Source organism: Hyla sarda, chromosome 5, assembly GCF_029499605.1.
Source record: "Hyla sarda isolate aHylSar1 chromosome 5, aHylSar1.hap1, whole genome shotgun sequence".
Classification (NCBI taxonomy): Eukaryota; Metazoa; Chordata; class Amphibia; order Anura; family Hylidae; genus Hyla; species Hyla sarda.
In genome coordinates this window covers 211,703,672-211,775,760 of record NC_079193.1, presented here as the reverse complement: position 1 = coordinate 211,775,760, position 72,089 = coordinate 211,703,672, and the positions used below count along the sequence as shown (strand labels likewise).

Genomic DNA, 72,089 nt, shown 5'->3' with positions numbered 1-72,089 from the left:
GGGCTAATTTTTTTGCGCCGTGATCTAAAGTTTTTATCAGTACCATTTTTGTTTTGATGGGGCTTTTTGGTCGCTTTTACATTTTTTTTTTAGTGTATACAAAGTGAACAAAAATATGCAATTTTGGACTTTAAACTTTTAGTATGGAAGGGGTTAATTCACATTTATTAACTTTTTTATTTTTACTTTTTTTACACCATTTTTTAGTCCCCATAGGAAACTATTACATTCAATCTTCTGATTGCATACACTGTTCAATGCTATGTGATAGAATAGCATTGATCAGTGTTATCTGCGCTCGATCTTTCCAGCCTGGTGAGCCTGGCTGGAGCATCGCAGAGGAGATCGGACAGCCAGGAGGTAGGTAAGAGCCCTCCCGCTGTCCTGTAAGCTTATCGGGGCACCACGCTCCTGATCAGCCCGACTGAGCTGCCGGGAATCCTTTTTTTTCCATTTTAGACGTGGCGATCAACTTTGATCGCCGCGTCCAGAGAGTTAATGTTGGGCATCACCACTATCGGTAATGTCCGGCACTAGAAATGCGTTCCGCCCATTGATAGCCGCCGGGACCACCCTGCTATGATTCGGGGTCAGCCTGTGACCCCGCATCATAGAAGGGGAGCGGGACCAGGACGGACAGGTACGCCCTTGGTACCCAAGAGGTTAAAATTGTCCTCTTCTGACCCCTATAACTTTTTTTATTTTTCCGTATACAGGAATGTATGTGAGAGAATTTTTTGCACTGTGATCTGTAGTTTTCATGGGACTTTTTGATCGCTTTTTATTAGCTTTTTTATGGTATATGAAGCGACCAAAAATATTCAATTCTGGACTATTTTTTTTTATGTGTACATTGAATAAATGACATGATATTTTAATAGTTTGGACATTTATGCACTTGGTGATACCACATGTTTATGTTTATTTTTGTTTACATTATTTTATTTATAAAATGGGAATAGGAGGTGATTTCAACTTTTATTAGGAAAGGGGTTCATTCACATTTATTAACTTCTTTTTATATTGTTTTCCCATTTTTTTTGTCCTCATAGGGGATTATTACATGCAATCTTTAGATTGCAAACACTAAACAATGCTGTCCCATAGAAAAGCATTGATCAGTGTTAAAGAAGAGGAAAAAGATCAGCTCCCCACAATAAAGTTCATGTCTGGACACCGTAGCATATATGCCGGAAGCACGGATGAAGGAGCCGCCTCCCCTCGTGGTAATGGAGAAAACAAAGGGTAGGATCCAGCTCCCAGGGAAAAAAGCATTAACACTTAACGTTTAACTGTAGCATATAAAAGAATGGATCGCCACCGAAGTGGTGGGTGACATGTCACTCCTTAAAAACTAGTGAAACGCCGGCGCGTTTCGAGCTAGTGCTCTTAGGCATGACTAAGAGCACTAGCTCAAAACGCGTCGGAGTTTCACTTGTTTTTAAGGAGTGACATGTCACCCACCACTTCGGTGGCGATCCATTCTTTTATATGCTACAATTAAACGTTAAATTTTAATGCTTTTTTCCCTGGGAGCTGGATCCTACCCTTTGTTTTCTCCATTGATCAGTGTTATTGGCGCTCCATTGCTCCAGGCTGCAATAGCTTTTAGCAGCATTGGAGAGCCGATCGGACGGTGAGGAGAAAGCTGATTGAGACCTTGCTATTTTGCCGTGGTTGTCCAAAACTTCTCCACCAAGCTATCGGCAGTATATTTTCAGCATTTTAGAGGCCACAATCAACTTTGATCATGGCATCTAAAAGGTTAGTGCTGATTGCCGATGTCTGGCATTAGCTACGAGTATGAATGGAAATGAAGCTAGCTCAGCTCCTGAGCTCGCTTTACAGACTTGCCTGATGTCTAGGCTGTATATATACGGTGGCAGTCATTAAGGGGTTAACAGATTGCCTCCCCAAGATGATTGGGTACATCCTGGGGATGGGGTGGGGACTGCCATGATCCTACTCTGTATTGGGCGGTCCGTGGCTGATATCAATAGCCAGGGGCTGCAGCTAATAATTTGCAGTGGCAATCGCTGCGATGCTATTAACCGTTTGAATCCCGCAATCAAAGTCTGTCAGGGGACCTAAATCCAGTAAAATACTGGTGCCAGTTATTTAGTAAAGCAGGGAACACCTTAGATTGTTCATGGGGTCCCAATCAGCTGACATGATGGACGGAAAGTCCCTACCTGCCTTTGGACATCTTTACTCTTTTTCTCCAGGTTGCTTTTTCTGGAAGAGCAGAACACCAATAATAACACTGATCACACTTATGGTAGGCCTATTGTCCCTTAGGGTAGGGTCACACACAGGGCATGCCGGCAGTCACAGAGCAACAGCAGAGTGAGCTCTCTGCTCCCTGTAACTCTGTGTGTCCACTCAAAGCAGGGAATTCCCAAATGCCAGTCACAAGCAGACACACAGAGTTACCTGTCCGCAGCAGGGAGCTCGCTCTGCAGTCAATGTGTGAATGCTGGCAGCGCATCTGCAGTGTCAAATATACTGCGTATGCGCTGTGTGTAATCCTACCCTTAGGAAAATAAAAAATAGGGAAAAACCTTTTCAATAATCCCCTTTTCCCGATTTTTTAAAATAAAATAATGTACACAAAAGCATGTCAATAGTGGCCCGTTCATTACCTGTTGCTTTCTCTGCGTGCACGCCCCCGCCTCCTATGGCGCACGCACGGCACCTTCTCTAGATTTAAAGGGCCGATGCACCACTAATTGGTGTCTGGTCCTTCCTCTACCTTATTTAACCCCTTAAGGACTCAGACAATTTTACTTTTAAGTTTTCATTTTTTCCTCCTTGCCTTCGAAAAATCATAACTCTTTTATATTTTCAATGAATTAAAGGCAGATATAGCAATGCCGAGCACTGCCAGCATAACACAGCAGGTGCCCTTTAACACCGTACTTCATTCAGACCTCAACCACGGTAAATGCTGGCATACGGGTGGTGCTATCTATAATGCACATAGCGCAATGTGAATACGTCCAGAAAGAATGAAGATGCACTCACCACGTCTTATTGCAGGTAACTTCGATTTCTTGCAGTGTAGTTTCCAGCAAGACCCTTGTAGCCAGTGTAGGGAGTAGGTGCAGGACGCTTCAAAACGTCTCAGGTGTGACAGCTGTTTCACCCTGCGCGGGTGAAACAGCTGTCCAGCACCTACTCCCTACACTGGCTACAAGGGTCTTGTTGAAAACTACACTGAACTAAATCGAAGTTACCTGCAATAAGACGTGGTGAGTGCATCTTCATTCTTTCTGGACGTCTTTTATATTTTCATCAACAGACTAGTATGAGGGCTTGTTTTTTGTACGACCAGTTGTCTTTTGTAATGACATCACTCACTTTACCATAAAGTGTATGGTGCAACCAAAAAAATACTATTTGTGTGGGGAAATTAAAAAGAAAATTTTGCTAATTTTGGAACGTTTTGTATTCATGCTGTACACTTTACGGTAAAATATTCTGTGGATCAATACGATTAAAATGATACCCATGATTACATACTTTTCTATTATTATACTGCTTAAAAAAATAGCAAACTTTTTTAACAAATTAGTGCATTTAAAATCTCTCTATTTTGCTGACCGATAACTTTTTTTTATTTTTCCATAAAAGTGGCAGTATGAGGGAAAAATTTTTGCACCGTGATATGTAATTTTTTATACTACATTTGCATATATAAAACTTTTAATACATTTTTTATCAATTTTATTTGGAATAAAATGTTATAAAAAAGCAGCAATTTTGGAATTTATTTTTTTTACGTTCACCGCACAGGACAATTAACATTATATTTTAATAGTTCGGAGATTTACGCATGCGGCAATACCAAATATGTTTATTTTTAAAAAATTTAACTTTTTGGGGGAAAAAGGGGGAAAAACTGACAATTTACATTTTTATTGGGGGAGGGGATTTTTCAAATTTTTTTTACTTTAATTTTTTTCTTTTATTTTTATACTTCATTCGATTGCTAATACTGTTCAGTACTATGCATAGGGCATAGCAATAATCAGTCATCTACTGATCTGGTCTGCTCGATCTCAGACCAGAGCAGAAGACCTGTGAAAGGCAGCAGAGGCAGGTGAGGGGACCTCCGTCTGCCGTTCCGGACGATCAGATCGCCGCAGCAGCACTACGGGCTATCCGATCAACCATTTTAGTGACCACACTGTCGCAGATGCCATCAGGCATCTGAAGGGTTAATGGCAGACATCCGCGCGATCGTGGAATATCAGCCATTACCGGCGGGTCCCTGGCTGCTATCAGCAGCCAGGAACTGCTGCACATGACCCGAGCATCACTCCGATGCTCACGGTTATGTATAGGACGTAAATGTACGTCCTGGTGTGTTTAGTACCACCTCACCAGGGCGTACATTTACATCCTGCGTCATTAAGGGGTTAAGCCAGCTCCTCCCCTACTTACCTGCCGGATCTTCAGTGCCCCTAGCCTGAGATTAAGTGTTCCATATTGCCTGTTGCCTCACCCGTGTATCCAGTCTTTCCTCTACTTTATTTGACTTCGCATCTTTGCCTCCTGCCCTGACCTTCTGCTACATTTGACTACGCTACTGCCATATCCTTCAGTACCTCGCCTAGCCCAGCTACCTGTGTGGTCAATCCGTGTCGGGGGTAGCGACCTGGGTGTTACTTGCCACAGCAAGCCCATCCTGCCTTGCGGTGGTCTCTGGTGAAGACCAGCGGCACCTTAGACTCTGCTCCCCGATACGGTCCGAGTCATCAGCCACACAGGTTAAAGCAGGGGTCCTCAAACTACGGCCCGCGGGCCACATGCGGCCCGCCGAGGACATTTATCCGGCCCGCGGCTGCCTGGGACATCCCTGTGTCCCGAAAGATGTTTTCGGGACACAGGGATGCGCTCTCGGAGACCCCGCATTTACTTTAAAAACGCAGGGGCCGCCGGGAAGGTGGTGCACGCAGGGACGTCACTGACGCCGTGCGTGCGCCCATAGCAACGGAGCGCGGAGGAGCGGGGCAGCGATGAGGACGTGCGCTGGCCAGCTAGGTAAGTGTTACCAGTGGCACGTCAGCTTCGGTGCTTCGACCACCGCTCCTTCGGTACCTGCACTTACTGCTATGTCCGGACCGGAGGAGCGGTGGTCAGAGCTCTGAAGTGGGGCAGAACACAGGCATACAGCCTCCAGCCATACAGTGTATGGCTGGAGGCTGAATGTCTGTGGGGGAACATACTGCACCTAATGTGGGGGAACACTGCACCTAATGTGGGGAGCTATACTGCACCTAATTTGGGGGATCTATACTGCACCTAATGTGGGGGATCTATACTGCACCTAATGTGGGGGATCTATACTGCACCTAATGTGGGGAGCTATACTGCACCTAATGTGGGGAGCTATACTGCACCTAATGTGGGGAGCTATACTGCACCTAATGTGGGGAGCTATACTGCACCTAATGTGGGGAGCTATACTGCACCTAATGTGGGGAGCTATACTGCACCTAATGTGGGGAGCTATACTGCACCTAATGTGGGGAGCTATACTGCACCTAATGTGGGGAACTATACTGCACCTAATGTGGGGGAGCTATACTGCAACCTAATGTGGGGGAACATTATACTGCACCTAATGTGGGGGGAGCTATACTGCACCTAATGTGGGGAGCTATACTGCACCTAATTTGGGGGATCTATACTGCACCTAATTTGGGGGATCTATACTCCCCCTAATGTGGGGGAACTGTATTGCACCTAATGTGGGGAGATCTATACTGCACCTAATGTGGGGGAACATTATACTGCACCTAATGTGGGGAGCTATACTGCACCTAATGTGGGGGATCTATACTGCACCTAATGTGGGAGATCTATACTGCACCTAATGTGGGCGAGCTATACTGCACCTAATGTGGGGAGAACTATACTGCACCTAATGTGGGGAGCTATACTGCACCTAATGTGGGGAACTATACTGCACCTAATGTGGGGAGCTATACTGCACCTAATGTGGGGAGCTATACTGCACCTAATGTGGGGAGCTATACTGCACCTAATGTGGGGAGCTATACTGCACCTAATGTGGGGAGCTATACTGCACCTAATGTGGGGAGCTATACTGCACCTAATGTGGGGAACATTATACTGCACCTAATGTGGGGGAGCTATACTGCAACCTAATGTGGGGGAACATTATACTGCACCTAATGTGGGGGGAGCTATACTGCACCTAATGTGGGGAGCTATACTGCACCTAATTTGGGGGATCTATACTGCACCTAATTTGGGGGATCTATACTGCCCCTAATGTGAGGGAACTGTATTGCACCTAATGTGGGGAGATCTATACTGCACCTAATGTGGGGGAACATTATACTGCACCTAATGTGGGGAGCTATACTGCACCTAATGTGGGGGATCTATACTGCACCTAATGTGGGAGATCTATACTGCACCTAATGTGGGGGAGCTATACTGCACCTAATGTGGGGAGAACTATACTGCACCTAATGTGGGGAGATCTATACTGCACCTAATATGGGGGAACATTATACTGCACCTAATGTTGGGGAACATTATACTGCACCTAATGTGGGGGAACATTATACTGCACCTAATGTGGGGGAACTGTACTGCACCTAATGTGGGGGAACTGTACTGCACCTAATGTGGGGGAACTGTACTGCACCTAATGTGGGCGAATTGTACTGCACCTAATGTGGGCGAATTCTACTGCACCTAATGTGGGGGAATTGTACTGCACCTAATGTGGGGGAATTGTACTGCACCTAATGTGGGGGAACTGTACTGCACCTAATATGGTGGAACTGTACTGCACCTAATGTGGGGGAACTGTACTGCACCTAATGTGGGGGAATTGTACTGCACCTAATGTGGGGGAACTGTACTGCACCTAATGTGGGTGAACTGTACTGCACCTAATGTGGGGGAACTGTACTGCACCTAATGTGGGGGAACTGTACTGCACCTAATGTGGGGGAACTGTACTGCACCTAATGTGGGGGAACTGTACTGCCAACCCTAATGTGTGGGAACTACAACCTAATGTGGGGGGATCTATACTGCCAACCTAATGTGGGGGGAACTGTGCTGCGTACTTAAAGTGGTAGTCCACTAATAAGATATATAAGTGTGCATAGGAATTTATTCATGTTTTGTTATCTATAGTCCGGCCCTCCAAAGGTCTGAGGGACCGTGAACTGGCCCCCCGTTTAAAAAGTTTAAGGACCCCTGGGTTAGCGGATCCACATCCTGCTCCATAACAGCTGCATCATTAAAAGGTTAACAAATAAGGAAATATAAAAATATCCAAATTTTTTATTTTTATTTTGCTAAATAGAAAAAGAGAATAAGAATAATGAGAAGAGAAAATGAGACTGAGAAATGCTCATAACCTGAAATCTAGATTTTCATTTAGAAGACAGATAACAACACAAGGAAAGTAGTTTATTTTTCTAAATGATGTCACATTAAATCCACCTTGTAAAAGTGGCTCCTCATGTAAAACAAGCACAAAAAGTTGCCCATCTTTTCAGTTTTTGCTAAACTACCAAACCGAGCACCATGTAAATGAATGAATGAGAATGAGTGGAGAATCAGACGAGCATGCAAGCTTACACTCCATTCACTCAGGTAATAACTCTTGAGAATTTCTGGAAAAACCTTGTTAACTATATACATCTATTGTAGAAACTGTATAATAACTTCATAATGATAAACCAAAATGTAACTTTAAAGACAACGGCCCAGATTTATCAAACTGTGTGAGAAAATAAGTGGAGTGATTTTTCAACAACAACCAATCACAGCTCAGCTTTCACTTTACCAGTGCTTGTTAGCTGAGCTGTGATTGGTCGATGTGGGAAGATCACTCCATTTTTCTTTCACACACAGTTTGATATATCTGGGCCAATGTGTCATCAGAAAAGGATATATTGCTTCCTGACTCTAGAATGACCTTTTCAAAGGTCATAGAGCATGCTCAGACACCTTTTTTATTAATAGGACAGCTTCAGTCTATTGTCGCCTATGTCCATGGGGCTTACTGTAAAGCATATCTCTAAATGCTGTTAAATACAGCTAAGGAAAGATGGCTGCCCCCATAAAAATGTACTCAACCATCAATAAAAAAATGACAATAAGAAAGTAGAAACAGATTAGAATGAAAGAACATGTTTCATTAGTATCTGTCTCTTATCAGTATAAAAAATCTAGTGTCTTTATAGTGTACAGTAACATCACAATATGCTAGAAACAGCACGTTACCTCTAAGCTGACACATAATATGAACTTTCTTTTGTTACTCGAAGGAGCTATAGGAAAGATTTTTAAGCTAATTTAATGGAATCCAGCCAGAGTTGTCAGGTTTGCTCTGTTAGTTACCATGAAGATATAGAAGGCACAGTCACAAGCAACAGTACTGCAAACCTCTCTTCAGTTGGTTCAAAAGTTTCAAAATGCCTAAGAAGTTTCATGAGAACTCAAGCTATTGAAATGCTTCAGCGCTTTCATGGTTTTATGTCGTCAAACAAACATGCTTTTTACTTCAGGTACAAATAAGGTGTTCTGGGTTGTGTACATAACAAACAGTAGACCTCAATGATCGCCCTTTGGTTGTGAACAAAATGATTTCTTTAGATCTTTTGTCAACAGGAAAACCAAAGCAAACAAAACAATTCAGAATTATTGAAACTTAACATTCAACTTCACCTTTTTGTTCAAGTTTTTTATGTACGGCACTGCAGCGTGTAACTTCATGCACAACGGCGTCCCTCACCTGCCTCTGCCGTTCTCCCGGGGTCTTCTGCTCTGATTTGTCTTACAGCAGACTAAAGCAGAAGATCACCAATAATAATGATCAGTTCTATGCCTATGCATAGCACTTAAAGGGGTACTCTGGCCCTAAGACATCTTAACTCTTATCCAAAGGATAGGGGATAAGATGCATGATCGCGTAGGTCCTGCCGCTGGGGACCCCCGCAATCTTTCATGTGATGCTTTTCTTATATGATATTCCTAACCTAGTAGCTTTTGTTTTATTGTAACAAGTTACTTACTACTCACATATTGTTCTACTATATGTAGTCAATTAACAAGTTTGTAGTTTTTACTAATATATCTAATTGAAATTAATTTGCATATATCATTGTGTTTGTTATTCATTTGTGTTTATAACCTTATAACCAATAAATATCACTTTATACTCTCATGATATTAAGATGGGCAATATGTAATCATAGACATATCAGAATGGAATGCTAAATACACTCCCTGCCCCCTTCTAACCTACTACAAATCACATGATTCCATGAATGGGCAAATCTATCTAAGGATATAAACATGGAAGAAATTTAATATACTTCCACCCCATTCTGGACAATTTTATACATGATCTTGGTAAGACATTAAGACAAATAGCAGAGTTTTTTTTTATCTCGCTAGACTATATTTTAGGAGGAAGAACTTGAAACAAGTTTCCTGCGTGGGAAATATACTTATAACACTTAGTTTGGCGAGTAGGAATTCTATCAATATGTCTAAGCAATTATTTAATGCTTTGATAGATTATGAGTCTTGAATCTTCTGCAGGTAGAATGAAGTCTCATAATATCCTAAAACTATAATCTCAATATGGAGATAATTAATTATTTTATTAATTATTTTATTTTATAAATGTTTTTTGCCAACTAAATGGTATAATTCCATTCACATTATCCAAATTGGTCTTAATTAAATGGAATACCATTTTTGTGTCTCTTACCAAGTCTATGTAAGAACTTCGCTTCTGGTCCCAGGAAAATTGAACGGTCCATCTCATATTCAGCATTATTTCGAAATAACATATATGCTTTTGCTTCATTTATATCTACTGAAGAAGGGATCAGCCATCCATGCTTAGTACCCTGAAATGTGTCTAGAGCCTTTCAAACTGTCTGAACATAGCACTAGAAAGATGCACTGCTACCTGGTTACAACCAGCATCTTAGTACCGGCCTCATCAACCACAAGATATCCGCCTACCTCACCTGATCCTCTGTTCTTTGTCCGGGAGCAGACATCACCGTGGGAGATCGCCTAACATAGCACATACGGAGCCAGCAGCTGCCCGGACCTGAGAGAGCGACTCCACCACCCGCACCATTACAACAGCTGCAGGATACTTTATTAGGTCCGTTGCAGCACGAGACCAGCAGCCGGAGGATTGGTGAGATACAATTTAACAACTGTTTAGGTGGACATTCTCAGTCACCTGTAAGACTGTCTAACATCAATTACAGTAACCATCTATTTAGTAACATCATATGCCGGACTAACAGAATATCGAACCAACAGATACAATTATATCCAGCAACAGCGCTTCTGATATTTAGTAGCAGTGTTTCATTTATATATACATCACTCTACCATTAGGGCCCAATGGTAGATTTGTACAAAACTAGTGCATAATTCATGTTTTCTATTGCATTTTCCTATTATCATATATTATTGTCTATTGTTATATGTTATATGTGCTTTAATAAATCTTCTATGAAATTGAAGCACGGTCTTTAGTAAAATCCATTATGCACCATTTCTAATGGTGGTGTCCTTGAGGTGTGGTTAGCATTCTTTTTTTATAATATTGTATAACATGTTCCCCAGCTCCATTTTTCCCCAGTGCCTTTAATGGGCCAGAGAATATTCATTTGCTTTTGCAGTCAATGTTTTTCTTCAGATTTTAAGCAAAGGACAGTAACTATGGGTACATTGCAATATTATAAGACATGATGCAACATTAAACACTGTTAGGGTGCATTCACACCACGTTTTTGCAGTTCCCGTAAACATTTTCAATGTGAAAACTGTTGAGACCGTATTGAAAACCTTATGCAATGACTCTTCATTGAAAACCGTATGCCAAACGATGCATCCGTTTGTGTCCGTTTTGCATCTTGTACAGTTTTGTCAGTTTTTTCCCATACCTAAAACTGTAGCCTACCACGGTTTTTGGTCCGGGTGAAAAACCGTATGGAAGCCGCATAAGTTTTTTTTAAAACATGGGAGTCAATGGGAACCGTATGTGCATATAATTCCATCCGGTTTGCACCCTACAGTTTTTGACAGTTTTTTTTATTGGAATTTCAATCAAGGGAAAATGTATTCATAATGGAGAGAAAATGTAAAAACGTATACTTTTTTTTTCTGAAAAAATGGATGCAACTGGACATAATTTTTTAAAACCGTATGCAGTTTTCAACCATATACGGGTTGAAATTTGTACACACGTTTTGATACAGTTTAGTCCAGTTTTGAATAATCGGTTTTTCATCAAAAACCTGATACAGGAACTGTATTGCAAAAACGTGGCGTGAACCCAGCCTTATACAGGCTGCGCACATTTCTTCAGTATTGTCACATGAAAAGAGATAATAGAATATTTACAAAAATGTGAGGGGTGATACTTATGTGAGATACTGTTTCCTGATAAACATTAACATTAACCACCAGCAGCCAAGAAGAAGATGGCACAGGAGGACTGGGGCATCACAGGAGCAGTGGCAGGAAAGTCCAGGCTGATGTTTTTTTTATATACCGGCAGCCCAGGGATGATGGTTCAAAAAAATTCTACACTTTGAATCTAAAGTGTAAATGTCCAAATTGGGCCCAAAGTGTCAATATTTTGTGGGGCCACCATTATTTTCCAGAACTTCCTTAATCATCTTGGGCATGGAGTTCACTAAAGTTTACCAGGTTGCCAATGGAGTCCTCTTCCACTCCTCCATGATGACATCACAGAGCTAGAGAAGAAAGAGAAAAGTGAACAATTCTGAGCATAGAAGACCTCACCAGTGAGCATGTAAGTATAACCACTTATACGGTTTGCAGCACCTGCATACAGCTGGTATCTGCTTCTATATTGTCACGATGCCGGCTGGCAGGTAGTGGACCCTCTGTGCCAGAGAGGGATTGGCGTGGACCGTGCTAGTGGACCGGTTCTAAGCCACTACTGGTTTTCACCAGAGCCCGCCGCAAAGCGGGATGGTCTTGCTGCGGCGGTAGTGACCAGGTCGTATCCACTAGCAACGGCTCACCTCTCTGGCTGCTGAAGATAGGCGCGGTACAAGGGAGTAGGCAGAAGCAAGGTCGGACGTAGCAGAAGGTCGGGGCAGGCAGCAAGGATCGTAGTCAAGGGCAACGGCAGAAGGTCTGGAAACACTGGCAAGGGACACACAAGGAACGCTTTCACTGGCACTAAGGCAACAAGATCCGGCAAGGGAGTGCAAGGGAAGTGAGGTAATATAGGGAGTGCACAGGTGATAACTCTAATTGGAACCACTGCGCCAATCAGCGGCGCAGTGGCCCTTTAAATCGCAGAGACCCGGCGCGCGCGCGCCCTAGGGAGCGGGGCCGCGCGCGCCGGGACAGAACAGACAGGGAGCGAGTCAGGTAGGAGAGCCGGGGTGCGCATCGCGAGCGGGCGCTACCCGCATCGCGAATCGCATCCCGGCTAGCAGCAGGATCGCAGCGCCCCGGGTCAGAGGACGTGACCGGAGCGCTGCAGCGGAGGAGGTGAAGCGAGCGCTCCGGGGAGGAGCGGGAACCCGGAGCGCTCGGCGTAACAGTACCCCCCCCCTTGGGTCTCCCCCTCTTCTTGGAGCCTGAGAACCTGAGGAGCAGACTTTTGTCAAGGATGTTGTCCTCAGGTTCCCAGGATCTCTCTTCAGGACCACAACCCTCCCAGTCTACTAAAAAAAAATTTTTTCCTCTGACCTTTTTGGCAGCCAAAATCTCCTTGACCGAGAAGACGTCCGAGGAGCCGGAAACAGGAGTGGGAGGAACAGATTTGGGAGAAAAACGGTTGAGGATGAGTGGTTTGAGAAGAGAGACGTGAAAGGCATTAGGGATACGAAGAGAAGGAGGAAGAAGAAGTTTATAAGAGACAGGATTAATTTGACACAGAATTTTGAAAGGACCAAGATAGCGTGGTCCCAACTTGTAGCTAGGGACACGGAAGCGGACATATTTAGCGGAGAGCCATACCTTGTCTCCAGGGGAAAAAACGGGGGGAGCTCTTCTTTTCTTATCCGCGAACCTCTTCATGCGTGAAGAAGCCTGTAAGAGAGAATTTTGGGTCTCTCTCCATATAATGGAAAGGTCACGAGAAATTTCATCCACAGCGGGCAGACCAGAGGGCAAGGGGGTAGGGAGGGGGGGAAGAGGGTGACGGCCGTACACCACGAAAAATGGGGATTTGGAGGAAGATTCAGAGACCCTGAAGTTATACGAGAATTCGGCCCATGGAAGGAGATCTGCCCAGTCATCCTGGCGGGAGGAAACAAAATGTCGCAAATAATCACCCAGGATCTGGTTAATTCTTTCTACTTGTCCATTGGACTGGGGATGATATGCAGAGGAAAAATTTAATTTAATCTTGAGTTGTTTACAGAGAGCTCTCCAGAATTTAGACACGAATTGGACCCCTCTATCCGAGACAATCTGCGTAGGCAACCCGTGAAGACGAAAAATGTGTACAAAAAATTGTTTAGCCAACTGAGGCGCAGAAGGAAGACCAGGAAGAGGAATGAAATGTGCCATTTTGGAGAATCGATCAACGACCACCCAAATAACGGTGTTGCCACGGGAAGGGGGTAAATCAGTAATAAAATCCATACCAATCAGAGACCAAGGCTGTTCGGGGACAGGCAGAGGATGAAGAAAACCAGCGGGCTTCTGGCGAGGAGTCTTATCCCGGGCACAGATAGTGCAGGCTCGCACAAAGTCCCCAACATCCGTCTCCAGAGTCGGCCACCAATAGAAGCGGGAGATGAGTTGCACAGATTTCTTGATGCCCGCATGACCTGCGAGATGGGAGGAGTGACCCCATTTGAGGATTCCGAGGCGTTGGCGTGGAGAAACAAAGGTCTTTCCTGGAGGGGTCTGTCTGATGGAGGCAGGAGAAGTGGAGATCAGGCAGTCAGGTGGAATGATGTGTTGCGGAGGGAGATCAACCTCTGAGGCATCCGAGGAACGAGAGAGAGCATCGGCTCTAATGTTCTTATCGGCAGGACGAAAGTGAATCTCAAAATTAAATCGGGCAAAGAACAGAGACCACCGGGCCTGGCGAGGATTCAGCCGTTGGGCAGACTGGAGGTAGGAGAGGTTCTTGTGGTCGGTGTAGATAATAACAGGAAATCTTGATCCCTCCAGCAGATGCCTCCATTCCTCAAGTGCTAATTTAATGGCTAGAAGCTCTCGATCCCCGATGGAGTAGTTCCTCTCCGCTGGAGAGAAGGTCCTAGAGAAAAAACCACAAGTGACAGCATGCCCGGAAGGATTTTTTTGTAGAAGAACAGCTCCAGCTCCTACTGAGGAGGCATCAACCTCCAATAGGAAGGGTTTGGAAGGGTCAGGTCTGGAGAGCACGGGAGCCGAAGAAAAGGCAGACTTGAGTTGTTTAAAGGAGTCTTCTGCTTGAGGAGGCCAGGACTTGGGATCAGCATTTTTCTTGGTTAAAGCCACGATAGGAGCCACAACGGTAGAAAAATGTGGAATAAATTGCCTGTAATAATTGGCGAACCCCAAAAAGCGTTGGATAGCACGGAGTCCGGAGGGGCGTGGCCAATTTAAGACGGCAGAGAGTTTGTCTGGATCCATCTGTAGTCCCTGGCCAGAGACCAAATATCCTAGAAAAGGAAGAGATTGGCATTCAAACAGACATTTCTCAATTTTGGCATAGAGTTGGTTGTCACGAAGTCTCTGAAGAACCATACGGACATGCCGGCGGTGTTCCTCTAGATTGGCAGAAAAAATTAGGATATCGTCCAGATATACCACAACACAGGAGTATAATAAATCACGAAAAATTTCATTGACAAAGTCTTGGAAGACGGCAGGGGCATTGCACAGTCCAAAGGGCATGACCAGATACTCAAAGTGTCCATCTCTGGTGTTAAATGCCGTTTTCCACTCGTCCCCCTCTCTGATGCGGATGAGGTTATAGGCGCCTCTTAAGTCCAATTTAGTGAAGATGTGGGCACCTTGGAGGCGATCAAAGAGTTCAGAGATGAGGGGTAAGGGGTAGCGGTTCTTAACCGTGATTTTATTAAGACCGCGGTAGTCAATGCAAGGACGTAGGGAGCCATCTTTTTTGGAGACAAAGAAAAATCCGGCTCCGGCAGGAGAGGAGGATTTACGGATAAAGCCCCTTTTTAGATTCTCCTGGACGTATTCGGACATGGCAAGAGTCTCTGGGGCAGAGAGAGGATAAATTCTGCCCCGGGGTGGAGTAGTACCCGGGAGGAGGTCGATAGGGCAATCATAAGGCCTGTGAGGAGGTAGAGTCTCAGCTTGTTTTTTGCAGAAAACATCCGCGAAGTCCATATAGGCCTTAGGGAGACCGGTTACTGGAGGAACCACAGAGTTACGGCAAGGGTTACTGGGAACCGGTTTTAGACAGTTCTTGGAACAAGAGGACCCCCAACTCTTGATCTCCCCAGTGGACCAATCCAGGGTTGGGGAATGAAGTTGAAGCCAGGGAAGCCCAAGGAGAATCTCCGAGGTGCAATTGGGGAGGACCAAAAGTTCAATCCTCTCATGATGAGATCCGATGCTCATAAGAAGGGGCTCCGTGCGGAAACGTATGGTACAGTCCAATCTTTCATTATTTACACAATTGATGTAGAGGGGTCTGGCGAGACTGGTCACTGGGATGTTGAACCTGTAGACGAGAGAGGCCAAAATAAAATTTCCTGCAGAACCAGAGTCCAAGAAGGCCACTGTAGAGAAGGAGAAGGCAGAAGCAGACATCCGCACAGGCACAGTAAGACGTGGAGAAGCAGAGTAGACATCAAGGACTGTCTCACCTTTGTGCGGAGTCAGCGTACGTCTTTCCAGGCGGGGAGGACGGATAGGACAATCCCTCAGGAAGTGTTCGGTACTAGCACAGTACAGGCAGAGGTTCTCCATACGGCGTCGTGTCCTCTCTTGAGGTGTCAGGCGAGACCGGTCGACCTGCATAGCCTCCACGGCGGGAGGCACAGGAACAGATTGCAGGGGACCAGGGGAGAGAGGAGCCGAGGAGACGAAACGCCTCGTGCGAACAGAGTCCATATCTTGGCGGAGTTCCTGACGCCTTTCAGAAAAACGCATGTCAATGCGAGTGGCTAGGTGAATAAGTTCATGTAGATTAGCAGGAATTTCTCGTGCGGCCAGAACATCTTTAATGTTGCTGGATAGGCCTTTTTTGAAGGTCGCGCAGAGGGCCTCATTATTCCAGGACAATTCTGAAGCAAGTGTACGGAATTGTACGGCATACTCGCCAACGGAAGAATTACCCTGGACCAGGTTCAACAGGGCAGTCTCAGCAGAAGAGGCTCGGGCAGGTTCCTCAAAGACACTTCGGATTTCCGAGAAGAAGGAGTGTACAGAGGCAGTGACGGGGTCATTGCGGTCCCAGAGCGGTGTGGCCCATGACAGGGCTTTTCCGGACAGAAGACTGACTACGAAAGCCACCTTAGACCTTTCAGTGGGAAACAGGTCCGACATCATCTCCAGATGCAGGGAACATTGGGAAAGGAAGCCACGGCAAAACTTAGAGTCCCCATCAAACTTATCCGGCAAGGATAAGCGTATCCCAGGAGCGGCCACTCGCTGCGGAGGAGGTGCAGGAGCTGGCGGAGGAGATGACTGCTGAAGCTGTGGTAGCAACTGTTGTAGCAAAACGGTCAGTTGAGACAGCTGTTGGCCTTGTTGCGCAATCTGTTGTGACTGCTGGGCGACCACCGTGGTGAGGTCAGCGACAACTGGCAGAGGAACTTCAGCGGGATCCATGGCCGGATCTACTGTCACGATGCCGGCTGGCAGGTAGTGGACCCTCTGTGCCAGAGAGGGATTGGCGTGGACCGTGCTAGTGGACCGGTTCTAAGCCACTACTGGTTTTCACCAGAGCCCGCCGCAAAGCGGGATGGTCTTGCTGCGGCGGTAGTGACCAGGTCGTATCCACTAGCAACGGCTCACCTCTCTGGCTGCTGAAGATAGGCGCGGTACAAGGGAGTAGGCAGAAGCAAGGTCGGACGTAGCAGAAGGTCGGGGCAGGCAGCAAGGATCGTAGTCAAGGGCAACGGCAGAAGGTCTGGAAACACTGGCAAGGGACACACAAGGAACGCTTTCACTGGCACTAAGGCAACAAGATCCGGCAAGGGAGTGCAAGGGAAGTGAGGTAATATAGGGAGTGCACAGGTGATAACTCTAATTGGAACCACTGCGCCAATCAGCGGCGCAGTGGCCCTTTAAATCGCAGAGACCCGGCGCGCGCGCGCCCTAGGGAGCGGGGCCGCGCGCGCCGGGACAGAACAGACGGGGAGCGAGTCAGGTAGGAGAGCCGGGGTGCGCATCGCGAGCGGGCGCTACCCGCATCGCGAATCGCATCCCGGCTAGCAGCAGGATCGCAGCGCCCCGGGTCAGAGGACGTGACCGGAGCGCTGCAGCGGAGGAGGTGAAGCGAGCGCTCCGGGGAGGAGCGGGAACCCGGAGCGCTCGGCGTAACATATATGGTCACTGTATGAGGGAATATTGGTCTGTGTATAGTGGTTTTTAATGGTTTTGATTTTAATGGTTTTTATTCATCAAGAATGTAGCAGTATTAGTCAGTTGTAATGGTAGTGGTCATGGTGTGGTGGAATTACAGTAAAATCTCCCTTAGTGGATAGTTTTTAATTCCCTGGCACAGTCCCATAAGACTTAATGTATTTGCACCCTCCGAATAGGGGACACTCCAAATAGTAGATGCGGACACAACAGAGGACAAAACACTCCCATTAGGAGACAAAACACTCCCAATAGGGGACAGTAGGAAACAAAACACACATATTAGTGGACAAAACACTCCCAATAGGGGACAACCAGGCTTATGTAACGGCCCTATCTTGTACACAGGGCCACTGTCAGGGGGTACAGCCATTACCCCAATAAGGAGGCCTGGCTCCCAGGGCCCCAGACCCCAAATGCACCCCCCTGCAGCAGCCCCAACACAAAAGCAGAAGACTGCTGTTTAAACTTTGGTCTCCTCCTTCCCTGATCCCCCTCGTGCCACTTTATTTCCCCTGTGCCAAATCACCCCCCCCCCCATTTATTAACCCATGTGACATATCATTTCCTTTTGACCCCCCCCCCCTTCGCTATTTCATTCCCCCTTTATTACCCTCTGTACAACAAAATGTGCAAATTCATCACCTCCTCTCTACCATCCCCTGTGACATTTCTTTCCCCCTGTGCCATTTCATTTCCCCTTTATCCCCTTGTGCCACTTCATAAAGAGGGGGTGATGAATTTACCCCTTTATTACATTAATAAAGGGGGAATGAAATGGCACAGGGGTATCAAGGGGAAATGATGTGGCACACGGGGTAAGGGGGATAATTTGGCATAAGACACAGGTAATAAGTAGTGTTGAGCGGCATAGGCCATATTCGAATTCGCGAATATTCGCGAATATATGGCCGAATATTCGTCATATATTCGCGAATATTCGCGTTTATTTTCGCATATGCAAAAAATCGCACGTGGGAAAATTAGCATATACGAAAATTAGCATATACAAAAATCAATAGAAGCAAAAATTCGCATATGCGAAAATTCGCACACCTGTTTCACACAGTAGTATTAGAGCCTTCTTTACACCACACAAGCTAGAAGCAGAGAGGGATGATCACTGTGATGTGTACTGTAAAAAAAAAAAAAAAAAAAACAATATTCGTAATTACGAATATATAGTGCTATATTCTCGAATATTCGCGAATACGCGAATATGCGATATTCGCGAATAAAATTCGGATTGCGAATATTCGCGAGCAACACTAGTAATAAGGTGGCACAGGCTATAAAGGGGGAGTGAAATGATACAGGGGGTGATAAGAGGTTATTAAACAGCAATGTGAGATTCTACTGTAATATTCCTTTGCATCATGTTTTATAGGTAATTACACTCTGGAGTGAGTACAGGACAGTATTCCGTCATTTAGAAAGATTTTTGAGCCTTTTTCTTTTTTTATTTGATCTCTTTATAGTGAACACTTTTTTTAATTCCCCGTGAGTGTCCGCTATTGGGAGATTCTACTGTATTGTCCCTCATATAGTGGTTATTATTAATACTGGTAATACAGTATGATGGTATTATTTATGATGTTTCAATAAAATGGTGTTAGCGTCCGAGACCCAATCACAGTACACAAATGCAAAAAGTTATAGTATAGTGAAAAAAAAGGTTCCATGTGAAAATCCAGTATACTGAGTCTAAAAGTACCAATAATACCAGTATACAAGGAGGAATGTTAGCACCATACATATTACCAATAATACCAGTATACAAGGAGGAATAGCATCACCATGTATAGTGAGACCAATATTACCAATAATACCAGTATATGAGGAGGAATATTATCACCATGCATATTACCAATAATACCACTATACAAGGAGGAATAGTATCCCCATACATGTAACCTTCATACTATCACTGACCAAATCCTGTTTACTGATTTTGATATTATCAATAATACCAGTATGCAAGAGATAAATAATACCGCCACACCATCACCACTACCACCACAGAATGACTTATATCCCCACACTGCTACTAAAAAAATCCACTATACAAAGGTTTACCCCATACATTGATCATAAACATGTAGGCACCAACACTACTCAGGATCTGCAGACAATATAAGTGCTTACAGTTATATCTAGTGAATCACAGGTGATATCTTCTATAATCACAGAGTCGTTAATTTTTACTTTTCTTCTTTATCTGTCCTAGGTATCATAAAGACTTTTCCCGCTCAACACGTGTTTCCGCAGAATCTGCCAAACATTTTAGGGTGCGTTCACACGGCCGTTTGCCCCGTTCCATAAAAATAAAAAATAAACGGATTTAAAAAAAACGATAGAAAAGGCTGATCATACGGGTATCCGTTTTCAACCTTTTTTTAGTAGTGCTTGTACTACTACCCCCATCATGGGAAAGACTCTGTTCCATGATGGGGGTTGTAGCACAGGGGCTGAGGGATTGATCGCATTGGGTCTCACTTCTGAGACCCAATCCGATCAGAAGTTATTAAGCAGGGGAGCGGGCAGCATGGTCCACAACCCTGCGATCACCGATGTAGTTTACTTTCATTTTTAAATTCCCCGCGAGGAGCTCTGAATGGCCGGTGCTGAGGAGCCAATTAGGGCTCCGTGCTGGGATTTTAAAATGGACAATGTATATTAAAAGCGCTGTGGAGGGCAAGATATATAGCGCTATATATCTAGCCCCCCAGCGCATTTATAAAGATATAACCCCCGCCAGCGCAAAAATATATACCCCCGCAGTATATATATGTGACCCCCACCGGCGCATTTATAATGTAACCGCCGCAGGTGCATTTATAATTATATACCACCTGCCGGCGCAATTATCAATATATACCCCCCCGCATTTATATGATCTCCCGCTGGCACATTTGTCATTAATGCAGCATTTGTCATTAATGTGAAAAGCATTTTACGTGCAGAGCATCGCACCAGCCGCCACCGGCGCTATGCTGCTGATAGAATACTATTCATACATAGCGCTGCAAGGGCATATTATATAGAAGTGCTGTGGGGGCCAGATATATAGTATTATCTGGCCCCCACAACACTTCTGTATAATATGCCCCTGCAGCGCTATGTATGAATAGTATTCTATCAGCAGCATCGCGCCGCTGGCGGCTGGTGCGATGCTCTGCACGTAAAATGCTTTTCACAGATAGCGCTGCATTAATGACAATATATACCCCCCGTATATATTGATAATTGCGCCGGTGGGGGGTATATAATTATAAATGCACCTGCGGGGGTTACATTATAAATGCGCCAGCGGGGGGTCACATATATATACTGCGGGGGTATATATTTTTGCGCTGGCAGGGGTTATATCTTTATAAATGCGCTGGGGGCTAGTTATATTGCGCTATTTATCTTGCCCCCCACAGCGCTTTTAATATACATTGTCCATTTTAAAATTCCCGCAGGGAATCCTGATTGGCTCCTCAGTACCGGCCATTCAGAGCTCCCCACGGGGAATTAAAAAATTAAAGTAAAATACATCGGTGATCGCAGGGTTGCGATCATGCCGCCCGCTTCCCTGCTTAATAACTTCTGATCGGATCGGGTCTCAGAAGTGAGACCCGGTGCGATCAATCCCTCAGCCCCTATACTACTACCCACATCATGGAACAGAGTCCCCTCCCCTCCCTCCCTCCATCTTAGCTAGGACATTTTTCTGCCTCTTTATATAAGGTAGGCTCCCCCCATTCCACATTAGCTAGGTATATATCTCTCCCCCACTTTATATTAGGTAGGTAGACAGGCTCCCCTCTTTCCTCCCTAGATATTTGGTAGGTAGATCTTTTGGGGTATAGTTTGACCAATCGAACAGAGGAATTTATTATTAAATCCTGGGACAACCCAAAGACTTCTACACTACATAGACATAGCCTAATGGCATAGCAGAAACCATGGAACAAGGTAGTAGTTACATAGGGTAACTTTCACTGTTAAAGGAAAACAGTCATCTGTTCACCCACACTAAACACGCTACACTGGGTTTTAGTGTGGGTGAACAGGAGACCGATGAGAGGTTAATGGGTTAAATACATACCTGCACTCCGGAGATCTGTCGCTCCGAAGATCGTCTTCCATTTTCAGTGAATTGCGCGCTGGAGGTGGGCCCGCTGGCTCAATTTTAATATTCATTGTTGCGAGTCTCGTGTGCACTCAGTCGGCACATCGCTCACATGACCCACGGCAATGAAAATTCATATTGAGCTGGCAGGCCCGCCTCCAGCATGCAATTCACTGAAGATGGAAGAAAATCTTCGGAGGGACAGATCTCTGGAGTGCAGGTGCGTATTTAACCCATTAACTCCTTATCGGCCTTCTGTTCACTCACACTAACAGTGTATTGGGTTTAGTGTGGGTGAACAGATGACTATTTTCCTTTAAAGGAGTACTCTGCCCCTAGACATCTAGGGGATAAGATGCCTGACATGGAACATTTATGGCTTTCACGACCACAACCGCCCGAAGCCAGCGTTCTGAACATAAATGCTCGCTGGGGGGTCCATTGGATGGGGGATAAGATGCCTAGGGGTGGAGTACCCCTTCAAAGGTTCTTGAAATCAGTGGGGATACTAGCTAGTGTAAATGATAGAAGGGAAAAGTGTGTTGCAGAGAAAAACTGTAGTGGTTAGGGAAATGTATACTGCTGAGTGTTCAAGGAAGTTGGAAACACAGGGGAAAAACAATAAGATTGTCTACCAGTCATGGTCTACAGACTTAGCTATGGATCTGTGTGTTCACCTGTGATAGCTGTGGCTCTTTCATGGTTGGGGCATTTACAGGTGAAATGATCTAGATAAAAGAGAACGGATCTTATGGGAAGGGTATGCGTTACATGAATCCATTCTTCAATAAAAATATTTATTAGACCCTGACCGTTATACCCACCAGAAAATACTTGCTTTCAATATGAATGAACTTACAGATGAATCTCCAGCTGCAAACAAATTACATTTTTTTCACAGATGTGATGTATAAAATGAAAAGAAATCAGACATTTAGGCCACGCTCAGCTGCAGAAATTCTCCGACACAGACTTCCCCAGTGTATCACACACAGCTGCATAGTCATGAGTTGCCTATATTACGATCACTGAACCTGTGTTTTCCTTTCAAATCTTGTATCAGTAACATAGTCACATGATCACTTGTTGACTCCTTTAGCTGCATAGACTCATAAACTAGTGTTTGTGGTTGAACATGTGGACTAGGGCTATACGGTAACTTTGGCCGCGTGATTTTAGGTCACAGTTAAGATGTGTGAGGTTTGCCTACAACTTACTGTTGTTTCGTGACTATTTGAGGGTTTGATTTGACTGAAAATAACATGTGACTGAAGATTCGCAGCACCAATGTGGATTGCCAAGTTGCACCTTCTGTGTTGCAAAGGTCTCCTGCAACTTATGACCAAAAATGTAATGGTTTAGGTTTTTCTGTTGTGCTGCAGTCACATCTTGTTGGGAGTGTTGACATGACCACATTCACAATCTTTGCTTGTGATGCCACAGTGAGAAATCAATATCGCATGTAGTCCTTATAGTAAATGGGTACTGTCATTAGCAAAAACATTTTATATGAGGTAGATAAAAACATTAAAGGTATATTTATAATATACATTGGTTACAAAATATGTATATAACTTGGCGAAATTTTTTTGTCCATGCAGCTATTGCCTGTGTATCTATGTGCATAGACAAAATACAGGAAGGGCAGGACAAGTAGGACTCTGTGCAGGCTCTTGGCTTGTCCATCAGCTGCCCAGGCAGGTACAGTGGTAATAATGGGAGATTTTAACTATCCAGATATTTATTGGAGTCGGGGTTTGGCTAAAATTGCAAAGGGGAGAAAATATCATGATTTATTTCAGGAAAACTTTATGGCCCAGTTTGTGGAGGATCCAATAAGAAGTGATGCTCTGTTGGATATGGTCATTTCTAACAATGCAGAGCTGGTTGGCAATGTAACAGTTTGTACTACCTTGGTAATAGCGACCACAATATAGTTACTTTCAGCTTAAAGTGTAGAAAACAATGACGTTTAAAAAGTCTAATTTCCACTGGTAAAAACAAAAAACAAACAAACCTGGAGTGCTTCTTTAAAAAGTAACTGTTACCAAATAAACTTTTCTAAACTAACTCAGGCTATTTTCTGTAACTACTCCTTATACTCCTCCCACCCTTAAAAAAATTCAGAGCTTTAACAAGCTCTGTTTCATACCTTTATTCTTGCTCAAATACTGCAATATCCCAGCAGGAGAAAGTGGGCATTTCCAATCAGGCATGACATCACTGAAGCCTGATGGGGAACCACTTCCTCCCTCACTTTTTTGCAGTGCTGTGATGAATAGAAGACCTCAGGCTCTGTGCAGCTTTCAGTGAGGCTCTATACATGTTTCAGTGAGGCTCTTTGTATATTTCAGTGAGGCTCTATGCATGTTTCAGTCAGGTTCTTTGCAGCTTTCAGTTATATAGAGGATGGGATTAACAGCTCTGTTTCTTTGTAGATGACATTAAGATTAACAACAGCTCTTTATCTTTGCAGAAGACATTAAGCTTTGAAATATTGAGTAGAAGTGAAAGGCTTTAGGCACTGCAAGCTGTTAGTGTAGTCATGGACATCTAGGGTAGGTCTTGCTAGCTTCTGTGTGGGGTGCGACTTCTTAAGCAAACAATCATAAATATGAACTATGTCAGATAGATTCGAGAAATGCACTCACCACACCTAGAGGTTTGCTGTATAACGCTGGTCTCTTTATTGAAGTCCTGGCTTGATATGGTATACAACTTCAGCTGCTAGACAAGGATACAGCGGGGAGGACGGGAGGGAGTGCAGGGGAGGAATAGCAGACAACAGAACTGTTTCTCTTCTAGATGATGCTTCTTCCATTAAGATTTGTAGCATGGTAACTATTGAAGATATGTATATGTTGCAAACTGACTTAGATACACTGAATGGTTTGGTATCCACTTGGCAAATGGGGTTATAAATGTGGATAAATGTAAATGTATGCATCTGGATACTAATAACCTGCATGCATCACATGTCCATGAGGGAGTGAAATTGGGAGAGTCCCTGGTAGAGAAGGGTTTGGATGTACTTGTAGATCATAGACTACAGAATAGCATGAAGTGTCAGGCATCTGTTTCTATGGCCAGAAGGATATTGCCATGTATCAAAAGAGGCATGGACTTGAGGGACAGGGACATGTGGTAGAGGGTGTGATGCAAAGGGCAGATGTGGACTCCCTCTGCGCTGAAAACATGACCCAAGTAGTAAACCTGAGGTTTGAGCAAGTGACACTTTGATGGTTTGAACTTCAAAACTGGCATTAGTATACAGCCGGAAAGGCTGACTCTAGTCTGAATACGCCAAGATGGGGGTTCTGTCAGCAGTTTGAGAGCTTGGAAAGCCGTCTCTTGCTCTTCGGCCCATTAGTCTTCCATTGTATTTCTCCTTTGGCATACCCCGCAAGAGTGCTGTGAGAGGTTCTGCAATCTGGGCGAAGTGGGGAATGAAACGGCGGTAGTAGCTGGAAAACCCCGGGAAGCTCCTGACATCTTTCACCGTGCGCAGGGTTGGCCAGCTCTTGGTAACTTCCACCTTTTCAGGAGTGGGCTGGACTCCCTCTGCGCTGACAACATGACCCAAGTAGTAAACCTGAGGTATGAGCAAGTGACACTTTGATGGTTCGATCTTCAGCCCATGCGTGATCAGGATCATGGGCGTCATGAAGGCGGTCTTCTCCCGAACATCCATGGCCATGGGCACCAATATCCAATGGTTAAGTCCAGGGTGGAGAAGTAAGCAGCCAACCTAAATCCTTGGCAATGGATAAGCGTCCTTATGTGTGACATTGTTCAATTTCCTATAGTTGACACAGAAGCGGATGGTTCCGTCCTTTTTCTTGACTAGGACAAGTGTTGTCGCCCAGGGGCTCTAACTTTCCTGTATTACGTCTGCCGCTTTCATGTTGGCCACCATCTTCTTGACAGTCTGATGCTGGGCGCGACCGGACGGTGTTTTTCCTTGATAGGTGGGCTGTCATCTGTGAGGATTTGGTGATGAATCATTGAAGTCTGCCCGGAGTCTGTGGGGTACTTGCTGAAAGCCTCATGGTACCGCTTGGCAACATTGATGATTCCATTGACTTGATCCCTTGGGGTAGTGTCACTACCCCAAGGGTAGTGTCAAGACAGGTTTATTAACCGCACCGGGACTCTCCCGTTGGTGACAGTGACAAGGCTTCTCTCAGCTAGAATAAGAGGATGATCTTCCAATTGCATAGGTTCCAGTAGGGCTTGATGGTAAACTTCTGCTCCGCATGTAGAGCTTTCAAGTGGTGCTGTGCTGCCCACTGGCCTGAAGGGGACATATGGGGAAGAGAGGCATGCAAGGCATCTAACACTTCAGTGAAACAATTCTTCATAATGTTCATCCCCAATACAAACTCAGCAGACCCCTAATCTGTCACATTAGTTACAATCACCCCCTGCCTGCTAAGTACATGATTTCCCAACTGAATGGTTGGCTCCCAGTATCCATGTCTGGAGACTGGTTGCCCATTACCCGTAACTACTCGGAAGTTAACATCATCAGGCTCACACAATAAAGAAGCATCCCAATGCTGATAGAAAACACTTTTAGGTATAGTAGACACTTGTGACCCTGTGGGCCTCATTTACTAAGAGTGTCGGGTTTTTACTAGTGGGAAAAGTTGTTTCAGACTTGCAGGATTCCTCTCTATTTACTATTGGGAAAAGTCAGGAACATTTTCTGACTAGCTTTTTCTAGGTGGATATTTCCAGCCATTTACCCACAGGATTTTCTGTGAATTCAAGTAAAACAGTCAGGTTGTGAAACCACGCCCATTTTCAGACTGGCCACACCCCCTTTGTGACAGACCACGCCACGTTTCAGTTTTTCACAGTGCAATGTCCGCTTTGTCTGATTTTTCAGGCTCACACTGGTGCAGACATGTCTCAGACACTGTGCGCCAAAACAACCAGACAAAAACTGGTCGGTTTCAGCTTAGTAAATGAGGTCCTGTATCTATCATTGCCTCTAACAGTATACAATCTACAATAACTTTTACATAGGGGCAGGAGGCGACATAAAGTGAGAGTACTGACTTAGGTTGTTCGGAGATTGGACCTGATGACTGTTTTTCTGAGGGCCAGTCCATGACCTCAGTGGAAATCCGTTTAATTCCCAGCATTGCATTTTCCAATGTCCTGACTTAATACAGTAAGTGCAAAAGGGTCTTTGAGCCCCCGAGGGTCTGTTGGGCGGAGGATTGCGGTAATTGAAATGGGGGGGGGGGGCAGGGGCAGGTTTCCTAAGCAGAGGCGGTTCACAGTCATGTGGAGCGGCCCGGATGGCACGCTCCTTCACAGCCTTAGTCAGTTGTTCAATGTCGTGCCTAACACTCTGTAAATCTGAGGCTGCAGTGACTGACAAAGTAGATGACACTGGGGCTGGTGACGGTGGTGCAATAGGTCTGGCTACCGCCCCTAGTGGCTCTGGAATGGGTTTAAGGGGTGTAAAAACTTCCTCTAATTCAGTCCCGGACTCAATCACTTGGATAGCCAATCTTTTGAAAGCAGGGAATGACATGTTGTGTTTTGGACCACTAACATTCTCAGCTTGGCTTTGTCCCACTTATTGAGAGCCCCATCAATAAATCTGTCCATTATACCTTGCTGCCCTTCTCGGGAGTTATACCATCTAATTTTCGGACAGTCTCTAGGGCATTCTGTAGGGCTACAGTATATGCTCTCAAGGTCTCACCTGGCTTTTGTCGCCTTTCATACAGCTGGAGACGTACCTCTGATGGAGAGTGTTACTCAAATACCTGGTACAGTCCTTCAAAGATCTGCTCTACAGTCGATTTCTCGGAGGCTGGCCAGGTGCGGACTTCCTCTAACGCTGGTCCCTGGAGTTGTCCTGTGAGCAATTACACCTGTTAGTTAGGAGGGAAAAAGTCAAAGACAAACAAACTCTGGATCCTCTCTTTGAAATCCCTCAAGGTGAAGGGGTCTCCAATGTAGGTAGGGAGGACTCCATGAATACTGGTGCAGACGCTGGAACATCAGGACTGTTGATACTGACTGCAGGTAGGGCTGGCAAGATCCTGGCTGCTGGAGATGAAGGGGCGCTGTCCCCTGGTTGATCTGGAGAGCTGGGTTCTGACATCCTGTTGAATTTTGAGTGCGTTGTCGCTTTAAGGGAAATAAGGTTCATTCTCCTTTAAGATGCTTACTGTAGCAGCAGCTATGACTTGACTGATGGGGCTACTGTAATGGATGCTCCCCCCCTATTTTGCAGGCACCCAGTTGTAATCCGTCTTGCGACCAGACTTGCGGGCACTAACGGGTAAATACTGATAGCTACTGGCACCGGAGACTGGATACTGACAATTGTTGGTGTTTGCAGAGTCTGCACTGCAGCGGGTGCTTGACAGGTAACAACAGAGCTGAGTGCAACAGCCGAAGCTTCCAATATGGCTGTGCCCAGGGAACTTCCTGTTTTGGTCTGGTTGGCAAAATCTTCCCCTGTGCAACATAGGGCTGCTCTTTGGTTCCTCTTCGCAGCACTGAAGAGGCGTCACTGCTGGGGACTGACGGGGCGAAGCTGCGACCACTCATGCGTGCGGGAAACTCTGGACCAAGTTAACCCTTTAAGGGACTCTATACAGTTCACACAGTTCACAGTAGTAGATAACAGTCTTTTCTTCACCTCCCCCTCTATTTCACAAGCTCCTCGGGTATAACACTTTTCCACTGATAAAGTCCTGTACACTTTCTGGCTCAACTTTTATTCGCATCGGCATGCAATTTTCTGACAATACTAGACACAGTTCAGACTGGGGGAGGACTTGTGGCATAAGGCGCATACCTGTATCCTGTTTGTGATGCCAAAAGTTGTGGTAGAGGGTGTGATGCAAAGGGCAGATGGAATTACCCTAGGGGCAAATGGCATTAACCCCTTGAATTTGTGATGCCAGGGCGTGGTTTATCCTAGATGCCACCCAAAGGTATACCTCTAGATCCTGGGCTAGGCACAGGGACAATAATGACTCCAAGTTACGGATAACTTGGTAGCTTTACTGAGGGTAGACAGATGGTAAAGTCCATTCAGTTCAACCAGGGCCCACAGAGCTGACCAGTAACTAAGAGACCTTAAGGGCTTGCTGGGACTTGTAGTAGATGGGGTCAGTTTAATGCCGGCCATGCTGACTTGACAAATGGTGACTGTGACTGACTTGACTGATGACTGACAATACTGAGACTGTGGCTTACTTGTAGCTGCTTGTGGCTGCAGACTGGACTTGAGGACTCGACTTGACCTCAGCAAAGACTTGTAAGGAAAGAGAGAGAGCTAGCTCCACCTAGGGCTTGTATGGGGGAGACTAGCAGGGAGTCCATGGGTCACCCCTGGGATCACATGACAAGTCACATGGTAAACAGTCTTAGAGTGAAAACACTTTCTGAACATATTACATGGTATAATACATTAGAAACATATTTACATGGAGGGACAGACCCAAAGGGGGCACAGGGGACACTGTAGGGAGGCTGCCTGACAGGGCAGCAAGGGTACGGGGTAACACCTCCCGTACTGGGCCACCCCAGACATAACACTACCCCTTTATAAAGCATTGGTACGGCCTCACCTAAAATATGCTGTTCAGCTTTGGGCACTAGTGTATAAAAGTGATGTCCTAAAGCTGGAAAAGGTACAAAGGCATGCAAATTAACTAATAAGGAACATGAAGCATCTTAGTTATGAGGAAATAGTAAAATAATTACTTTCATTTAGTCTTGCGAAGAGAGTTTAACCCCTCAACGACCATGGACGTGTATACACATGTGCCATTAAGCAAGTATGGCACGGACTCCCGACTCGAGCCCTTGCCATACTGGCTGACCCTCTTGATTCTTATAGCTGAGGGCCCGCGTTAATAGCCGACATGCGGCGATCACCGCGGCCGGCTATTAACCCTTTAGATCGCTGCTGTCAAAGCTGACAGTGGAGTCTTAAGGTACATTTAATTGCTCCCTGGTGATCCAGCGGGTGGATTGCCCCCCCCCCCCTGCAGTGCGATCAAGGGGGGGGGGGCTTCCACTGCTGAGGTAGCTGGAGGGCTTACCTCACATCCTGTGCTGGCTGCGGCTCTGACAATGATAAAGCCTGGCAGGACCAGGCTTTATCAATCGAGCTCTGAGCACACAGATCAATGTGGTTCTATGGAATCACATTGATCTGTATGAGGAATCTAATGATTCCTCCTAAAAGGACTAAAAGTGTAAAAAGTTTAAAAACACACATTGTTACCCCTTCCTTAGTAAAAGTTTAAATCAAATCAACCCCCTTTTCCCAAATTCCATATAAAAAATATATAAACATAATAAAAATAAACATATGTGGTATCACCACGTGCATAAATGGAGGATAAGAAGAAGAAAATCATGGAGGATAAGAAGACAGGCTTCGGTGGAATGCCGGCTTTCAAATGGCACAGGACATAGTCGAACCAACAGGTGGGTAAAGTGCTAGAGTCGTTTATTCTCCCAACATGCAACACGTTTCACTGCTACAGCAGCTTCATCAGGCATCATGCCTGATGAAGCTGCTGTAGCAGTGAAACGCGTTGCATGTTGGGAGAATAAACGACTCTAGCACTTTACCCACCTGTTGGTTCGACTATGTCCTCTGCCATTTGAAAGCCGGCATTCCACCGAAGCCTGTCTTCTTATCCTCCATGATTTTTAGAAGGCGAGAAGGAAAAACGAAAATGCAAAAATTAAATTGGTCTAGTCCTTAAGGCCAAAATGGGCCTGGACCTTAAGGGGTAAATGTCCTTTTGTGCAATGACCCCTATACTTTGCAGTGTCAACTGTTACATAGTTTCGGCAGCACTGCCAGAAGTAGAAGATCTCAAATCTCTTTTCCTCTTTGTTAACCAGAATATTCCCTTATAAATTATTGAGAGAAATATGTGATCTTATGGGAGCTGGCGATCCCACCAAATTAAATAATTGGGGGAGAAGAACCTTGATCAGAGATGTAAACCCAATAGTAAATCTGGCTGAGCAAAGCTCCTGTGTGCATATAAGGGAAACTTCTAGGGTCAACCATCACTCCACCGATCGGGGCTTTATGGCAGAGTGCCCAGAAAAAAGCCTCTTTTCAGTAAAAGACACATGAAAGCCTGCCTGGAGTTTTCAAAAAAACATATAAAGGACTCTCAGACTGCGAGAAACAAGATTCTCCGATCTAATAAAACTATTATTGAACTTTTTGGCCTCAGTTCTAAGCATCATACCTTACCTTTTAAAAATCGTAACACTTTCAATTTTGCACCTAAACATCCATATGATGACTTATTTGTTGTGCCAACAATTCTACTTTGTAATGACATCAGTCTTTTTACCCAAACATCTACAGCGAAACCAAAAAAATAAAAATAAATAATCATAGTGCAACAAAACTTAAGAAAAAACACAATTTTGAAAATGTTGGGGTGCTTCTGTTTCTACGCAGTACATTTTTCAGTAACAATTACACATTCTATTTATTCTGTAGGTCCATACGATTAAAATAATACCCTACTTATCTAGGTTTGATTTTGTCGTACTTCTGGAAAAAATCATAACTACATGCATGAAAATGAATGTGTTTAAAACTGTCATCTTCTGACCCCTATAACTTTTTTATTTTTCCATGTACAAAGCAGTATGAGGGCAAATTTTTTGCGCCGTGATCTGAAGTTTTTATTGGTATCATTTTTGTATTGACTGGACTTTCTGATCACTTTTTATTCATTTGCTCATGATATAAAAAGTGACCATAAATACGCTATTTTGGAATTTGGAATTTTTTTGTGTGTACCACATTGACCGTGCGGTTTAATTAACAATATATTTTTATAGTTCGGGCATTTATGCACATGGCGATACCACATATGTTTATTTTTATTATGGTTAAATTTTTTTTATATGGAATTTGGGAAAAGGTGGTGATTTAAACTTTTAATAAGGAAGGGGTTAATGGGTGTTTTTTTTAAAACTTTTTATTCAACTTTTTTTTTACACTTTTAGTCCCCTTTGGGGACTTTTAGGAGGAATCATTAGATTCCTCATACAGTTCAATGTGGTTTCATAGAACCACATTGATCTTTGTGCTCTGCGCTCGATTGATAAAGCCTGGCTTTATCATTGTCAGAGCCACAGCCAGCATAGGATGTGAGGTAAATCCTACGGCTACCTCAGCAGTGGATCGCCCCCCCCTGGATCACCAGGGAGCAATTAAAGGTACCTTTAGATGCCGCTGTCAGCGCTGACAGCAGCAATCTAAAGGGTTAATAGCCGGCCGCACCGATCGCTGCATATCAGCTATTAACGCCAGCCCTCAGCTACAAGAATCAGCTGGGGGCCAGCGCCATACCTGCTTAATGGAACATGGACGTGTATACACGTCCATGGTCGTTAAGGGGTTAAACTCTCTTCGCAAGACTAAGCGAATGTAATTATTTTATTATTTCCACATAACTAACATGCTTCACGTCCCTTATTAGTTAATTTGCACGCCTTTGTACCTTTTCCAGCTTTAGGACATCACTTTTATACACTAATGCCCAAAACTGAACAGCATAATTCAGGTGAGGCCGTACCAATGCTTTATTAAGGGGTAGTGTTATGTCTGGGGTGGCCCAGTATGGGAGGTGTTACACCGTACCCTTGCTGCCCTGTCAGGCAGCCTCCCTACAGTGTCCCCTGGGCCCCCTTTGGGTCTGTCCCTCCATGTAAATATGTTTCTAATGTATTATACCATATAATGTATTCAGAAAGTGTTGTCACTTTAAGACTGTTTACCAGGTGACTTGTCATGTGATCCCAGGGATGACCTATGGGCTCCCTGCTAGTCTCCCCCATATAAGCCCTGGTTGGAGCTAGCTGTCTCTCTTTCCTTACAAGTCTTTGCTGAGGTCAAGTCGAGTCCTAGAGAGTGTCCAGAGTCATAGGAGGCCTGAATTCCAGTCTGCAGCCACAAGCAGCTACAAGTAAGCCACAGTCTCAGTATTGTCAGTCACAGTCACAATTTGTCAGGCTGTATTTTGTCAGGCTGTATCATTCACATTGCCGCAGCCGTCCGGCTACCTCAGCAGTGGATCAATCCCCCCCTCGCAGCACGATCTCGGGGGGGGGGGGGGGGGGGGGGGGGGGGAGATCACCTCAATGGACCACCAGGGATTGTTTAAAAGTCCCTTTAGATACCGCCGTCAGCTTTGACAGCAGCGATCTAAAGGGTTAATAGCTGGCAGCGACAGTCGCCGCATGTCGGCTATTAACGCTGGTCCGCAGCTACAGGGATCAGCTGGGGGCCCCGCCGGTATGGCGCGGGCTCGAGTCGGGAGCCTGTGTCATACAACGGTTGCCGTCCCAGGACGAGCCGACTCATCCTTAGACGGCAACCGGTTAATGAAAACCTGATCCTGAGTGCTCTGAACCTCTGACTGGGTGGAAGATTTACCTTCCAACAAAACAATGGGGGGGGGGGGGGTATTTACGAAGAGAGGTGTGAATTCTTAACTATTTTAGTGCACAAAAGTTGCTGTAATAGTTGCAGATGTGCATCAAATTTATCAAACAGCACACAGACTTAGATAAATTTCACTGATGCAACTTCTAAAAAAAAGTTGCAGATTTTGTGCGGATGTGCAACTTTTGTGTGAAAAGTCACACATACCCTGATTCAAAAGTCGCACAGAAAATGTAGGGCAGGGCTGAACTGACCTGAGAAACAGTCTATTTCTGGGACCGTGCAACAATTTTGCGTCATTCGCACTTAGTAAATCAATGACCACTGCTCTAAATAGGTATAAATCATTGAAGTGATTGTCGCACAAACCAATTGTGTGACATTTTGTCTGACAAAAAGAGAAAAGAGTTGTTTAAAAAGCTTTCTAAATGTCTTGATAAATCCCCCCCCCCCCCTCCCCCAATGACTCTAAGCACACAGCCAGAATAACAGAGGAGCTTAGGGACAACTCTGTTAATGTTCTTAAGATGCCCACCCAGAGCTCTCTAAAGGGTCCTAAAATGGATATTACTGACGTTTCCTATGCAACCTGACAGAGCTTGACAGGATCTGCAGAGGAGAATGGTAGACAATTCCTAAATCCAGGTATGCAAACCTTACGGCATCATACCCAAGAAGACTGGAGGCTGCAATCGCTGCCAAACTTGCTTTTTTTTAACTAAGTTCTGAGTAAAGGGTCTGAATACTTATGTCAATGTAATATTTCAGATTTTCCTTACCCATAAATTAGCAAAGATTTCTAGCTTTCTACTTTGTCATTATGGGGTTTTAACAAGACACAGACAGTGCTCCATAGTGTGATAACGTTAAAACATAGGCAAGTGTGTGAAAGGTGGCGCTTACCACATAAAGTTACACTCCGCCAAGTGTAACTATGGAACGAGATGTGTGGTGTAGGTGTCTGCAGCCGCTCCATATCTGTAATGAACCACAATATATAGCTTCCTCCAAACCTGCGACGGGAGTAAGAGGCGCTGGACACAACCACTGGAGAAGAACTCCGTTTAATCACCCATAATGCAACGCGTTTCACAGTAAGACTGCTGCATCAGGTATTGCTATATATTATGGGGTTTTGAGTCTCAATGACGGGAAAATACTTTAATTTCCTTTTATATGAGCACAAAGCCGCAAAATAACAATATGGGTAAAAAAGCGAAAGGGTCTGCAAACTTTCCAAATGCATGGTATCTCTCTTTGGATCTATAGTGAGTGGATTTATAGTGAGAGACAGAGGCAGAACTGTCATTACACATTATAGTGCAGGGGTACGCCAAGGGTTATGTGGGGGTACGGCAATTCGCGGACAAATACCGGCCATACATTGGCCAGTATTTGTCAGCGCAGAGCAGCAGTATGGGAAGGTGTTATTGTAAGTATCTCATATATTGGCCCAGGGGGATAGGAGGGGGGAATAATGGCACAAGGGGATTAAGATGGATGGGGGGGGGGGACAATGGCAAAATGGGATCCGAAGGAGGGGGGAATAATGGCACAAGGGTATTAAGATGGATGGGGGGGGGGTTATGGCAAAATGGGATCCGAAGGAGGGGGGAATAATGGCACAAGGGGAATAAGATGGGGGGGGGGGAATCCTTATCCCCCCCCTCTCCATCTTATTCCCCTTGTACCATTATTCTCCCCTCCCTCTGATTCCCTTTTGCCCTTATCCGATTATGGCAAAAGGGGATCAGAGGGAGGGGGGAATAATGGCACAAGGTGATTAAGTATTGCATTAGAAAGGTAAGCACACACCTTTCATGAAATTGAGTACTTTTATGGCTTATTTTGTCCACGGGTACCCCTCGAGCGTAAATTCAGCGTAAACTTACGCATGAGGGGTACCTGTGGACATACTTTTAGCGAAAAAGGTTGAGAACCACTGTTATAGTGAGTCATAGAGAAAACAGAGTATTCCAGAATTTGTTAATCTATAGCAGCACCACATGGTGGAACTAGTGCATTGCTTTTATTATGTGCTTCACTGTTGATATTACTTTAAATATCTTATTTTACATCAATTGTATACACAAGCCTTTATGAGCACAGTTCATCAGTATCTTACATAATATGAATGATCTTTTCCAAGTTCTATCAGTTCAGGCTTTTGAACTCTAATATCTTGCATTTTAGGACTTGCTCAATAATACTAGCTACAGTGGGCTAGTACTGGGAAGTCATTTGGTCCTTTGAGCTGATCTTGCAGCTCTTACCTATAAAACCCATGCTACTTTTAAGAACCCTATACATGTATAGCTTGAATATGTGTTAACCAACTGAGCAATTTATGGAATTTACAGAATGTAATGAACTAAGTACTGGAGAACCAAGTTAAAGACTATGGAGACCTTCAGGGGCATTGTTTGTGAAACTGATATATATATTTTTTTTTTTCATTAATAAAACATAAAACAATTCTTACAATAGGTTTCTATTAAATATATTTAAAGTTTTATTAGTCGGGGGTCTGAGGGTTTTGACCCTGACCATTTACTAGAACGATCGGGTAGAGAACCAGGCATCCTCTCCCCACGCTATGTCTGTGTGAATCAGACAGTCCTGTAGACTTACATTATGAGACACAGAGCAGGGAGAGAATGTGACAAGTGTCAGGGTCCGACCACTTATACCCCGACTGATTAAAACTTTTTTTTATATGTCTCTATGACATATGAAAGTTTTTCTTTTTTATAATGACAGTGCCCATTTAACTGTTTGAACAGGTGGGCTTCTGGTTCAGGAATTCTGAAAATCCTCTGTCAAGGTATCCTACCTGTCTGATGTCCTTCTCCCGGTCAGCGCCGATGAATTCCTGAACCAGAAGCCCGCCCTGTTTACCATTGTCTCATATCAGGAAGGCTGCAGATCCGTATTATTTTCTACGCGATCACCATTGTTGTGTATGGGCTACACAACTATGTCGGGTGAGCGGTGATTCTTCCCCCTCCCCTCCCCCTACATTGTAGTGATTTTACTCCACAAGGAGCGCCGCCGTCTTTTCTCTTTCCTCTACATTTAACTGTTTGACATATGCAGCTTATATGTATTACTGTACCTAACAAGCTGCACAGCCCTGTTCACAGTAAAATTCATTAAACTTGTCTATAGCCCCTGTTGTCCTCCTTAAGAGATTATCAATATACATAAAAGCTGCTGAAACCAAATAGTTAAACAATTTTTAAAAAAATGCCTATTACAATTAATTTTTTGTAGCCCAAAACTAATTATTTTTACTTTAAAAAAAAGCCCTCAAGTCTATGAGACTGTCTTGATAACGCGACACAGGCGCGGGGGTGCGGGGGGGAGGTGATTGGAGGCAGGGAAATGAGCATGCGGCAGCGCAGTCTTCTTCCGTGTTCGTTCTCCTGATTGGCGGAGGTCTTAACATTCAGACCCCCCACGATCAAAACTTTTTTCGCTAGGACATGTCAAAAGTTTTTCCTAGAGACAGGTACACTTTAGTATTTACAATTGTATTTTTGTTTTGTTTTCTATAGATATCTAGACATGATATAGAACTATGGACTTACTTTATGAAGGTCTTGCCTGCATGGTTGCGTTCTTCCCAGTGTTATATTTCTCTCTATACGCTTTTAATACAAAATTGTGTTTTACATTGTTTTACATGTTACATTTTTAACTGGTTGTGTTCATAGCAATACTAGGTTTACCATTTCAGGAATAAACGGCATGAATTCATTTACTGTAAGAATGCTTCTAAACTCATATAGTAGAGACTACTTACACTGGCTATCGATTACGGGAAACCTTCACATGACTTTTTCTCTCTGAAATTTTTCTTATATATTATGGTGGGTGTTGTAAAAGACGTTGTCACTTTAAATATGTTTTGATGATTGAGAAAACATTTTACAGTAATATATTTCAGGGAGCCTGGGGTTTCCCACCTATGTGTATGTTACTTGTCTTTATACTATAGATGCACTGGAGGGCTCTAGACAGTACTATAGCGTCGTACATATACATTTGCTAAGACAGGTTCCCTCCTACAGTTCACACCCTCTAATTTATTCCCCACATAAAGGAAGTTCCCTTTTTTACATAGTAGTAGTAATATCTTAGTTTTCTGAAGCAAGAGCTCTTACACTCGATTCACTTGGAGGAGAGGTAAGAATGCTTCCATTCTCTTTTTTTTTTAACATTACTACTTCTCTACTCTACAGCTTCTCCCTACTTTACCTCTCTTCTTCTCATCTTGTACTTTTATGTATATTGTAATAGTAATGCAATGATGTCTGTGTATATATATATATAAACAAAAACGTTTGGCTGCATTTCTCACAATCCTCTCATAGATAAAATGTTTACAACTTTTTTTTTTTTATATATTTCAGGAATAGGTTTTTCGTCTTTTTCTTTCTATTCATAGATTTAAAATGCAGCTTAGTTGTAGAAAGCATGCCAACTTAAACAAATAATAGTATTTTCAGTAATGTTTTCCAACACAACAATAAACTTACAAATTTTAGGTAGGTAGCAGTAAATATGCAGGGCATGTTGTACATTTTCTTTAAGAATTTTCTTTTTTAATTCATTCATTTGAAACGTTGCAACTTATTGTGTTTGTCATTGACAAGTTCCATACATTGTGGTTGTCTTGATGCAGGATGTCACATGCCGTAAGCTTTTTACAGACTAAAGCTTAGATCTCAAATCCCCAACTTCAGATCTAAACTAAAATGCCCCAGTATTAACCGTAAAACTAGCCAAAAACATGACTGATTTGGATGAGTGATTTGGACTTTACCGTAGACTTAAGTGTCCGTTATATGGTGTAGACTCTGTTACCAAGTTCTAGTTATGCTATGACATCCTTCATGCTATAGTGCACAATAGTATATACATCTGCCAACAGCTGGAGAGACACATGCACTTGCAAAACTGATATCTATACATACACACACACACACACACACACACACACACACATATATATATATATATATATATATATATATATATATATATATATATTGATATATATATATATATATATATATATATATATAAAATACTGGTTACTTGGTCTCATTAAGCCATAGTAGCCCTGTTAATCTAGGTTCTCATCTGTGTCACTGATCCCTTGCATACCTTTCAACAAGAGCACTTGATAGACCCCATTGACTTTAATTATGTCCTTAGGTTATCCATCATGGAATCACATAATTTTGACGCAACCTAGCTTGGGGACACAGTTTGACCTTGGGGCTGCATTAATGTAAAGTGCCTAAACCAAAACCAACTGTGATGAAGACCTGTTGTGGTATATGGCGCTCCAACACTAAGATATTCCATATTTTTCAAATCAATTAAAATTAATTGTAAATGTTTTATTTATATCACTTGTTATAAGGCATGATCCTATCAGAACAATATAACATGCACTGAAAAATTATGGATTGGACATTTATTTAAAAAAATGCAAATGATTCATTTTATTTTTGAACAAGTAGTTTCTTGGTAAATTTTTTAGTTTCTTGAGGAAAAAAGATGAAAACATCTTTAAATATTTTTCAGATAGAAATTTATTGCAGGTGCAACCTAAAAACTCATATTTACATGTGATACAAATCACTCTGTTATCTACTACTACCCATAAAGTGGTTCTATTGGGCTGGGTAAGCCTTCCTCATCTAATGCAGGGCCCATGTAAAAAAATAAAATAAAAAGGAAACTAGGTAGTGTACTGATATGGTCAATTGGGGCCAAAATAAAAACTGTCTGCCCTAAGTCTTAATTACTGATTACTGGTTTCTTGAAGTTTTCTTGAAGTTGAAAACCAAGAAATGACACATGGCTTCCTTCTGAAAACCTTATTAAATCTTCAGGACATATTTAGCTGCCTACAAACCAAATCCCAACAAGTAAGACAACTAGTGACATGTCCTCTATGTGTGGTGGAGATGAATACCTTTATACAGCTTAGTTTCAAAAGTGGCGCCATTTGCATACACCATTAGCATAAGGAGGGGTGATGTGAGGGATAGATTTTATTTTTGTTTGCATTTTACCCAGGGAGATTTTTGGTTCTAGACAGAGGAGCACATTAGCTTTTAGGTGTAGATGGAAAATTAGTCATTTGTTTCATATAATTTTTAGAAATAAAATTTTTGCTCTATCTGACGTATAGAGACTACAGAAGGAACATAAGTACCTATTTATCTTTCTTTTAAAAATTTTTTGTACTTTGCCAGATATTGTAGTGTAGATAGTAGTATAGTAGTAGTAGTAGTATAGATTATGCACCATTAATCCCATTGCAGCAGCAGTGATGTGTGAAGCTTGTCTATACTGAAAAACAAAAGTCGTCTGAATCTCTAGAGACAAGTGTAACGTTGCTTTCCATCAACCTTGGTATACATACAGTATTCTTGTTGTGCATAACATCTGTTCACGATTATATTTAACATATTATATTTTTTGCTGTTGGCCATATGGTTTTTTCTTGTTGTGCCAAGTACATGGTTTAAGAAGTGTTCAGTTGTAATATGGAGATTGAGTAAGTCATTCTTTATCCTTCTAAGATGCACACATTTTATGGATAATATCCTTCTTGTAACAAGTCTAGGTTCAGCAGGTAAGGATTAGTGCTGTCATCACACAATGACAAAGTGGTAGCATAATTTGAAACACTTGTAAAGCAATATTTCTTTATTTCCCGTATGCTTAGGGCAGAAGGAGGCCTTTCAGATCCTCCAACTACCAGGCAGAACCCAATGGAATATTTGACTATCTATCTATTTATCTATCTATCTATCCATCTATATTTGCCATGACATTAAAACACGGTCACCTCAAGCAAATAGCATGGCTTATCTAGTGACATTTGTCAAGGGGTCGAATAAATTAGACAGTAAGTGAGTTGAAAGCAGGGACAGTGAGCAAGCATATGGAAATGCAAATTGTGAGGGATACACAATGAAGTTGGAGCATTTCCAAAACAGCAAGTCTTGTGGTTTAGTTTGTGGCATGTAGTGGTTAGTACCTGGCAACAAAGGTCCAAAAGGTGACAACTGGTGAACTGAAAAGGGTCACGTGACACTCTGAGCGATGTTCTGAGTGATGTTCCATACCACACTGCATAAAAATGGCTTTTGAATGGTCTCATGAAAATAACAAAGAGTTCAAGGTGGTGACTTAGAATCCAAATTTCACAGATTTTAAAGAAAATCTGTCACCAGTGTCACCTGCACTAACCTGTCGTTACCGACAGGTAGCGCAGGTGACACTGATGACAATGGTACTTACCTTGCCCCGTTCCGTGGCAGGGATCTCCGGTAATCTCCTCCGTTAGCTCCACTCCGGGCACCCTGCTTGGGGCACGGGCAGAGCTTACTGATGTCACCGCTGCTGCGAAACCCAGCAGAAAGCAGCTGGGGCATGGGCGGAGCTCAGTGATGTCACCGCTACTGCTCCCTGCTGGGTCCCGCTGTGAGAGAACAGCAGCGGTGACTTCAGTAAGCTTCGCCTGTGCCCCAAGCCGGGTGTCCGGGGTGGAGATAACGGAGATTACCGAAGATCCCCGCCATGGAACGGGACAAGTAGAGTACCCTTGTCATCAGTGTCACCTGTACTATCTGTCAGTACCGGCAGGTTAGCGCATGTGACACTGGTGACAGATTTCCTTTAAAGGAGTACTCTAGTGCAGAGCATTCCTGCAAAATAAATGAAAATGAACCATCACTCACCTTCCTGGGTTCCCGCGGAGCGTCACTACAGCTGATCGGTCCTCTGGTGCATCTCCTTCATACTTCCGGGTGTAACGAAGCGTCACATGGTGCTCTGCCTATCGCCGGCCGAGGCTGAATATCGCGGCGGCCGGCAATAGGCTGAGCGCCATGTGACGCTTCGTTACACCCAGAAGTATGAAGGAGATGGACCGGAGGACCGATCAGCTGTAGTGGCGCTCCGCGGGAACCCAGGGAGGTGAGTGATGGTTCATTTTCATTTATTTTGCAGCCCGGGCAGGACGGAGGAGGAATACTCTGCACTAGAGTACTCCTTTAAATGAGCATCTGTAGGATGTGCTGGATTCTGATCCATGGAAAAATTACAGGACTTAAAGGATCTCAAACCAGACCCCAAAGTTCATTTTAAATCCAGACCAGACCCCATAATTGTTTCAGATAGCAGAACTGACTTTTCTAAATTAAGTCACATGCTACACCAAGCCACGAAATTAAATTACACTTTAAATCCCTAAATTAACTAAGACCGCAGACCACACTCCAAAATGAATTGAGACTACAGATCAGACACCTAAATTATTTTAGATGACTTACAGACCCTTAAATGAATTCAGACCCCAGACCAGACACCTATATATTCTTCCCCTTCTCACTCCTGGTTATATTTTCAGCTCCAGGTGCTGTTACCTAGTGAGGTATTGGAAAGGTATTGTCAACTGATATCTATAGAGAGTATCCATTAGATGATGGTCGATCATCTATTGCTCCTTCTAAAAGGTATTACAATATGAGATGTATGGCATAGTCCTAGGGTATATGTGTGGCTTATGGTTTATTAGAACTGAAACCTTCAGTGTTTACTAAAACATCTAAAAACTACAATAAAAAAAAAACACTTGCATGTTCAGCATACTTTGTCTCTTCCTCTATCAGGCTATGTGAAATTTCTGCAATTCTGTACAATTTCCGTTCCGCAAAGCTTGCTGAAAAGAATTGCGGAATTCCACAAATTGCGGCAGAATATTAGCAGAATTCTGTGTTCTCAAAACACAGAATTCTGCTGAATTTAAGAGTCTGATTGACTTTAATGGGATTCTGCAGCGGAATTCAGCTAAATTAAAGACTGGTCTTTAAATTTGACAGAACGCAAAATTTCCTGGAATTGCCGCCAGGGAAATTCTGCTGTGTGAATAGGAAAGCGAAATCCCATTAAAGTCTATGGCCAGTAAATTTCGTCAGCTTCTGTGGAATTCTGCACAGAAATTCCACCGTCTGAACGTGCCCTGGGAATAAAATTGAAAGTGGGAATAAAAGAATTCTCACTTGGTGAGGGATCCAGAGGTGAAGCTTCTAGCTGTCAACCCTTTATGGTATATACTTTTGATTTACCATAAATCAGTCAGATGAAAATAATAATAATAATAATAATAACCATTAGAATGGGGTCCTGAATCCACTGAATAAATGGAGTAAAGGAGGAGCATGCTGGTTCATTCTACTTTATGGGACTGCTGCTCGGCTTTTCTTCGAGAATCCCATAGCCTTTAAATGGTGTGGCAGCATTCACATTCAACTACTGCTTGAAAAAGGGGACTTCAGCCTCCATTCCTGTGATTGGTATGCTCCTAGCAGTCAGATCCTATGGATAGGGGATAACTGTTGTTTGTGGTCCTACCTTTAAAGGCAATCTGTCAGCTACCAAATGGATGTAGAAGAGAAGAGTGGAATGGTATCTTTCATGACTGAGATAAAAAAAAAATTGTGTCCTGGTGGCTGCAGCTGCAAGTGTCAAAAAGGCGGACTCTTCTTCACTGCACATAGCTCCCTGCACTGAGTGCTTTCCTGGCCCCTCCCCTGATCTGCAATGATGGCTCTAGAAGTCTACAGGTCCAGCTCCATTGTAGCAATCAATTATTTGCTAGTTGCTTATTTGCAAAGACTTTCCATAGTTACTTACAGTAGGTGCCACACAGTGTTTGACTCTTTGGTCACAATAGTTTCAATTGTTTTAAACATTTCAGTTTATCATTGGCAGATCTCTATTCCATTATATAAATACATATTGTCAGTAGCGCTGGAACAGGTGGAAAATACTGAAAACGGGGGGGTAGAAGGTAACAGATGGGGTTGGGTAGGGCTGTATTTACAGAGCTTGTGTAGCCATAGGCACTCACACTAAATATACTCCATTAGGGTGATACCACAAACGTCATCATTTTTTCATGCAGATCTGTCCAAATATGCAGCAAAAGATGTTACATTAAGATTTTGTTGCAGATTTACTGTGGATCTCCCCTATGCTCCAAACCTATCAATCATAATATAATAAGCATGCTTTGGCTGCAAATCTGCAGGTAAAATTGCAATTGTTCTGTGTATGTGCATTCATCCAATGGGAGAAATGTATTTTTAAATTTTTTGGTAATTATTTATAATTTTTTTTTTTACTTACTGAAGTACTTCCTCCTCAGCATTGCCGCCCTAGGCACAGACCCATGGGAGTCTTCTGGCAAACACTGCCCTGGGGTTACAATATAATTTGACAGCATTTCGGTACATTGTGATGATTTTTTTTTAAATGAGAGGTAAACTTGACATAATTATTCATGCCTGCTCTACAGCTAGCCATAGCATAGCAGTACTTTCTTGCATCTGCATTAAATTCCCTGACAACTCATACAGTAGTTTTACACTTACATGGTGGCTTAAAGGGGTACTCTGCCCCTAGACATCTTATCCCCTATCCAAAGGATAGGGGATAAGATGTCAGATTGCCGCGGTCCCGCTGCTGGGGACCCCCGGGATTGCCGCTGCGGCACCCCGCTGTCATTACTGCACAGAGCGAGTTTGCTCTGCATGTAATGACGGGCAGTACAGGGGCCAGAGCATCGTTAGGTCACGGCTCCGCCTCTGGTCATGTCACGGCCCGCCCCCCTCAATACGAGTCTATGGGAGGGGGCGTGGCGGTCGTCACACCCCTGCCATAGACTTGTATTAAGGGGGCAGTTATGTCACAAGGGGCGGAGCCATGATGTTGTGCTGCTCCATCCCCTGTACTGCCCGTCATTACGTGTAGAGCGAACGCGCTCTGTGCAGTAATGACAGCGGGGTGCCGCAGCGGCAATCCCGGGTGTCCCCTTTGGATAGGGGATAAGATGTCTAGGGGCCGAGACCTGACTCACTAGTCAGCTGATGACAGGGAGCCTGTCTGCTACAATGGGTGGAGCAATCGCTTGGTGGGAGAGGGATCAATCTGCAACTAATGCAACAGCTGTAGGCACCCTGATTGAAAACCACAGGTCTTTTGAATGGATGCAGCTCATTTATGTTTCAATGGGTGGGTGACTGATGTGTGGGAGGAAGGAAGATGGAATTGTGGGATTTGTAGTAAAAAAAAAAAAAGAAAAGTCAAACAGGAAATACAAGTTCACAAACAGCTAGCCACAGTGTTATGGTAATCTCACAACATAGCCATTTAGCCCCAAGACAAGCGCAGATCCTTCCTAAGCATGTCCATTACTGTCTGCCAGGTATGTACTAAAATCACCTTATGGTAGATAACCCCTTTAACAGCAGGTTCTCTACTTACTCTTAAGAGTTTTCCAAACAGTAATATGTGTATAAGAAAAAAAAATCTTCTAGAGAAAGTGTTTTGATCTTACAGCATTATTGCTATTTAAAAAAAAAAAAAAAAAAACTTTTGACGCAGATATGTCATGCAAATATGTCAAATGTTTTGACCAATCTCTAGATATAGCTGGGGGAAGCATTCAGCAGCGCTTTCCACTCCCCAGTGGTTCAGGTCCATAGATTTATATTGGAACATGTAACCTGCAATGAGACGGATTGAGCACCGAGCCAGGGAGTAAAGTGTGAGTGGATGCACACTTCATTGTTGCACGCTATATCAATAGTATTTAACGTAAACTTTTTAAAGTAATGCTTCCATAATAAGCAGTGTTAAAAATAGTATTGAAATGAAAGTGAAATATTGACTGATGGGACCACTAAGGTGGTTTAAAGATACCAGCGATAATATGCACCATGTTTAAACTTTCTCTGTAAGTTTATTTTAGGTTATTTATTACACTTTTTTAGTCGAATATTTTAAACAAATGGGAAATAACATAGGCTTAGAAAATGAAAAAAACTAGAAACTTTATTATTCCTAAAGAAATTTGTGACATACCGGTATTTCCATTTTATCCAGTTTTCTGGATAATCTAGATTCTAGGGCTATCTAGGGCAACAGACCATATTATAAATGAAACACACAGACTTTTTGTAAGCCAAAATTTATTTACCAAAAGGTCCTATGGTTCTCTACTGTTACTTCTATTAAATAGAACCGCACAGGGTACTGATGCTTACATACAATTCTCTGACAGAAAACAATCAGAACGACTAAAAAGAGAAATATATATTTGAAAATTGTGTTTGACTACACATTGCTATCCATCCTGTCTATCAGCAATCCGGCTGCTGGACATATCCAAGTAGTTAAAGGGGTTATCCACCATAAGGTGATTTTAGTACGTACCTGGCAGACAGTAATGGACATGCTTAGGAAGGATCTGCGCTTATCTTGGGACTAAATGGCTATGTTGTGAGATTACCATAATGCTGTGGCTAGCTTTTTGTGAACTGGTATTTCCTGTTTGAATTCTCTTTTTTTCCCTACACATCAGCCACCCAACCCATTGAAACATAAATGAGCTGCATCCATTCAAAAGACCTGTGGTTTTCAATCAGGGTGCCTACAGCTGTTGTATTTGTTGCAGATTGATCTCTCTCCCACCAAGCGATTTCTCCACCCATTGAAGCAGACAGGCTGCACCGCATTGCAACCTGGGAAAAATCTGAGACAACAGTCATTTTGTATGCTGTTAAAAATAAATATTGGGGTGAAAAACACATCAGAATTGTGAGAAAACCGTCACACACAGGTACAGACACTATATTATGAACTACAGTAACTTTACAGCCCCTGCAGCATAATCAAATAAAAAAAAATTCCTGGAATACCCCTTAAATTTTTCTCGGTTTAACCACTTGGGGACCGAGCCCATTTTGACCCTAAGGATCAGAGCCTTTTTTGCAATTCTGAACACCTTAAGCATTAATAATAACTCTGGGATGCTTGTACTTATGAATTTGATTCAGGGATTGTTTTTTCATGACATATTCTACTTTATGTTAGTGGTAATTTTTTGTCGATACTTGCATCATTTCTTGGTGAAAAATTCCAAAATTTCATGAAAAGTTTGAAAATCTTGCATTTTTATTACTTTGAAGCTCTCTGCTTGTAAGTAAAATAGACATACCAAATAAATTATGTATTGATTCACATATGCAATATGTCTACTTTGTGTTGGCATCATAAAGTTGACATGTTTTTACTTTTTGAAGACATCAGAAGGCTTCAAAGCATAGCAGCAATTTTCCAATTTTTCAAGTAATTTTCAAAATCTGAATTTTTCTGGGACCAGTTCAGTTTTGAAGTGAATTTGAGGGTCTTTATGTTAGAAATACCCCATAATGGACCCCGTTATGAAAACTGCACCCCTCAACGTATTCCAAATGACATTCAGAAAGTTTGTTAACCCTTTAGGTGTTTCACAGGAATGGCAGCAAAGTGGAGGTGAAAATTCAAAATATTCATTTTTTACACTAACATGTTCTTGTAGACCCATAATGTTTTTTTTTTTACAAGGGGTAAAAGGAGAAAAAGCCCCCCAAAATATGTAACTCAATTTCTCTTGAGTAAGGAAATACCTCATATGTGGATGTAAAGTGATCTGCGGGTGCACTAGATGGCTCAAAAGGGAGGGAGCGACATTGGGCTTTTGGAAAGCAAATTTTGCTGAAATGATTTTTGGGGGGCATGTCTCATTTAGGAAGCCCCTATGGTGCCAGAACAGCAAAAAACACCCCACATGGCACACTATTTGGGAAACTACACCCCTCAAGGAACATAACAAGGGGTACAGTGAGCCTTAACACCCCACAGGTGTTTGACAACTTTGCGTTGAAGTTGGATGTGAAAATGAAAACTTTTTTTTTTTACATAAATGCTGATGTTACCCCAAATTTTTCATTTTCACAAAGGGTAATAGGTGAAAATGTCCGCCATAAGTTTACAGTGATTTTTTTTTATTTAAGATTTTGATTAGATTCACAAGTTTAATGTCATAAATGCTCGAAGCGTTTACTTTGAACTAATACTGTATGATCACAAAACACATAACAAAGAGTCACATGGCGGCACAATGACAGAGCCTAGAAGTGGTGGAAGCCCGACGAGACCATAGGGTCTCACAATGGAAAAGATTAAAGATATATTTTCAAATTTAAATTGAAGATTTTAAATAGATTACCATAAAAAATTTTTGGTAATGTCCCAGCAGCATGAGGAGACAACATGGTGGCATAATGACACAGCCTGTAGGTGGCACCAGCATAAGGAGACCAAAATGTTGCAGAATGAGCAAGCCTGGAGATGGCAGCAGCAAGAGGAGACCATATGGTGACAGAATGATACAGCCTGGAGGTGGCGGCAGACTGACCAGACCAAAGGGCCTCACAATTGAAAAGATTAAAGAATTTTTTTTAAATTGCATGTGGCCATGTTAATATCCTCCGGATACTTAATGAAAAACTGCCACACTGCAGAGTAGCTGATTTCCCCCCCAACAGTCCGCACTGACTGACTGCTACTGCTACCGACTCCAGGGACCCCTGTTCCACTACCTCCCGGGAAGGTAGGCTGCCATGAAGCAGGTGGTCTACCCCGCGCACGTTTGGCTTCAGACTTCCCACTGCTGCCACCTTGCTGACTCCCAACCATGCTACCACCTTGCTGGCTCAACTGCTGCCTCACTGGCCACCTGCCACCCTCTTTTCCTGATGATGATGAAGCCCCTTCTGCACCCGGCTCCCAAGTGCGATCGGCTTCATCATCATCGAGTTGTGTCAGCATGTCACTGATGTCCTTCTCAGATACCTCAACAACCTGAATGGTCCCACCACTGCCTACCGTGCCACTCTCCTCATCACTACTTGCCCGTCTAGCGAAGGAAGCGGGGGATGTCTCCTTCACTTCTTGGCTGGGCAGTAGCTGCTGACTGTCCTCTAGTAGATCATCCTGACTAAAAACTGGAGCTATACCCACAGCATAGGATGCTTCTATGGGGGAGGGAACAGCATAGAATAGAGGAAATTGGAGGACAGGGACTGCTCCCGGGCCATGCCACTGATGGTTGTGTCTGAGGAACCCACCGACTGTTGACAAGGGGCGCCAGATGTTACTTGTGATGAAGTGGATGACCGAGTTAACCAGTCAATGACAGCAGATGGGTTGCTGGTCGAGACACGACCGCTAGCTGATATCAGGAGCTCAGGCCTCTTGCTGCGACTCCTGCTGCCACTCGCCCCTAGTCTAAGGCGACCTCTGCCTGTGCCTGATGAATTTAGGCCTCTGCCACTCCTCTGGCACTTCTCTGCCTGACATACTTAGTGCGTATATGAGGGGAGTACAATACGCTCCACTAGGCTTAAAATAGTATTTGTCTAGAACAGCAGCAAGTGTGTACTTTTGGCTGGCCTTTCAGAGTAACATGGCTTCCTAAGAACACAGTGGCAAACAATAATGAAGATATAATAAAAATCACGATCAATTGAACCTCCATTTTGTTATATGCGCTTTATAATGGTTTTTAATTTAATCATTTATCTTAGTGCAAGAAAAATGCGGCCATATTTGGTATGAACCAAGAAGTAGAGAGTGTAATGACACCTATCAGCTGTGGCAATGGCAAACTAAGACAGTACCCTAGCTGATACCACCCCTAGCTGATACCAGAAGCTCAGGCCTCTCGCTGCGATGCCTGCTGCCACTTGCCCCTAGTCTGCTGCGACCTCTGCCTGTGTCTGATGAATTTCGGCCTCTGCTACCCCTCTGTGCACGTCCTGACAATTCTCAGCCTGACATACTTAGTGCATATATGAGGGTAGTACAATACGCTCCACTACACTTAAAACAATATTTGACTGGCCATTCACAGTAACTAGGCAGTTGAGGCTTTAACAGGAATAAAATGGTACACCACTTAAATGTACACACAGGTTACACTTAATAGAAGACAATGCGCTTTTACTGCTCTGCTCACCCTATCTGGCTGGCTACTATTAGCTTTTCAGTTGTTGTACACGTCAGTGCTGCAGCACACAGTCGCTGTGTACTACACCCAAAATTGCACTTTCTCTTTATATCTCACTCCCTTCCCTATCAGTGCTTCTAGGCTGGATTTGGGCTTGAGGTGAATCGCTGCTGTAATACACCCACAATTGCACTTTCTCTCTCAATCTCACTCCCTTCCCTATCTGTGCTTCTAGGCTGGATTTTGGCTTGAGGTGAATAGCTGCTGTAAAAAAAAGATTTTCTGTGCAACACACTGCTCTCTGTCCCTCTCTCTCTCTGCAATAGAATGCTGATGTGAGTGGCTGCAAGATGGCTACCGATTATATAGGGCCGGGACATCACAGTGGTGGCTGGCTGCTGCTAGGCTGCATTCTGCATGTATCTTGCCGACCCTTGTTCCCACCTTCCCAGGATTCCTTGCCCTATGTCCTCACATGTGGATCAGCCATTTTAGAAATCCGGCCCCTGGAGCCTGGACTGCACTAAATGGAGTTTAATGAAGCGAGTTGCGCGACCGAATCGCAGTGATGTTCGCATTTGTTACGAATCAAATTTTTCCTGAAATTCGTAATGAATTTGGATTCATCAGATTCGATTCGCTCATCCCTAATTATATTCCTGATGGAGATCATATTAATCATTAGCCTTGGTGGGTGCTATTTAAGTGGATTGTTATAAATTGCCCATTTACTGCTAAATAAGTGCAGTGAATGGCCATTTTGCACAGCAGTAAATAGTTATTGACCAAAATGGCTTCCTAAGAACACAGTGGCAAAAATTATCATTATATAATAAAAATCACGATCAATTGAAAGTCCATTTTGTTATATGCACTTTATAACTGTTTTTAATTTCATTATTTATCTTAGTGCAAGAAAAAGGCGGCTATATTTGGTATGAACCAAGAAGTAGAAAGTGTAATGACACCTATCAGCTGTGGCAATGGCAAACTAAGACAGTGGCTGATCGACCAGATTGACAGCGGAAAGTACCCTGGTTTAATATGGGAGAATGATGAGCGGACCATTTTTCGTATTCCTTGGAAACATGCAGGGAAACAGGATTACAATAGAGAAGAAGATGCAGCACTCTTTAAGGTACAAGATCTTGATCAAAATTACAATGAAATATTCACATTTACACTATTCACATGTCCACCCACAGAAAGTGACTCAATTGTGACAAATAATGTGTGATGAATATGTACTGATCACCACATAGCCAGTTTCCTAGAGACACGATTTGCATAGTAAATTCCCTCATAATGTTCCCCTAGATGCTAAAATATGGACTATAAATAATTCTAGTATTAACCTAACATCAAAAATGCTTTTGAAACATAAGCTGACTTGTGGATTATATATAAAATATATGAGTTTTAATAAGAAGTAAAGATGTTACAAAAAAGGTCCATATGGCAGTTTAAAGGGTTTCTCTAGTGCAGTCTAGTGTTAGGTAGTGTCAAAGAATGTTCCGCTACAGTTTTTGACTTGACCAACAGTGAGTAGAAAAGAAAATAGTGGTTTGCTTGCTGCCACCAAAGTTAAGGGCTTTGGCCTTGTACGTAAGATGAAAAGAAAAAAAACCTTTTAGATATTTTTAAACCCAATTTGCATATGACACACTAATATAGATATAACTCTATTACCTTGTAAATGCTGGGTATAAAATCTGTAAGGCCTGCAGGCCTACAGCTGTTAGGTTTGTAATGTGGGGCTTATGGTTTTTAAACAACTGTAGATCAAACTGATCCAAACAGATATAATTTTGTTAACACTTCTTCAAATACAGGTACCACATTGTTTTATTGGTTACAGCTCTCAGATAAGGCCCAAAATATTAATAGGGCCTCCTAGTGTGAACTATTACACTATTACATGTAGGTATATAGAAATCAGTAGGGAATCTGTTTCAGGTACCTGTTATCTCCACTAGTTCTCTCTAGACTATATCTTTCTACTGGCACCACTAGGTTTCATTATGACCCACCTTCAGATCTAATCTTGGCACTGTCAGAGAGTTTAGTTATGTTCTTATGGGCCCCAATGTCAGGGACTTAACATCACTACCTTTTTCACTATCTACCAGGCTCAGTTCACTGCTCCTAGCACTGTCCCAACCAGACTACTACACAGAACAATCTTAAAGCCTTCAACTATATACTCACCGAGACGGGTTCACCATCAGCCACCAAACAGGACACAACTACAAGTCCTCCCAAGTCTGAACACACCACTGCTCACTTTCCCTACAGGTTTCCCTCACCAGGTTAACATAATTTACACAGACCCTTATTTTAGCAGCCTCTAGTCCTTCTGCCTGTCCAGAAGAATTTCAAGCTTGTGTCCCGATGTATTGGATTCAGGTACACATGTCCCTTATCTTCACGATAGGCACCAAAATTCAGGCAAATGGGATGTGGCACAGTTCATTAGGAGGGGCATAATGGCAAAGGTCCTTACGGGGATATAAAGCAACAGTTCATTTTTGGGGAGCATAGTGGCAAAGTTCATTAGGGGGCATGGTGGCACATCTCATTGCTACAGTTAATTAGGGGCATAGTTCATAAGGGGGCAAAGTGGTACAGTCCATTGGGGCAAATTTCATACAGAGGCATAATGGTACGGTTCATTGGGGGCAGTATTATATTGTATGTTATGTAGCAGCAGCTGGATCACACCTGTGTTATTTTCCCCATGTCAGCAGTGCCAGGCTGTATCACACAGGACACACAAGACAATCTGCACACAGGAGACACAGTCAGTGTTACCAGTTGTATAACTGCAGCTGATCAGTGTACACACATACTGTCACTGAACTCCTTGTCTCTTAGGGGAGGTATAGAATAGGCATTAATTATGTAGTTTTAATTATAATGTAATTATGTACTTCACAGAAGTCACGTGACAACACAGATCACTTTATTTCTGGTTCTTAGACTGGTTGTCACATACCCAGCAAAAGTAATAAACTTTGTGGATGCAGCAGAACTGGGATGAGACAGATGCCACTGCAGGAATACTGGTTGTGATTGTGAATTAGGCCCCTTTCACACTACAGGTATCATCCTGTAAAAACCTCCATTATTACTCCCGGCAAAAAGTCCTTAAAACGTCCATCAAAAAATCCCATTCATGTCAATGGGACTTTTCGACCTTCCTTTTGCATCAGGTATGTCCGTTTTTACTAATGTCCGTTATTTTTGCCGGCACAAAAGACGGTGCATGCACTCATTTTTGGTCCAGCAAAAATAATGGTGAAAAAACGTCCGTTAAAATTTTACATTAAAGTCTATTTGAAGTGGATGTTTAAAAAAAAGCATCCGTTCTCATCCGTTATTGTCCATTTTTTTATATCCGTTTTTTACAAAAATACAGTTAAAAAACTGATTTCAATAAAAACTTGTTAAAAGGCAGATTATAGGACCACTCTGGGAAACGTTATTTTTTTTTTACTCCCGAGCAGTAACATTTCACAGTTAAACAGCTGCCCTGCCCCTTGTCTTATGAGACCGTTTTAGTTCCACAATCTCATGCCCTTCTGGTCTCTGCTACTTGCCGGTGTGACCGATCTACAGGGTGGGCCATTTATATGGATACACCTTAATAAAATGGGAATGGTTGGTGATATTAACTTCCTGTCTGTGGCACATTAGTATATGTGAGGAAGGAAATTTTTCAAGATGGGTGGTGACCATGGCAGCCATTTTGAAGTCAGCCATTTTGAATCCAACTTTTGTTTTTTCAATAAGAAGAGGGACATGTGACACATCAAACTAATTGGGAATTTCACAAGAAAAACCATGATGTGCTTGGTTTTAACCTAACTTTATTCTTTCATGAGTTATTTACAAGTTTCTGACCACTTATGAAATGTATTCAATGTGCAGCCCGATGTGTTGGATTGTCAATGCAACCCCCTTCTCCCACTCTTCACACACTGATAGCAACAACGCAGGAGAAATGCTAGCACAGGCTTCCAGTATCTGTAGTTTCAGGTGCTGCAGAATGGGCAAAACAAAAATTGGAACAGGACCCTCCGTTTACGCAGAAGATTTTGTTTAGTGATGAGGCAAACTTTTATGTGAATGGTGAAGTTAACAAACAAAACCACCGCTATTGGTCTGACACTAACCCACATTGGATAGATCCCTCCAAGATGGTTGGAACACAAAAATTCATGGTATGGTGTGGTTTATGGGGTACAAAGATAGTGGGGCCATTCTTCATCAATGGAAACCTCAAGGCCACTGGATATGCGAAATTGCTACATGATGATGTGTTTCCCTCTTTATGCACTGAAGCTGGCACGTTCCCTGAGTTTTTCTAGCAAGATGGTGACCACCACATTATGGGTGTCAGGTCCGAGCATTCCTAGATGAACAGTTTCCTGGAAAGTGGATTGGTCATTGTGGGCCAGTTGAATGGCCCCCAAGGTCTCCCGATCTGACTCCCTTAGACTTTTATCTTTGGGGTCATCTGAAGGCAATTGTCTATGCTGTGAAGATACAAGATGTGCAGCACCTGAAACTACGGATACTGGAAGCCTGTGCTAGTATTTCTCCTGCGGTCTTGCTATCAGTGTGTGAAGAGTGGGAGAAGAGGGTTGCATTGACAATTCAACACAATGGGCAGCACATTGAACACGTTTTATATGTGGTCAGAAACTTGTAAATAACTCATGAAAGAATAAAGTTACGTTAAAACCAAACAAATCATTGTTTTTCTTGTGAAATTCCCAATAAGTTTGATGTGTCACATGACCCTCTTCCTATTGAAAAAACAAAAGTTGGATTCAAAATGGCTGCCATGGTCACCACCCATCTTGAAAAGTTTCCCCCCTCACATATACTAATGTGCCACAAACAGGAAGTTAATATCACCAACCATTCCCATTTTATTAAGGTGTATCCATATAAATGGCCCACTTTGTATACAGCGATTACTGAGATGCAAAAAATGACTTCTGGTCCATACAGTACATTAGTCGCTATTGTGAATGGGTCAACAGTTAACTCTTGAGGAGGGTGGATGGGTTGTTGCGGGATAGTTGGAGTGCAGCTATTTAGTGCCAGGCAGGCCAGTCAGGGTGTCACCCAATGCCCCCCTCCCCTCACTCTCTAGCAACGCTACTGGTAGTAAAGGGTAGATAAAGAACTTCAGCTATTAATATAAGGAAATACTTTTCTGCTTTAAAAAATGCTTTTGTAAGCGAGTTTCCCGGGTTTTGCTTACATGTGATTTATTTATCAAGGTCGTGCAACTATTTGATAAATAGGTCGCATGTAAAGAAAAGTAAGTAAAAAAAAAAATTGTCATATAAAAGCCATATGTTTGAAAAGAATAAATCTCCTTCCAAGTACTCTAGAGCTGTTCCATAACTATTTGCAAGGTAGGGGGAACCTTGTAGCACACAAGGACATGTATTTGAGTTGATGTTTATATTAAATTTGGAAATTTAAAAAGTTAAATAGTTCAACTTTTTAGCTGTTTGTGATATTTAATATTTGGCTAATATGTATCCATTATTTGGACATATACTGAAGGTGGCAGAATAAATGAACAGTGAAGTGCACACATGTATTTTAACATGCACAACTGTTGATTTACTACCGGGAGTACAAGACTTCCTTTCTTGTTCATGTTTCTATTTTACCTGCTGTATTCACGCTTTGTGGTCATTCTAAATATAAATGAGACACAAAGTGAGAGGTAATGTCAGTGCAGCAGTATAAGCCATGCGGTCATTTCAAAAGCTAAACCTTGATGTTGTTCATTTATAGATGACCATTAAAGGGGTACTCCCGTGGAAAACTTTTTTTTTTTTTTTTTTAAATCAGCTGGTGCCAGAAAGTTAAACAAATTTGTAAATTAATATAAAAGAAAAAGAATAAGTGCAGCTCACAATTAATACACTAATCCGAGGTTAGATTGGGTAGGCACCTGTACCCTAGGTGCAAAAGGAGAAATTTCTATATCAAAAATATTTACCCAAAACCTCAAGGAAAGTGTATAAGAAATTATAATGAATGGAATAGACCGTGCTTCAATTAACAGTAATATTTATTAAATATCACATAAATTATATAGAAAAGATTAAGATGATCCCCTCACAGGGCCCTATGAGGGGATCGAACAATAAAATAAAATTCACTAAAATAATTCCTGATGCCTCTACTGTGCGTTCATATAGCAGATAAAATATATCTTAACAATAGATGATTCCTTGTAAAGGTGTGAGTATAATAAATCACAAAAAACTGTACTTTATGGTAATTAGTATGAATGGCAGTTATTATGGAACAGTGTTGCAATATTATCCTGCTGGTATAAAAATATCAGAATAGCGGTAATTCACCAAAAGCAGAGATGTGAAGAAAGGGTCGACATTTCAGTGCCCTGAAACGCGTCTAGGAAGTGGATGCCATCCTTATGTGCGATTTTATACCTGGCAGTTGCAGTTTTATCTAATACACCTTGCAGAGGATCTTTGCGGTCAATATCTACGGCTCCTATTCCATTTCCATCTCCACTCCGGTGAGGCCGTTGTTCCAGCAGAGCTCCCAGTGACGTCACACGCCAACTCCACGAGGCTGACTACTGGAGTACATTAGAGAACCGGCAAACAGCCCTTGCCCCAGATCGGATTTTAACGTGGACTGCCTAAACATCAGATACCGGTGAGCGCATCATTTCTACCCCTAAAGCGCTTTTACAATCCTGTGTATACAGACGGGCAGCTTAAAATAACGGGTCCGGTGCTGTCCGGACCAGCTGCCACTAGCACCGGCAATATCTCTAGTCAGCACCTGCCAGCGCAGACTAATACCGGCATTTTAGTCCACAGACTTTTTACCACATCTAACTCTGCTGGAACTTTTAACATCTGAACTTTTAACATCTCTGCTTTTGGTGAATTACCGCAATTCTGATATTTTTATACCAGAAGGATAATACTGCAACACTGTTCCATAATAACTGCCATTCATACTAATTACCATAAAGTACAGTTTTTTGTGATTTATTATACTCACATCTTTACAAGGAATCATATATTGTTAAGATATATTTTATCTGCTATATGAACGCACAGTAGAGGCATCAGGAATTATTTTAGTGAATTTTATTTTATTGTTTGACCCCCCCATAGGGCCCTGTGTTGGGATCAGCTTAATCTTTTCTATATAATTTATGTGATATTTAATATATATTACTGTTAATTGAAGCACGGTCTATTCCATTCATTATAATTTCGTATACACTTTCCTTGAGGTTTTGGGTAAATATTTTTGATATAGATTTGTAAATTACTTCTATTAAAAAATGTTAATCCTTCCAGTACTTTTTAGGGGCTGTAAACTACAGAGGAAATGGTTTTCTTTTTAGATTTCTCTGATGTCACGACCACAGTGCTCTCTGCTGACCTCTGCTGTCCATTTTAGGAACTGTCCAGAGCAGCATATGTTTGCTATGGGGATTTTTTTCCTGCTCTGGACAGCTCCTAAAATGGACAGAGATGTCAGCAGAGAGCACTGTGGTCGTGACATCAGAGAAATCCAAAAAGAAAAGCATTTCTTCTGTAGTATGTAGCCCCTAAAAAGTACTGGAAGGATTAAGATGTTTTAATAGAAATAATTTACAAATCTGTTTAACTTTTTGGCACCAGTTTTCCACGGGAGTACCCCTTTAAGACCCACGGCTGCAGATGATAGTCCTGGTAGTGGTACTGTTATAAATCGTAGTAGGGCTCTGCTTACAGTATACTAATATTACCCCATAGATGCGGATTCTAAAATGTGACCACACATAGCCCAATGATACCAAATCCTTATACTGTATCTTTATAATAAAAGCTTTAGTTTTCATTCCACCTCCTACACTTCTGATCAGCCTCTGACTGTCAGACAATGCTAACTTTTTGGTGACTCATTTACCAGCAGAGGGCTGTCTCATTTTCTAAGTACTTCTACCTTAGAACGTGTAACATACTTATCAGATGCAGAAGAGACTGTGCAGGGAGATGTGGTGTCTCTTCCTGTATGCTCTACATTTCTTCCAGTTTAAACCTATCTTTACTGAAAAATGTGAGTTATTAAGAAACAATATATAACAGGAAGATTTGTTTAGTTGTTATTCTTGGAATAGTTCAGTTAACATAATTGTGCATGTAAGCAGATGGAGACGGTATTATATTAACAATGATGCACATCTATAAAAAATTCATTAATAAAAGGCCCATTAGTGAACCATACAGTATAAAAATATCTTACCGCTATGCTGATACATGGCTATTGCTTGAAGTTGCAGCCTACTATCTACTAGGAGATCCTAATGGCACCACATTCTCTTCTGATCAGAATTGTATGAAAAGTTGCTTTGCCAACATTTTGCCAGATGTGTATGCTGCAGAAAAGACAACCTAAGCTGGCGATAAACATAAATGCCAGCCAAATATGCTGATTTCATTGGGATTGGTTAAGAGTCTGGGGAGGCTCCCTTTTTTTCCCACTGTCACATTGGTCTGTGCGACTGCCCCATTGGTCTGGTAGCAGCGAACTCCCCTCTCCCTATTGAAATAGAGATGCTCTTTATGGTGGAGTTGGGATACAATGCTGTCAGATGATTGTTTCATGTGTTTAGTCACTTTTACACTGGGTTTACCATATCATTTTAGTCAGTATTTTGGTCAAAATAACTAGAAGTCGGACCGACAGAGAGAGATTTGCACCTTTTTCTGGACGCTGACAGGCCGTGCTGTTCACTAACCACTAGCAGGTGTACCATTCATGGTTACACTGCCCTAGTTAATACAGACATTCTTTTCCTATATGGATTGGAGCAGCTGGGAACAAGTACAGTATATTTATTCTGCAATTGAAAAGATTAATGGCACTGAGGTGGTCCGAGGAAGTGCGCTTTGCACACGAAATAGCTATCACCGCTACGTGGACGGCGTCCTAGTCCTCCCTTGCCTTGCCTGTAACTATGTTGCACTTTATGGAATAAAACACGTTTGTTTCACTACGAGACTGGTGAGTGCCATTCATCTTTTCAATTGCTGCATTCTTCTAGACTGTCTTCTAAGAATTGAGCACCCCAGTCCGGATCTACTGCAGTTGCCATTTTCTATACAGGTGCATACGAACTTGCCATAGAGCCACATTTATGCAGTGCAGTGCCGAACGCTATCTCTATATTGCAGTATATTTATTCTGCTTTCCCTAGGAAGCTAGCAATAGGAGAGTCTGGCTTTATTTTGGCATTATTTTGGGAGCTCTGCTGCTAGCTATTTTCTGTTAGCTTGGAATACATAAATAGAATAAACTGATATGGTTAAACAGTTGAAAAGCTGAACTGTTACAGTTTGGTATATACTAGTAAACCTTTGTTGTACAGAAAGGATTATGTTTAAGGCCTGGTAGGGCAGAAACACATTGGGGGGGGGGGGGGGGTATCCCTTGTCTGCTATCTGTTTGCACTTTATTTGTATACTTTTAATGGAAATAAAGCAGAAGTCTTATCTGCCAGTGCCATAATCTTCTAATTTGGAGAAAGAATATAAACCTTCATCTGCATGTCTGCTTATTAATATACCTCTGCATCTATATAGGAACCATTTGCTCAAGGTATCATTTTTCCACTACTTATTTAAAAGAGCAGTCCAAAGACTTTTATTGAGGGCTCATCCTCAAGATAGGCTATCAATATCTGATTGATGGGGGGTGGGTGGGGGGATCTGACATGTGATACCCCCAACATACAGTAAAGAGACAGTTTACTGTGTATGAAGGTGTCAATGCAGGGTGTCAGACCCCCACAGACAATATATTGATAGCCTACTTTAATGATAGGCCATCTATAAAAAAAAAAAAAAGTCCCCAAAAAACTCTTTTATATACCGTATTTTTCACCGTATAAGACGCACTTTTAGCCGGGACTCGCGGCTAATACAGGACATCACGGATCGCGGTGATGCCCTGTATTAACCCTACAGACGCGGTGATCAAAGCTGAAGCGAAAGTGACACTAACCCGGCTCCTCAGTCGGGCTGTTCGGGACCGCCGCGGTGAAATTGCAGCGTCCCGAACAGCTTACAGGACACCGGGAGGGACCTTACCTGCCTCATCGGTGTCTACTCCGTGCCGGGATCCCCTGCATGACCGGCGCTCTCCTTCGACGTCATCACGCCGTCATGCACGCCGTCCCGTCATCCAATAGGAGCGGCGTGCGTAGCTACGTGATGACGGTGATGTGATGACGGCGACGGAGAGCGTGAATCCCGGGGAAGAAGACGTCCGGAGCATCAGGGACACCACGGGGATGCGGCAACAGCGATAGAGCGACATCCAGGGCAGCGTTGATGAGCGGCAACGGGTCCTGGGTGGTGGGGACATGTGAGTGTTACCTCCTATACCAGTGGTTTTCAACCAGCGGACCTCCAGATGTTGCAAAACTACAACTCCCGGGCATGCTGGGAGTTGTAGTTTTGCAACATCTGGAGGTCCGCAGGTTGAAGATCACAGTTGGGTTCAGAATCTTTTTTTTCTAGATTTTGCACCTTTAAAATTGGGTGCGTCTTATATGCTGGTCCGTCTTATAGGGCGAAAAATACGGTAATCACTGTTAACAACTTATTTTATCCCAAAATTATGCAAAAAAAAAAATAAAACAAATAAACAACCCCTAGTGCAGGAGCATTGGTAAGGAAAAGCAGCCTATTAGACAGAATTCCACTCAGCAGATGATGTCGTGCTAGGAGCACAGCATCCAATGTCCCCCTTGTACACACACATATGACGGTAGCCGCTTCCTGGTCCTCCTAGTTAATCCACCAAACAGTGTGATCTTTATCTTTAAATGGACTGTTTTATATTTAAATTTTCTAATAGGAAATATTATGTACTTAGTGTCATGAATGGATGTGCATATTATCTCAGTATTGTTTCTTCTTTGCAAAACTGCTATTTTATATTAATACTGTGCTTTGTAAAACGTCTGATTTTTGGTGCCGATTAGGCGTCTAAAAAACTTTCTCTGCTGTTATATTATACGCAAGAACCTGACAAAGAAAACTGCCTGTTATTCAATGGTAACAGCTAATTTTACATCATTTCGATTATACATTCTTTTGTATTTTTCCAATGAAAAATATTCATCAGTGTATTAGACATAATGATCATTAAGCATTCTGCTATTGTGTAAATACAATGGTTCATACCTTTATGTTTCATTAGTTGAGCTTTTTAATAGTATTGTGTAGTGATCATTTTGTACTTTTTGCACTTACAGGCATGGGCACTTTTTAAAGGCAAATACAGAGAGGGTCTTGACAAACCAGATCCTCCCACATGGAAGACAAGATTACGCTGTGCTCTAAACAAGAGTAATGACTTTGAGGAGTTAGTAGAGAGAAGTCAACTGGATATATCAGACCCATATAAGGTGTACAAAATTGTCCCAGAAGGATCAAAGAAAGGTAAGACATCCTACCCCAATTTGTTCCTTTTTCATATGTGGTTATGACAATTCCTTTCAATGACGTCTGATAGTTTTATTATCAGAGGTTTAACCGCTGCACACCTAGTGCAACAAATTCTATATATCTCCGTAGTCTTCTTTGTGTATAAGAGAATCCTTTATACAGAACAGATTCAGGGCAGCCAGAGGAAATTTGGTTTCGAAAAAAAAATGACGTTCTTGAAGTATTATAATGCCTATTCCCTTCATTATTAAAAAATAACAAACCTTTGTATCATTACAGGAATAAAACAACTTGGCACAGAAGATAACCAGTTAATAGTGAACCATCCATTTGCCGTACCTCAAGCCTATACTTCTCTACAGCCACATGCTCAGGTTAGTAGCATGAAGAGATATGGTCTCCATGACCATCAGTGTTAAAGGGGCATTCCAAAGGATAGGGGATAAGATGTATAAAGCCGGAATACCCCTTTAAGGCCATATTACACAGCCTGAGCAGCTGAGTAAATGAGCATCGATATCGTAGATCAACACTATTACACAGCTCAGGAATAGTGTAGCCAGAGCCACACAAACCATTACTAGATTGTTCATACAACCCTTTGGCTCAATCAGCCGCACATTCCCTATTATACGGAGATGTGCGGCGAATCGCTGACCATTTTTTGATGGGTTGAAACAATCTGATCGGCCAATGAACAATGCAAATGCTGGTTCGATGGCTGATCACAACCATATTACACAGGGTGATGTCGGTCTGTTTGTCTGGTAATCGCCCTGTGTAATAGGGACCTTAAACATTTCAAACATATCATTGGCACAGTAATTGATGTATTCAGCATTCATTGAAAATTCTGCAACTTAACTGTCTTTTGATGGTGGGTAGTCTGGTGTCTCAGTTTGCAGCAATCTTTTGGTGTTGTTTCTAAGTACATCTAGGACCAAAGGAACATCTCATCCTGGCCATTTAACCCTGCCTCCCCCCTCCCGCTCTAATTGGGCACCGGGTTTTTCAGAGACCCTTTAGGAGACTTGGAAAAACTCTCTGAAGCCAGCCCTGGGGACCTAGACCCAAGAACTGCCTGTTCAGTTAAGGTGCCCATACAACTTATACTAAAGTCAGACAAACTTGTCAATTTTGCTCCCCCTTCCCCCCAAGCTGCTTACCCTTCCTCTCACCATAGAGAGCAAACACATGAATGTTCGGCCATGCCAAAAAGTTTATACGTATGAGGCATTCTGGAGACATAACTGCCTTTACTACTTCATTCAGCAGATAAAAATATAAACCCTAAAAGAACCACCACCTGAATGTTTCAGATATATTAAATTAGGGCAGATTTTCTTTTTCTTCTATAGTACAATTTATATACAATCAAAAATGTCCTCTTCTTTTTTAACAGGTGCCACACTTCATGATGCCACATGAACGTACCTGGAGAGACTATGAACAACCCCATCCTGATCTCCCTTACCAATGTGCAAGTGTCCCCTTTACAGCACGTAGTCACCTATGGCAAAACCCATCCTGTGATAACAGTAAGAACAATATTATTCTGTTACTTAGTAGTTTTTTATATTGATCAGAACTTGTCGATTGAAGTTCTGTTAATACGAATTTAAGCTACTTGAAGTCTCTATTTTATCAGTGTGTTCAAAACCACATGAACCCGTTGTCCCCACCCTTGAGTACAATGTGTTAAAATCTAAACTTTTCAGATGACTATTATATCTGATATATAAGCTTTGGTGAACTTGGGAATAGATATTATACAAAACATCATGACTTCTGTATATTTCTTAAGAGAATTCTGTGGTTGAATAAAATAGAAACATTGCCAGGAAATCAGATTTTGTGGTTGCATGGCGATTTCTTGGGAAGTACTTGTCTTGGCACAGAGTGGAAGCACATACATATACAGTGTGGCAAAAAAGTATTTAGTGAGCCACCAATTGTGCAAGTTCTCCCAATAGATGAGATGAGAGAGGCCTGTAATTTTCATCATAGGTATACCTCCACTATGAGAGACATTATGAGAAAAAAAATCCATAAAATCTGATTTTTGAAAAATGTATTTGCAAATTATGGTGGAAAATAAGTATTTAGTCAATAACAAAAGTTCATCTCAATACTTTGTTATATACCCTTTGTTAGAAATGAGGTCAAACATTTTCTGAAAGTCTTCACAAGGTTTTCACCCAGTCTTGCCGGTATTTTGGCCCATTCCTCCATGCAGATTTCCTCTAGAGCAGTGATGTTTTGGGGCTGTCGCTGGGCAACACGGACTTTGAACTCCCTCCAAAGGTTTTCTATGGGGTTGAGATCTGGAGACTGGCTAGGCCACTCCAGGACCTTGAAATGCTTCTTATGAAGCCACTCCTTCCTTGCCTGGGCGGTGTGTTGGAGATCATTGTCATGCTGAAAGACCCATCCACGTTTCATCTTCAATGCCCTTGCTGATGGAAGGAGGTTTTCACTCAAAATCTCACAATACATGGCCCCATTCATTCTTTCCTTTACACGGATCAGTCGTCCTGGTCCCTTAGCAGAAAAACAGCCCCAAAGCATGATGTTTCCACCCCCGTGCTTCACAGTAGGTATGGTGTTCTTTGGATGCAACTCAGCTTTCTTTCTCCTCCAAACACAACAAGTTGAGTTTTTACCAAAAAGTTTTACTTTGGTTTCATCTGACAGAAGACATTCTCGCAATCCTCTTCTGGATCATCCAAATACTCTCTAGCAAACGCCAGATGGGCCTGGACATGTACTGGCTTAAGCAGGGGGACACGTCTGGCACTGCATGATTTGAGTCCCTGGTGGCATAGTGTGTTATTGATGGTAGCCTTTGTTAATTTGGTCACAGCTCTCTGCAGGTCATTCACTAGGTTCGCCTGTGTGGTTCTGGGATTTTTGCTCACCGTTCTTGCGATTATTTTGACATCATGGGGTGAGATCTTGCGTGGAGCCCCAGATCAAGGGAGATTATCATTGGTCTTGTATGTCTTCCATTTTCTAATAATTGCTCCCACAGTTGATTTCTTCACACCAAGCTGCTTGCCTATTACACTACCATACTGCCAGGATCAGACTTCCCACAGAGTTAATATTGTCAACCTGAAAAATATACAACAAGGAAAAAAGAGAATTGTAATCTCAAACCAATATGTCCTGTTGATATAGCATCTAATGCATTAATCCAGACTCACATGACCCTCAGCTGGAGCACCTACAAAGGAAGACAATAATACCACTAAGTCTACTGGACCCAGGCCCTCCTATAAGGAACAAAAGTTTTATCAATTGGTACTCATATATAGGCGATCCTGGTATTTTCAAGCCAGTGGTATGCCCACTGCTGTTTTGAAAATACTGGGATCGCTTATATGTGAGTACCGCTTGATTAGTGGCCAATTTTCACTCAGCGGGAAGCCCTGATCCTGGCAGTATGGTAGTGGGTCATACACATGACCAGGAAATTGTTCATTACAATTGACAATATGCGCATAGGGGCATGATTTGCATAAACTGATATGTTGTATACTGCATGATTTGCATAAATTGTGTATACTGCGGCTGTGTTGATAATTTTGATTGTTTTAATTGTAAATATTAAAAGTTAAGTCTTAACCATCTTCCGTTAGTAGCATAGATAGCTTGGTTTTTTTGGTTTCTATTTATTGGAAGGTTACTCCTAGTGTGGTTCCCTGCAGGACCAATACAATAAGACATTTTCTACAGCAATAAGGTTCAGTTTTGAAACACATAGTGCAGCTTTAGTGGGCTCAAAGGCAGGCGTCTAAGATAATACAATAAATGGGTAGACAACAGTACCCAGAAGGATTATTAAAATGGTGGTTATTTGTTTAGACAAATAACAATACATTCATGTATATTTATTATATCACCCTAAATTAATAGTCATTCTCTCATGGAGGGTGGAGTGTTTATCTATGAAACAATAGAATTATATTTTTATACTTCTGCTTTGTGTCTAATGTTCTTGCATTCTTCCAATTGTTTTGCCCAAATTGTATTTGACCTAAATTTATTGTAGAATAATTTTCACCAAAATAGCCAAATACACATTCAATTCCACATAGCCAGTGAACCATACTGCAAACTATAACACCAGGCAGACAAGCAAGCTTTAGGGAATCCAGGATCAGTATCTTGTATTTTATGTTTTCCTGCTCCTCTTACTAATAGAAAGACTTCCTGCTGTTGCGGGAAGCAGTTCTGTGTCGAATAAAATATAATACAATATAGTCTTAGGACTTAGGTCTCAGATATACTGGTTACTTTCTAAGCCCTCTAAATCCTAAAATAACGAGAATGCTTTTAGTAACTAGCTTATATTGCTTTTGAACCTTCTAAAAGTGGAGCTCTTACCTATATTGGTCAATTACCAGCTGCCGTATGTGTAGATGATATTGTACAACTAGTGATCTATTCGGTAAAGGTAGCTGCTTCTTTTCTGAAAGGCCACACATGAATATGATTCATACACTATAGTACATCCTAGGAACTAGAGCTAGTGAACTGTACATGAAGGTTTACTGGGTAAACCACAATTCATCAGAGCAGTGGTATAGAAACCAGTGTGAGAATCTTATGCCCTTTATGCAGAGTTATATGTATGTTCTGTAGTACATGTCTTTGTGTATTTTCTTCCAGCAAGTAAATGTGGAGTTGTTGTTGATAATTGTACGATTGGATAATATAATATGAGAAATGTCTTTGTATTTTTTAATAGGTTACCAGGTTACTGGCTCTTTTTATGCTTGCCCACCAGCAGAGTCGCAAACTGCTGGACTACCAATAGAACCAAGCTTACGATCTGGAGAAGCTATTGCTTTTTCAGGTAAGTTGCCCAATTCAGCAAAAGCAGACTGCAATGCCTAATGCTAGGACTCCTTAATGCCTTGGTAAATGCCAATCTAGTATTCTGTACGTGTGCAGTAATAATGAATATTATGATTTATTTTTCATGCCTTTTGCGAGATGAGCTTACCTCTTATCTCTACTATTCACAATGCTGGAAGGCTTGTATGTCTGACTTCCCCTATTCCCATAAGGCCAGTAAATATAGCAGAAGGGAGAACTAAAATAATGGTTGAGTGGGCTGTGAAGATAGTACATGTTAGGGACTCAGTCATGCCATCAAACTTTTCTGCAGATGGTACATGATGCACGTATTCAGCCGTTTTCCTTACTCACACCAAGATTACTAACAGATAAACCAGCTGGGATGTAATTGATCACTACTATAGGATAGTTGAAAGAGTTGCCTTAGTCTAATTGACTTACACTTACTTCCTAGACTGCCGGCTTCATGTCAGTTTATATTACCGAGATACCCTGGTTGGTGAAAGAACAACATCCAGTCCAGAAGGGTGCAGGATTTCACATGGACAGTGCATGGAAATAAGTCGCATGGACCAAATCATGTTTCCTTACCCTGAGGACAATAGTCTACGCAAAAACATTGAAAAGCTGCTGAGCCACTTAGAAAGGGGTGTACTTCTCTGGATGGCCCATGACGGAATATATGCCAAGAGACTGTGCCAGAGCAGAATTTATTGGGAGGGACCTTTGTCCATGTACAGTGATCGTCCTAATAAGCTGGAACGAGATGTGCCTTGCAAGCTATTTGATACTCAGCAGTTTTTAACAGGTAACTTTTGTTTGTGCCACATTTTTAGTCATTTAATACTCAATATGTTGAATAAAGAACAAAAAGGGACCACAGGTCAATATAAGCCAGTTTATTTATTTACTCGATCTTAAAAATACACATACGGTTCTATATATTATACTTACATTCATTTGGTAGGTAAGAAAGTCACATGGTATACATTTGTAAGTGGGTACACAGAGTTTGTTCTCGTATGTTACTGTGGAGATGCATAGATCTACATAGCAGATAAGAACATATTGGTGAGAACATTTTGCTAAAGACTATCTACAAACTTTCTTAATTTTTACATAAAATTACGATTTTTTTGTGCTAATAAATGTTGAGTAATAAATGTTTGTGTGAGGAAAGGTTTGTGAAATTTTTACAATTTTTTAAGGGATCTTCTAAGGGGTCCAAACCTACATGTTTTACTATACTTTAAAGTGTAACTACCCCCTAAAATAGGCTTGTATAGCGGCACACACAGTGCACTAGGGCTTCACAAGCATATTGTAGGCATACCTTTATAGATAGATCAGGCTGCTGTATACATACAAAAAAGCATTTGTGATCCCTCAGGGTGTCAGCCCAACAGTCCGAGAGGTGGGGCCTGGGGTCTGCTATGCTCCGGCTATATTGTGCTGATTGACAGATGGCGCATGCACAGCATCAACAGCATAGCGTAGCCAGAGAGAGGTGGAGTGGCCCCAGAGCATAGAGGACCCCATCTCACCAAGTGTTCAACTGATTCCTGGATGGCTTAAAAATGTGAGTATAAAGCAGCATGTGATGCCCTTCTGCACTTTGTTTGCAGCATCACAAGCCTATTCTAGGCGACAGTTACACTTTAACACATAGTAAATTATAAGTTGCAATGAAATGACTTATGTACTGATGTCTATACATCTCATATTAAAGGGGAATAAAGATCTGTCTAGCACGGTACTTAAAGGGGTATTCCAGGAAAAAACTTTTTTTTATATATCAAATGGCTCCGGAAAGTTAAACAGATTGGTAAATTACTTCTATTAAACAATCTTAGTCCTTTCAGTACTTATGAGCTGCTGAAGTTGAGTTGTTCTTTTCTGTTAAAGTACTCTCTGATGGCACGTGTCTCAGGAACCGCCCAGTTTAGAAGCAAATCCCCATAGCAAACCTCTTCTACCCTGTGCAGTTCCTGAGACAAGCACAGATGTCAGCAGAGAGCACTGTTGTCAGACAGAAAACAACAACTCAACTTCAGCAACTGATAATTATTGATAGGATTAAGATTTTTTAATAGAAGTAATTTACAAACCTGTTTAACTTTCTGGAGCCAGTTGATATAAAAAAAAAAAAAGTATTTTCCTGGAATACCCCTTTAATAACGTATTTTAAAAATATCAATGGCCCAGATTTATCAATCTTCCCGAAACCCAAACTGTCTAGTTTCGACCATAACAACCAACAACAGTTCAGCTTTCAATTTACAAGAGCTTGTTAAGAAATAAAAGCTGAGCTGTGATTGGTTGTTTGGGCAAAACCAGAGTTTTGGTTTTAATCTTATAAATCTGAGCCAGTGGCTTAAATCTTAAAATTTTTACATATTTTCTATTTCTCAGAATTACAGGCATTTGCTCATCATGGACGCCCAGTTCCAAAATTTCAGATCGTTTTATGTTTTGGGGAAGAATTTCCGGATCTTCAAAGAGGAAGAAAACTTATCACAGCTCATGTAGGTGTTTTCTTTTACAGTTCTAGCATAATTTTCTGTATAATAAATGATCCTGATGTAGCTCTATTTAATAATTCGGAAAACTTAGAGTTTAACAGAATTTGGTGAAATATATATCACCAATACCTTAGAAACTCTTTCATTTCATAAAAATGGGAAGGGTAATATTTGGTAATATTGACCACAGTGAGATTTGGTAATGGCCGACTGAAACTTGAGCCACTGGCCAACATAGTTAAGCTTCATTTACACAGTTGTATAATGGATCTGTTTTGTACAGATTCCTATTGTTTGGATATGTAACATAAAGCAAATACTACAACAAACTAGTGATCCAGCTCACCTTCCCTGATGTACGGTGCTCGGACCGGTCCCCGGCAAGGCATCCAATATTGAAGAAAGTACGGAGGGTCCAGCACTTCGTTGCAAGCAGCTTTATATACATCACACCATAAAAACGACAGTCAGTCAGACATGTTTTGAGCGCAAGCGCTCTTCCTCGGTGACCTCGAGGAAGAGCGCTTGCGCTCGAAACATGTCTGACTAACTGTCGTTTTTATGGTGTGATGTATCTTTAATAAAGCTGCTTGCAACAAAGTGCTGGACCCTCCGTACTTTCATTCTTCAATAAAGCAAATACTACCATGGTAGCCTATACTGTACCTTGTGTAACTAGATTTATAAGTACACTGAGTTTCATGGGCTCATGGAGGGACTATATGGCAGTTCTTATGGATCAATACTATGGACCTAAACTAATGACATCTGCTGAAATATAATGTTCATACATTTTCATGGGTCTTGGGCTAAAAGAAATGTGCATATGAGAGGGAAACCCCTGTCTGTGTACTTGTCCAAAATGTAAAGCCAACCCAAGCTGGAATCACCCCCTTCCCATTCAATAGGTAAGCAAGGTACTGTACCCATGTCTACATTATAGCATTGTGGATTTGGTAAGTATTAGGTATATTCTGAATGTAACAATGCTGCTTGTTTGGAGTTCTTCGTTTTACACTTGAGCACGGTGTCATTGTGTCATTTGTTTTCTAGGTTGAGCCTGTATTTGCAAGACAGCTTATTGGCTTTGCAGAACAAAATGGAGGACATTTTATTAGAGGATATGAATATTCAGATCTTATTAGCAGCGCAGAAGATTATCATCGAACTATTCGTCATGTCTCGCTTCAGGAATGAATTGTTAAGCTAGAACCTTTAGGTGACTTTCCAGATGACACATCAACACTTCAGTTGATAAAGCTATTGGCACAACTGTGGAAAACAATGTATAGATGATGAACTACTGCCTTTCATGTTTGACTGATAAAAGACATTTTGCATTGTGTTTTTAGTTTGTATTTGTAATTAGTCCCAATCTACAATATGTTTCTTGGTCTTCATATTTTATGTAGATTATATTTTATTGTTTAAAAACGGCAAATGGATTTGTAAAGTGGAATTTAACAAAGAGTATTCATATTGTATGTATTTTGGGACTGCAACTGTTCCAAATATGTTATTTTAAGTGAATGTTTTCTATTGTTACGCCAGTAAGTGCACATGAAGGGAGATGGTGTCAATCATTTTACAATGTGATAGATCTAAAGGGAGAAAATATTTTCTAAACAGCAGATTAAAGAAGAAACAGAAATATTAAAATGTGGCATAGCATAGATCTTCGTTTTAAATGAAAGGGAATAAATGTGATCAATTTACTGAACCTCAAAAATAGGTTAATAATAAGTACTCCAGTACTCTAGTGTAAATGTGTAATTGATCTCCCTTTATTTCATTTTCAAGGACGTGTACCTGTGTAATACACAATTTTTAAAATTGTGAAGACTTGAAGAAACTATGTATCTCTTAGACCATGCTAGTGTGGACAAGGTGCACATATCAATGGTGAAGATGCTGTTGTGGAAATTGTGGAATTTACCGTAATTTGCTAGCTTTAGGAATACACATCTCACAGATGTAATGTTTTGGGATATAATATCTCACACAAATCATTTAATTCCCATGTATGTATTAACAATGAAGTGTTTGCTCTTGTCAATGCTTAGCTTTTGCTTTAGTTTAAGTAGTATCTATATATAAATCGTAAAGATTGTAGAATACCACTGCTTTGCTGTGTGTCTGGTAACTATACTAGTTAAAGATTAATAAATGACCATTATTGGGTAAAAGATGTAGGTTGTAAGTGACCTTAAAGGGGTACTCCAGCCCTGAGACATCTTATCCCCTATCCAAAGGATAGAGGATAAGTTGTCTCAACGCGGGGGACCCCGCAATCTTGTATTCGCCACCCACCTGTTTGAGATGCACGCACGCGGCCGGAGTATCTTGACGTCACGACGACTCCGCCCCCGTGTGACGTCACCCCCTGCTATGCAAGTCTATGGGAGGGGGCGTGACGGCCGTCACGCCCCCTCCCATAGACTTGCATAGCGGGGCGGGCGGTGACATAACAAGGGGGCGGAGTCATGATGTCACAATACTCCGGCCGCGTAGTCGCCACCCGACTGTTTGTGAGCTGGCACCGCGGCGTGCAGCTCAAACAGGTGGGTGGCGAATAAAAGATTGCGGGGGTCCCCAGCAGCGGGACCCCCCGCGGTGAGACAACTTATCCCTCTCAGGGCCGGAGTACCAATTTAACCATTTCCCCTGTTTGATAACACCCATGCACCATAGATATGTCCTTAGATCACTTGAACCTGGGGGTAACTACTCCATATAAACTGAGGTGGGGCCCCATAGATAAAAGTTCCCCTTCCCATTGTTATAGGAGTCTCATAGTTAAAGTGCAGTTAGTACAGATTGTGTGGAAAAGGAATTAGTTGTGTAGGAGAAGACAAATGTGGGAAACCAAAGGAGGAGGGAGAGACTTAGTGGGCAGAGTTGAGTCCAAAGCCACTATAAACTAAACATATCTTTGTTCATAAGGAAGTGGGTCCTGTTGATAGCTTTGCTCTACAGCACAATGGTTACAAGTTATATTATAGAAATATCAATACAAAGAGATTTAGCCACAAACTGTGTATGAATAAGTCAATTGTGTAGTTTCCAAAGTAATCCTTATACCTTAAAGGGAGGCTTGATTGGTCTAATATCAGTCACAGTAGAAGACTTAATCACTATAAGCCACGGATTTCAGTATTACCACATTTACTGAATAGAAGTGTTGTGGTGGGGACCAGGGCTTGTAGTCATAATATAAATACCAAAATGTGGCCTTATTATAACTGCATGAAAGTGCCTAAAGGCATAGTTTACTGTGAATTTTCCCCCTTTTAGGATTCATTTTGAATTTTAAGAAAAACTGCACTGTGAATCATTTCCAATAATAAATGTTGAAAAGTATAAATTAGGGAATTAATGTGTTGTCAATAATGTTTTGGAGATAGAACATCACATGCTTAAAGGGGTGTCCAGTTTAATGAAAATAAAGTCAAGTAAATTAAAAGTCCTGTAACTTGTGATTTAGGAGGGGATTTATTAAGGTTAAAAAAAAAATGAAAAATTTAACACAAGCCTCATTTTGCTGTGTTTTAGTCACTTTTTACCTCCTCTGACAAAGGGGTATTGCTTTGGTATAAAAGGGGCATTGTTTAAAGGGGTACTCCAGAGGGAAAACATTTTTAAAATCAACTGGTGCCAGAAAGGTCTACAGATTTGTAAATTACTTCTATTAAAAAATCTTAATCCTTCCAGTAATTATCAGCAGCTATATACTACAGAGGAAGTTGTGTAGTTCTTTTCTGTCTGACCACAGTGCTCTCTGCTGCCACTTCTGTCAGTGTCAGGAACTGTCCAGAGCAGGAGCAAATCTCTATAGCGAACCTCTCCTGCTCTTGACAATTCCATAAAAGTTCACAAGATAAAAAGTACTTTGAAAAAATAAATAAAAATGAGGACATTTATCAAGCATCATGTGTGAATATGATACGTTTTGCCCAATTGAAATTGGCATAAGGGAGAAATTGCAAGCTTGAAAACTGGGGTGAAAAAGTCACTCCAAACTGATACATTGAAGCAAGCTATAGGTAAGATTAGTGCTCTTGCTACTCAGTTTAGC

At 42.3% G+C, this 72,089-nt stretch overlaps 1 protein-coding gene across 1 annotated transcript; it reads left to right on the top strand.

Annotated features, from left to right (window-relative positions):
- Positions 1 to 37,342: 37,342 nt before the first annotated feature.
- On the top strand, positions 37,343 to 69,892 carry IRF4 (interferon regulatory factor 4). Its single transcript, XM_056518473.1, has 9 exons — positions 37,343 to 37,364; positions 50,015 to 50,242; positions 60,434 to 60,620; positions 60,906 to 61,000; positions 62,029 to 62,164; positions 65,380 to 65,487; positions 65,947 to 66,300; positions 67,905 to 68,017; positions 69,068 to 69,892. Exons 2-9 carry the CDS (start codon positions 50,042 to 50,044, stop codon positions 69,209 to 69,211), a joined length of 1,338 nt encoding a protein of 445 aa, XP_056374448.1. The 5' UTR covers positions 37,343 to 37,364; positions 50,015 to 50,041; the 3' UTR covers positions 69,212 to 69,892.
- The last annotated feature ends 2,197 nt before the right edge of the window (positions 69,893 to 72,089 follow it).

Coding starts and splice junctions, on each gene's coding strand:
- IRF4 (XM_056518473.1), top strand. CDS start 50,042: ATGAACCAAGAAGTAGAAAGTGTAATGACACCTATCAGCTGTGGCAAT. Junction 61,001..62,028: donor CTCTACAGCCACATGCTCAG/GTTAGTAGCATG, acceptor CTTTTTTAACAG/GTGCCACACTTCATGATGCC. Junction 68,018..69,067: donor GAAAACTTATCACAGCTCAT/GTAGGTGTTTTC, acceptor TTTGTTTTCTAG/GTTGAGCCTGTATTTGCAAG.